This window comes from Coptis chinensis, chromosome 6 (assembly GCF_015680905.1).
Source record: "Coptis chinensis isolate HL-2020 chromosome 6, ASM1568090v1, whole genome shotgun sequence".
Lineage (NCBI taxonomy): Eukaryota > Viridiplantae > Streptophyta > Magnoliopsida > Ranunculales > Ranunculaceae > Coptis > Coptis chinensis.
In genome coordinates this window covers 76,425,204-76,497,292 of record NC_141461.1, presented here as the reverse complement: position 1 = coordinate 76,497,292, position 72,089 = coordinate 76,425,204, and the positions used below count along the sequence as shown (strand labels likewise).

At 36.2% G+C, this 72,089-nt stretch overlaps 4 protein-coding genes, 1 non-coding gene and 1 pseudogene across 19 annotated transcripts in view; 4 read left to right on the top strand and 2 right to left on the bottom strand.

Moving 5' to 3' along the window:
* Positions 1-16,212: 16,212 nt before the first annotated feature.
* LOC147494533 (squamosa promoter-binding-like protein 7) lies at positions 16,213-20,512 on the top strand. Its single transcript, XM_086565799.1, has 3 exons — positions 16,213-17,170; positions 17,258-17,379; positions 19,882-20,512. Exons 1-3 carry the CDS (start codon positions 16,545-16,547, stop codon positions 20,328-20,330), a joined length of 1,197 nt encoding a protein of 398 aa, XP_086421925.1. The 5' UTR covers positions 16,213-16,544; the 3' UTR covers positions 20,331-20,512.
* Positions 20,513-21,483: 971 nt separating this feature from the next.
* LOC147494532 (signal recognition particle RNA) lies at positions 21,484-21,790 on the top strand. Its single transcript, XR_015200564.1, has one exon.
* An 8,977-nt stretch (positions 21,791-30,767) lies between these two features.
* Positions 30,768-31,969, top strand: LOC147494531 (beta-ureidopropionase-like; annotated as a pseudogene).
* Positions 31,970-32,457: 488 nt separating this feature from the next.
* On the bottom strand, positions 32,458-36,419 carry LOC147494530 (malate dehydrogenase, cytoplasmic-like). 3 transcript variants are annotated; one of them, XM_086568975.1, is made up of 8 exons: positions 36,173-36,419; positions 35,730-35,802; positions 34,922-35,080; positions 34,653-34,828; positions 33,936-34,213; positions 33,390-33,525; positions 33,172-33,283; positions 32,458-32,704 (listed from the first exon to the last, which is right to left on the bottom strand). In XM_086568975.1, exons 2-8 carry the CDS (start codon positions 35,770-35,772, stop codon positions 32,607-32,609), a joined length of 1,002 nt encoding a protein of 333 aa, XP_086425101.1. In that variant the 5' UTR covers positions 35,773-35,802; positions 36,173-36,419; the 3' UTR covers positions 32,458-32,606. The 3 variants fall into 3 exon arrangements, with proteins under 3 accessions (XP_086425101.1, XP_086425100.1, XP_086425099.1); XM_086568974.1 differs by lacking the exon at positions 36,173-36,419 and having other exon boundaries at positions 34,985-35,080; positions 35,730-36,139; XM_086568973.1 differs by lacking the exon at positions 36,173-36,419 and having other exon boundaries at positions 35,730-36,124.
* Positions 36,420-37,557: 1,138 nt separating this feature from the next.
* LOC147494529 (uncharacterized) lies at positions 37,558-46,903 on the bottom strand. Of its 2 annotated transcripts, none has more exons than XM_086568971.1 (11): positions 46,410-46,903; positions 45,753-45,865; positions 44,009-44,095; positions 42,217-43,070; positions 41,689-41,797; positions 40,982-41,162; positions 39,739-39,806; positions 39,497-39,612; positions 39,186-39,338; positions 38,459-38,552; positions 37,558-37,915 (listed from the first exon to the last, which is right to left on the bottom strand). In XM_086568971.1, the coding sequence occupies exons 3-11, from the start codon at positions 44,028-44,030 to the stop codon at positions 37,899-37,901; spliced, it is 1,614 nt and encodes a 537-aa protein (XP_086425097.1). In that variant the 5' UTR covers positions 44,031-44,095; positions 45,753-45,865; positions 46,410-46,903; the 3' UTR covers positions 37,558-37,898. The 2 variants fall into 2 exon arrangements, with proteins under 2 accessions (XP_086425097.1, XP_086425098.1); XM_086568972.1 differs by having other exon boundaries at positions 46,418-46,903.
* A 16,007-nt stretch (positions 46,904-62,910) lies between these two features.
* Positions 62,911-72,089, top strand: part of LOC147494528 (small ribosomal subunit protein mS47-like) — an 11,411-nt gene continuing 2,232 nt past the window's right edge. For 8 of the 12 annotated variants that reach the window (XR_015199949.1, XR_015199950.1, XR_015199951.1 and 5 more), the window contains exons 1-11: positions 62,927-63,316; positions 63,396-63,476; positions 63,551-63,619; positions 63,697-63,760; positions 64,261-64,349; positions 66,181-66,264; positions 67,630-67,714; positions 70,846-70,931; positions 71,010-71,131; positions 71,475-71,535; positions 72,079-72,089. The exon at positions 72,079-72,089 is cut by the window's right edge and continues 88 nt beyond it. Coding sequence is in view for 6 of the 12 variants with exons in the window: in XM_086568966.1 (XP_086425092.1) it covers positions 63,224-63,316; positions 63,396-63,476; positions 63,551-63,619; positions 63,697-63,760; positions 64,261-64,349; positions 66,181-66,264; positions 67,630-67,714; positions 70,846-70,931; positions 71,010-71,131; positions 71,475-71,535; positions 72,079-72,089 (845 nt within the window). In the remaining 6 variants the exon portion in view is untranslated. Of the gene's footprint in view, positions 63,317-63,395; positions 63,477-63,550; positions 63,620-63,696; positions 63,761-64,260; positions 64,350-66,180; positions 66,265-67,629; positions 67,715-70,845; positions 70,932-71,009; positions 71,132-71,474; positions 71,536-72,078 lie in introns of all 12 variants that reach the window. The other 4 variants (XR_015199953.1, XR_015199954.1, XM_086568968.1 and 1 more) reach the window with 2 other exon arrangements.

Genomic DNA, 72,089 nt, shown 5'->3' with positions numbered 1-72,089 from the left:
TACTTAGGAGCTAATTCCAATCATCTATTCACATGATTAATATAAACTCCATCGGTCATATCTTCAGTGAGAAAAAACTATTACATTATATTTAGGGTCCTATTACTGCCGGACCCCAATTTTGTTAGGCGGAACCGAATTGGGCCGAGTTATTTGAGTCGCCCATTGTGTTGCACAACTTGGACTTGGTACACCCCCCAAACTAGATACCCAAAACCCGCAAACCCGGCAACCCCACAAACACAAACATTCCATTTCGATTTAGCAATTTCTCTTCAAACCCTTCGACCAAAACCCACAAACTTTCGATTTTGATTTCCGATTTTCGCTTCAAACCCTTCAAGCTCGACCAAAACCCACAAAGACAAACTTTCGATTTTCATTTAGCGATTTGTTTTCAAACCCTCGATCTCAATTCAATTAACAAAGTACGGAATTATCAAACACAAACTCTCGATCTCAATTCAATTAACAAAGTACGGAATTATCTCTTCTCTTCAAACACTCTTTGTAACTGTTCATCACTACACAGAGAAACTCAGTTGGTGTCTTGGAAACTATACTACTTCTGTTAAAGGTAACTGTTCTATCTTTCAATTTTTTTATTTATTTTTTTTTATAATGTTATGTTTGAGCGGGTTATATAATGTTATGTTTGTTATATAATAGAACAGTTACTATAAGACACCCATTTTTCAATTTTATAGACACCCATTTTTCAATTTTATAATGTTATTTTTGTTATATAATAGAACAGTTACTAGACACCCATTTTGTTATATGTTTGTTATATAATTTCAATGTTATAATGTTATGTTTTGAGTTACTTGTTGCTTTCCTTAGTACGCTTTTTGATAAAATGGTTGAGAAAACTGTGGTTTCTTGGGCAACTATGATTGGTGCAAAAGAACCCCCGAAATGATTTTAACAAGCCCGAGAGATGGTGTCTTTTTGTTGTTATCCTTATTGTATGTTTTCGATTACCTTATTAATCTACTTTGTTTTCTGAGTTATGGGTAGTTATGCTATTGGAAGAATGGTAATTATTTGACTATTTAGAAGTTAATATGGTTTTAAGTAATCCCTTTTGCCTTGTACTAGAAATAGACACGCATGCCACATTGATAGGTTTCAAATAGACACGAATTTGGACCGGGAAGCACAAGGAACATTTGCATGCGTGGATAGGAATGACCGTAAATGTAAGTGTTGTCATTCTAAATCACATATAAAAAGCAAATATAGGGACTGCCCGGTGGTGGTGTGAGATTTGTAGCGGCGGACCATTTCTATGAAAGCATGATTGTCTCACATTGTCTTGTAAAAATGTTGAAAATCAAGCTTCATATGTTGGATTAGCACCCAAAAGGCCATGTCAAAACAGCTTTCCTATCAAATAAATTTTTAGCGTGACTTGCACTTAAAAAGGAAATCATGAAGGAAAAACGCCACACACATATTAGGAAGCTAGATATAGGTATCCGAACTATTATCTTATATCTAACGGTACACATTCGGACATTAAAGGACACACATGTCTTAGGTGCACATGGAGAAGATTTTAGGGCATTGGTTTGAAAGGATTGATGCACATTTGATTCTTCAATTCAAAGGATTGTTTTTCCTATGGTGTTAGCTGTAGTCGTAGAGGGAGTTCAAGGAGATTACTTTTAGGTTTATGCAATTTCTTTTTGGACTAAAAGGCCGGAGAAAATTTGAATTTGTCACTATATGTTTTGTTAGTTCTTGTGTCTGTTTTTGTTGTTTTGGTTTTAGCTTTTTGTTTGTAGTGGGATATCTCGTCTTATATCTTTGTAAATATCTGCTTTATATTGCTAGTGTATGTGCTTTTTGCCTGGTAGGTAATTATTTGACTATCCACGCATGCAAATGTTTCTAGTAGTGAATAGCAGCCTATTTAAAGTAGGGGATGTAGACTTTGCCAAGAATCTCCTAAAAGTAGGTTCCCTTTGAATTTTTCTTTTGTTTAAGAATTCCTCTTAATCATGAAGCCATCATCATGCATGCATGCATGAGAGGGATATTGTAGTCACAATTGTGCTTCCATGCTTGGTGCCGGCTTACCGGCTATATGAAATTATGGAACAAATAAGTATAGTGAATGCCTCCTATTTTTAACTCCTATTTATTTTGTAGCAATGCCTCGAACAAAGAATGTGAATGTGAAGAATGTAGCAAAAAGTGTTTTCACGGGTGCTAAGAAGTTGTTAGTGGGGGGAGTAGTAGTTCGGTCATGAGGAGCCCGAAAAAAGAGAGAAAGGGCAACAACTACCTCGCATCGTCCGTAGAGGGGATCGGAAAGCGGATGATCCGATAATATAATATAGTAAGTGGTGTAGAGTTAGGAAATCAAAAGAGAAGAAAGCAAACAGTTATGAGTGATGTAGATTTAGATGTAGATGTAGATTTAGATTTAGATTTAGATGAAGATGTAGATGTAGATGTAGATGATGTAAATATGGATCGTGGGAAGAGTGTAGTTGTAGGTGATGATGAAGAGGATGATAGTGAAGAAGATGACGAAGAGGGTGTTGATGACGCGGAGGATGAGGAGGACGCGGAGGATGAGGAGGACGCGGAGGATGAGGAGGAGGAGGATGATGATGACGATGAAGTCCCTGAAGTCCCTGTACCTGTACCTCCAGTGAATATTGTGAGAAAGTCCAACAATGACTTGGAGTTCAGAGAGGTGTTTATGGAGGTGGCCCTCGTGTGTGTCACATCTGTTATATGACTATACGGTGCACGCGGCTCATGATATTTGGGAGGAGGCAGGTAATATTATTATATATTGTCTATTAGTATTTAAATTTTGTATTACTTAAAACCTTGTGCATACATTAATACTAAGTTTTTGTTGTTTTAGGCGGAGAGAGGGGTGTTGAAGTGTCATGGGCACTGAACAAGTTGGTACAATGGGATATCGTCGGAGAGTGTTCGACCGTTTCTAATTTTCATGTGGAGCTTCAAAGGACCGGCTTATGTGCTCGGTCTTAGGTGTATATAAGCATCGGGATCCCGTGTTGGTCTGCGTTTGTGGAGAGGTGGCATCCGAGACCAACACGTTTCATATGCCGTGGGGTGAGATGATGACAATCACGTTGGACGATGTTTCCTAACTCTTAGGAGTTCGATCGAGGCAAAGCGTTGGATCGGGGACACCGATTTGACTCTGGAATGCATAAAAAGACTCCTCCACCAAGGTCTTGGCATACCCATGGACAAGATAGATACGGAGATGAAATCCAATAAGTTCACTTCCAAAGTTAGGATGGATTTCTTGATGAAGCGTTTTCTTTGGGAAGGTGACGGATGAAGATTTACTGGGATGAAAATGGGGTTGTTGTGAAGAAGGCGCCAACCCAAAAAGAGTTGCGATTCTTCGTGAGAGCTTATTTGTTGTTTTTCTTTGGATGTACCGCCTTCACCGACATCGCCTGAACCGCAGTAGTTCCGTTTGTTATCCGAGACCGCTTATGAAATTTGCCGAGATCGAGACTACGGCGTGGGGTGCAGCCTTTACCGCTTACTTGTATGGGGTCTTGGGACCGCCACAAGTGCCAAGGTGAAGGGTGTTTCGGGCTATTTCACTCTCCTACGTATTAGTTTTTGTTTTTTCTTTTCAATGTCAATTTTATATATCTATTACAATATTAAGCGGGTGTCTATATTAATCTAGGCATGGATTTATGAGTACTTCCGGTGTTCGTGCCATTCCCAAACGATGACTATCGGTTGAGCATGTCGCGTACTCATAAATATTGCCATTTCGGTCTTTTTATGCTAGCACAACAAATTGCATTGAAGCATAGCCGAAGCGATGATTGATAATATGACTTGTACCGATGTAAGCATTTTTGTATATAAATAGTTTTATTTATTAATTGATATTATTAGTATGTGGTTAATGATTAATTTCCTCGATCATATGCTATTTGATAGGTTGAATGGTATCCCTATATCTTTGAAGTCCGAGCTATCTGACGGCCGGTGGATGAAATAGCATTTTTCGAGGGATTTATATGCTTTCTTGATAATGTCGAAAGCAAGATAATGTTTCGAGGGTTGTGCGTCAGTTGGGTCATATGCAGTTTGTACCTTCAGATCCCCCAAGACCAAAGACCTCGACGCGAACTACTTCCGGACGCGGGTACGATGTGAAATTTAATGTTGTGTCTTCCTATTGGAGTAAATGGCAGAATCACTTGATACAACTTGAACATCGAGGACCCATTCCGTCTTATCCATGGGAGTGTGTTAGTAGATACATGAGTTGGTATGAAAACAATAGCCATATTCGAATGATAAACCCTGATCATCTTAATCTCTACTCCCTACAGAGTCTTCCATATCATAATCTGGTGAGTTAATACTTTACAACGTTAGTTTTTTTGTTTTTTATTTTGTTTTGTTTTGTTTTGGTATTTTATAAATGTAAATGTATATACTAATGTAGTTTTTCGTTTTAATTTTGACAGCACCCCGTCGTTGATGAAATTTCTCGTTTGCTCAATCAAGGCCACGCAATTGGGGGATGCGATTCCAGACGATGCACGGAACGAGTTCATGGAGGCATACAATTTGACCCGGTGCAAGTTCATTGGCGGACGATATCGTTAAGGAGCATTGGATTTAGCAATGTTGAGTTTGGTTAGTTTAGGGTTTAGTGTGTTGAGCATTGGCACTCTTGTTGGAAGTCTTGTTGGAGTCTGGGGTGGAAATGTGTTATAGAGCTTGAGAGATTGAGTGTCTTTCTTGAGTCTGGAAATGTGTTATAGAGTCTAGGGTTTATTGTGTTGTTGTTATGTTTACTTATGCTTTTGTAACAAAGATGCTTATAGAGAAAAATCAAGTGATAACATTTTATTGTTGCTGAAACTCAGAGATTTTTGTGGGATATGTGGAATACTTGTTGAATCTAAGTTTGTAATCTAAGTTTCATATTCGACTTCGCAGGTTTGAATCTAAGTTTGTAAACTCAGAGATTTTTGTGGGATATGTGGAATACTTAAGTTTGTAATCTAAGTTTGAATCTAAGTTTGTAATCTAAGTTTCATATTGGAATTCAACTGCAAAAAGAGAATCAGGAAATCACTGCTTTTGCTGATGCAGATTGGGCTGGTTGTGTCTTTGATAGAAGATCTAATCGGAGGTTTTTTTATTCTTTGGTACATCACCAATTGGATGGGGTTCAAGGAAACAAAACACGTTGTCTAGATAAGAATCTGAGAACACTTGCTGAGATCAACTCGGCAAACTTGGATTGGACAACAACCTTGAACAAGAATTACCTTAGCATCTTCCGTACAAAGCACGTGTTCAGATACAATATGTCAACCGGAATATAAAAAGTATATACCATCGATTGCAAAACTCAAGCATTCTTAGAACTGTTTCATTTCTAGAATTAAATAAATTTTCCAAACAAATACAATACGAAGACCATATAAAGATTACACCAATGATCATTTTGCCGTTTTTGAGTGTTTGATAAGCCAATCAATGACATTTGCTCTATGTTGATCGAATCCTTGCATGAGATCATGTAGCAGCGAACTTCTCTATCTTTGATGGATTCGGACCCCTTGTATCTCTGTTTTTTGGCATTTGGGCCGGTGTGGCCACCGTTTGAGACTAAGTCCAAAACGGTGTGGCCACACCGGCCCAAATGCCAAAAAACAAAGAAGTCATATTTTTCCAAGTACTAGTTTCAAACGACATTGCCACACCGCTTGAGACTAAGTCCAAACGGTGTGGCAACATCATTCAAATGCCAAAACAGAGAATTTTTTTGCCAAGTTCAAAATCTCAAACTACATTTACACCGTTTGGTTTCAGTCTCAACGGTGTGGCCATGTCGTTTTAGACTAAATACAAACGACATGACCACACCGTTTGAGACTAAGTCCAAACGGTGTGGCCACACCGTCCAAATGCCAAAAAAACAGCAAGTCATAATTTTGCCAAGTTTTAGTTTCAAACGACATGGCCACACCGTTTAAGACTAAGTCCAAACGGTGTGGCTACACCGTCCAAATGCCAAAAAAACAGAGAATTTTTTTTGCCAAAAGTCATTTTTTCCAAAATCAAACAAACATACATACATCCATACAATTAATTCGACAAAAAAGTACCATCAAATTTAAGAAAATTGTATCAAAACAAAATTACAATTCCAACCACATGAACATTAATTACATAGACTTATTCCTAGTCAACATCTATTATTGGTATTTCGCCCCATCATTAGTGTGCTTTCGTCTTCCAATACTAAATTGGGAATGTTCAATGCCGTAAATTGCGCTTTTGTCTTGCTTGTAATGCAGTATCCCAACTATCTGCAATTAAGTGTCGAGCTCTACGCCATCTTCGCGATCGGTTTTGGAACGGACAATCATCAACAAGTTCAACATGGACAAAATGACATCCCCTCAGACGTAAGCGGTACCCAACACTTTCTTTACTCTCTCAGATTTGCTTGGGTTCGGTGGCAAAATAAGATGGCAAGACATACTTCCTAAATGTACGAGGATCGACATTAAATCTCGAAGCAAATAGATATCCAAAGAAAGGGCATGCTCATCCACTTACGAGGGGTGCCCAACCCGATTCATGGGAAATTGTAGGTTTCACGCACCTAATCTCACCGTGGAGTGTACAATGTAGGGGGGAGGTTGTCATTAAGTTCTTGTAACAACTCATTTTCATCCACTCCACCACTCTTCCCGACTTCTTCCTAATGCAATGCACATTGCTCTATACCCGCAATTGCCATCACCCACAGGGTCATCCACTTTAACAATATATTTGTGCAGTTCTTTTGGAATGTCCAAACCGTAATGTCTCGGCTCCCTCAAGATGCCAATGTCCAACTTTTGAGGTGAATTTTTAGAAGAGTTATTCCGTGGTGTGGTTGTTTTAGGTGGTAAAGGTGATTTTTGAGAAGAGTTATTCCGTGGTGTGGTTGTTTTAGGTGGTAAAGGTGATTTTTGAGAAGAGTTATTCCGTGGTGTGGGTTTTTTTGTGTGGCAAAGGTGGTTTCGGAGAAGACTTCTCTGCAAGTGGGTTTGGAGTAGCTTGGAATTTATGAGAAGGCTTGGAATTTGGCGTACATTCCGATTGTTGCGACGAGACCCACTCTTCATGCTCACGTTGGGAATGTTCAAAACCAGATGAATCTCGTTTTGAAGAGTTCTCATCCTCAGTTGGAAGCTTTCTCTTGCAGCTACCCTTAGGCCGACCTTTGGTTTTCGCCTCCTCATGAGGTGGTTCTAGCCATGTAGTTTCTGGCACAGCAATCTCCATCAGTTTTCTAACCATAACCCTCTGCTCTTCTTCAGAAGCCATTTCATACCTTTTCATAAACATATCCATCGAAGGTCTACAATCGGGACCAACACCCACCGGATAATTTGGAAAAAACGATAGAGTTTTCCAAAAGGGATCGATAGCACTCAAAGATATGGAACGTTCTTGCTTTTGAAGTTCAATGATTTCGCGGAGCACATGACAATCCATGACCGATGCGCCAAATAACACCCACAAATGAACTCGAGTCTTTAGCAAGACACGGCTTACACGGGTATCTAGTTCTTCATAAAGCAAGTCCAAACATTTTCTTGAGACCGGGTTTTTCGGAGTTCACGAAATAAAGGAATCGGTGGTGGTGCCGGGTTACAATCGGACTCTTCTAACGCATTACCTCTAATCTCGGGCAATACCGATCTCTAAAATCGGGTGGATCAAGTAAAACATACTTAGAAAATCATGTCCGTTTGTGTTTCCTAGAACACGTTTCACCCGAGCATGAGACCCTTCGACTCTATTCGTTGTACTCCCAAAGTGAATGTGTTGATCTGTCCAACAACATACCTAATCGATCCTTGTAAGGCAACCAAGTCTCGCAGATAACTAACAAAATTGGAGTACTCAACCCTATAGTGTTTTTCCAAAGCAGCAATTCTACGGTTGAAGATATCCTCACCCCTCGATTTCACTAATCGTTCCACAGAACCGGCCTTTATCTACTAGTTCTGGTGGGAAAAATCATTGCATTTCTGAAGGCCACATAGAGATATGCCATCTACGAGATGCTTTCAGAAACACAATATCAGCAGCACCCATCAAGGCCAAGTCCCCGCCGGACACGATCACGATGGCCTTTCTTCACCCAAAGAAACCGTTAAACCGACGCAAAGCCCACTCATAGTCTATCGCTGTTTCGATGGAGCAACACTTGACAGACCGCGGAAAGACTTCCGTGTTGAAGTCACCCCACAAACCGCATAAAAGGCCACCGATACTTATTGGTTTTGTAGGTCGCGTCTATGATGAAAAACTTTTGGAAAAGTCCGAGCCATTTTAACACCATCCGGATGGGCCCATAACAATCCCGTTATCTCATCCAGATTCATATCCCTCTCACCTCCTCGAAATAATGGTTTTCTGCTAACAACTCACGCAATCTCGTGATTTGCGGCGACATCGCTCATATCCAATGTCCTCACCTTGTGCCGGCATTGTAGACTTGAAATATGCTAGATAGGTTATCGAAACCTATGTCCGATGGACTTCAAAACTTCTTTAGGTTTAACTCCATTTTGAGTCATCTCTCGACAAGAACTTCGAATTGTGGAACAAATACCGAGTAGCAAATGCATGTCCTTCAAGGGTGTTCGCTAATGGATGGTTGTGAACACCATTAAGAACGACAATTTTCCAACTATCGAAGGCCGCGTTGGAAAATACATCTTAACTTAAATGGACATCCACGCTTCATGGTTCCGTGATTTCTCTTATTAACTTTTCTCGCTTTTTGTGTGAACGATACACCTGAACTCTCGATTCTAAATCCAAATTTTGGTACTTTCGGTTCCGTTAGCATTCTGCGACTTCCCAATTACCACAACCACATTACATTGTTTTCCCCGAAAGCAGGTTGCCCAACCAATTACGCCACTACGTATGAAATACCTAAAGATATGAAAGAAAACAACAATCAATAAACTAATATAATTTCATTTAGAAAATAAAAACAAGAAAAAAACAATGCCTACTATGTACCTCTTCCGTAGTAAATATTTCGTTGTATCCATTGAAAGCGGTTGAACATCATCCACGTCATTCGAGTTTCCAGAGTTCTCGAAACGCACCGAAGGATCCTAAATAAAGAACAGTTGTTAATTGATGTTTGGCTTAAGTACCAAATGCCACAAACGACATAGCCAAAAGATTTGAACTTGGAAAAAATATGACTTGCTGTTTTTTTGGCATTTGAACGATGTGGCCACACCGTTTGGACTTAGTCTTGAACGGTGTGGTTACACCGCTTGACTTAGTCTTAAACGACATGGCCACACCGTTTGGACTTAGTCTTAAACGGTGTGCCATGTCGCTTAAGACTAAGTCCAAACGGTGTGGCCACACCGCTCAAGATTAAGTCAAACGGTGGCCACACCGCTCAAATGCCAAAACAGCAAGTCATATTTTTCCAAGTTCAAAACTTCAAACGATATGGCCACACCGTTTGGGACCTAGTCCAAACGGTGTGGCCATGTCGCTTGTGACTAACTTCAAACGCTAGGCCACACCGTTTCAAGTCGCAAAAACAGATAAATCGCTTTTTTCCAATTCAAATCCCAAACGACATGGCCACATCGTTTTGGACCAAATCCGAGATGGTGTGACAAGACCGTTTGGTGTGAAATACAAACCACCTAGCCGCGTTTAATTACTACATGCATAATTATTACATGTATAATTATTACATGTATAATCACTGTACACATCAATAATTCCTACATGCATAATTATTACATGTATAATCACTGTACACATCAATAATTCCTACATGCATAATTATTACATGTATAATCACTTTACACATTAATAATTCCTACATGCAAAATTATTACATGCATAATTACTACATGCTTACATGTATAATCACTGTACACATCAATAATTTCTACATGCATAATTATTACATGTATAATTACTACATTCATAATTACGTTTAATTTAGATTTACCTTATTCTTATTAAATGCATCATCATCCATTCCTCTATTTTCTTCACTTTGAACTTGTTCTACATTCTCTTTTTGAATGGGGTCACTTGGAACTTGTTCTATATTTTCTTCTTGAATGGGGTCATGATGCATTACATTTTCTTCGTCATCTTCATGTTCTAAAATGGGGTTGGGCTCTTCCATTAGTGTTTAGTGCTAGGGTTTAAGAGTTTAAGGGTTTAAGGGTTTATGGTTTTTTATGGTGGAAGATAAGAGAATAAAAGAGAAGGGTTGAAAAGGTTGCAACAAGTCAAATTCACTTTGGTTTGGGGTCTGCCCAACACAAAACAACTTTTGGGACCAATGGCACATTTGTAATAAGTGTTTTAATTTTTTGCTTGAACACACAATATGGGGTCCTAGTAACAAGTACCTATATTTATGAGTCCCAAGCACGCTGGACTCGATTTGTGTCATTGAAACCCTAAGTTCAAGGGTTTTCCCATTGTGTTGGGCATAACCTGCAACAATACACCCCCAACCAAAACACACGAGAAACTGGCAATCACCCTTCGTCTCCAATAAACCCCTCGATTTCGATTTTTCTGCTCGATCAAAAACTCAAAACTCAAAACCCGAGAACCGCTCGATTTCGATTACTGCTCAAAACCTCGATTTCGATTACCGCTTTATTGAACTCTAGATTTATTTGTTTCGATTGAAAGAGGCCACCTTGATACTGTTTCTCCATCTCGATACCCTTCGTCTCCAAATTCTAACAATTTCAAATTTTGACACACTTACTTTGATTTTTGGGAATGATATGGGAATGAATTATTTGAATCAGTTGTATTTTGATTTTTGGTATTTTGCGTGTTTGAAGATATGGAAGTTAAGAAAAAACAATCCAAACTTCACCAAATTTCAATTCAAACAATATGGCCACACCATTTGGACTAAGTTCCAAACGACATGGACACACAGGTAAAGATGTCAAAAAACATAACTTTATGTTTTTTTCAAATTTAAATCCCAAACGATATGGCAACACCGTTTGGGACTTAGTCCAAATGGTGTGGCCATATCGTTGGGGACTTATTCCAAACGGTGTGACCACAAACGTAATTTTTTTTCTAAGTTCAAATCTCAAACGACATGGACACATTGTTTTAGACTCAGTCCAGACAGTATGACAAGACCGTTTGATGTGCACAACGAACGACCTAGCCAAGTCGTTTAAGTCTAGGGTGTTCAAATTTTCTCATTCAATCATATATTCAGCCCTGTACACATACATATTCAATCCTAGTGTTTAGTGTTAGTGTTAGGATATAGTTTTCTTTATGGTTTAAAGTTTGGCTAAATCTATGGTGCGCAGATCATATGGTATGCTATCAAATCTGGGCCACTCATACCAAGAGGTGCGTGTGTATTGCATGGCAAAAGTACTGATCCAAAGGCCCACATTACCTGCGCACCATACATCTCGCGCACTGAAGACATGCTCTTAAAGTTTAGGATGGTGGAAGATAAGAGAATAGAAGAAAATATAAGAAAATGGCTGAAAAGATTGCAACAAGTGAAATTCACGTTGGATTTGGGGGTGCCCAACACAAAACAACTTCTGGGACTAATGTCACATTTGTAATAATTGGTTTTGATTTTGGGGTCTGCCCAACACAATATGAAATCCGCAGTAATCAATACTTATATTTAATTAGATCGATCAGATCACTAAGAAGAAAACAGAAATATAAAACAATCCGCCGCTCTTAATTTGATTTTATATGAATTTTGTAAATCAGACTTGGAAAAATTGCTGACCGAAAAACGATGGACTTGGACAATTTTTTTGGCGTTCAAACTTCAAAGTTTAATTGGACCTTGGTTAGGATTTTCCCTGTGAATTACTTATAATTGTGCGTTGACACATTCAAACAAGAACTTTTTCGTGAAGGACAAGACGATGAACAACCTGAACGACAATCACCTAGAGTTGACGAAGTAGTTGCAAAAGTAATCTATTTTCAAAGCATTTGACTAGAATTACAATACAAATTTTTGTTCATTTATTTTTGTATAGAGAATAAGTCGCCGGAATCAAACTAATAGAGTAATAGTATGCCCATCCAGTAATCCCCTTTCAATTCCCTATTACGAGTCTACGCTCTACGGCCATTTGGTGTCATCAATCTAATATGAAATTGGAATTTAAGAAGATAACTCCCTGATTAACGACACCCAGTCGCCCATATCTGAATATCTAATTGTTTCACAAGGGTCATGGCCTCGTGGGTGTGGGTGGTTGGGCCTGCTTGGGTTTACTCATTAAGTAGAAGTACTATGGACCTGCAAAGTGGTAAAACAGGATCCATAGTCGAGAACCCAAATGGAAAAGGGTCTAGGCCTAACCCAGCCCGATCCACAGCATTAACAGCCATCAGTGATGTTTGTACACTTGGATAGTTTTAAATCTTTTAATTAGTTGGTAAAATTCACAATCTTCCTAGGTATATATGCGCTTAGCTCCCACTCATTAGCTTTTGGGATGTTCATGATTGAAGCCAAGCTGCTCTTATTGCGTATTTGCGTCCAAGGTTTGTTGCCTAGAAAATCCAACTGCTTTCTCTACGTTGCTACAAGCGCAATTGTACGTATTATTTGCCATTGTACATACCTCTTTTAGACCTGCTTCAAGTATAGACATTACGATCCGAATCATTGCATGCAGTATTGCAGTGAATGAATATCATCAAACAACCCAGCTTTCTGGATGAAAAGATAGGAAGTGATCGAGAATATAGTTGCTTTGAGAATAGTTATAAGCTATTCGATCGTACAAAACTAGCTAACAAAATCAGCAACTACCTTGCAAAATTATGCAACAACTGAATTTTTGTTGATCCAGACCACTCATCCGTATTCTTTTGGAAAACAAAAAAACTCGATGCTTTGCTTTAAAGCTTAGAAGTACGGTATTCTAGTAAATAACTAAATTTTTTGAGGTAATTTAACCAAACTCATGATTCCAATCAATTGGCATTTATAAGGTTTCCATCAAACATAGCAAACGACAATCAAAATCAAAATAAAGGCTTGTGAAAGAGAAAGGACAATAACAAACAAATAGATTGACAGGGCTGCAAATAGCAAGGCAGACCAGTACCAAGTGCTCTGCATCTAACTTTTGCTTGTGGTAAATTGGTAAAACAAACATAAGAAACAAACGTATATACTTACGTGCATAACTGCATACAGTAACAATTCAGTGATAAGTAACTAAAATCATGGTTCATTTAAATGTTGTGTACATAATAGTACAGGTAGTTATATATTGCTATTTTGTTGTTTTGTACCAATCATCCGATTTGATGCATGGTACAACATGTACCAAAATATCATAATATATTATATATATAATCTTCTCAATTCAGAAAAATCAGTTAGATCTTGTATTGGTATTTGTAGAATTGGTGGAATGCCGATATATTTGGCTTTCTAGTGTCGGCCATATCAGATTATATATCTAGATTTAAAGAGTTGGTATCTACCTCAGCCTTTAGATTTTGAACCATAGGTCCATGATGTATTGATCAATAATCTAATTTTGATTTTAATTATTTGTTGGTTAACGCCCAGAATTAGCAGTCTAAATATAATTTGTTGTCACCCACAAATGGTCATATGGATGATCAGTGCGTGGCAGGTCACTGTAGATGAAAGGGCAATAAAGAGGCTTTTAAGTTTTTTGAAGGAAGTGAATGGCAGTCCTGTAAAGTAGGAGAAGCTGTGAACTTTGTACTTGAGTAAGTGGTAGGGTGCCATTTGGGCGTGTCCAGAGCATCCTTTGACCAGAGAGTACTTGACAAAGTAAGATTGCTATGGAAACAGAATTCTAAGACCTTATCCTACTTTGTTTCCCTACTTCAGACATCAAAATTAGGAAGGGGTGGATAACTACATAAATTCTGATTATTTCTTTTCCTTTCTTGGGTTTTTATGTGGTTGGGGTTCAGCCACATTCCAAGGGTTTATCTAGACAGACAGGTATTATATTCACTGTTAGTCTGTTACCAGGTAAAGTTGTAATCGAATATGCCAATAGTAAGAGGAAATTTTGGAGTTTTACACCTGCGTCTGACTTTTCTTCTTTTTACATCTGAAAAATATCATTGTTCTGCAGATAATACTTATTAGTGAATCGGGTAACCGATATCCACATTTATGATTGTATAAACAATATTTTCGAAGTACATTATTGTAGGATTGGTTAGATGAACTTTCTAGCTGCCATGTGCCCATCTGCCCATGTTACGCAGTACTCCAGGCAAAATATTTTGATACTGTCATCCCTATAGGCCGATATGTGCTGAAAACCAACGTTTCGAATGAATAATATTTCAAATTTTCGACCCATGTACATTGAACAGTTTCTCAAAGCTTCAGCCAATTTGAGATTTTAACCTATAGCCTATACTTGCCCCCACTATTTTGTCCTCCAGTTCTCGACCAACCAAACCATAACCTGGTAAACTTAGTGGGACCCAAAGAGCTAAAGCTAATTTAATAAGGTAGATGCTGGGTGGTCCTAGCCGTTGGTTAAGCATAAATCTCGTTCATCCATGAAAAAATAATAATCACATAGGATTATAATGTGTGTCTTGTCGGATGGATTTCTTTCAAACGAGATCTTAGGTTTCAGGGGAGATGTTGATTGGAAATGAAAGCCAAAATCTTTTGAATGGATTTGATTTGGACGTGGGCTTCTTTCGTCTCCGATCTTGTACTCTAGGAGTTTAATAACTAATGAACTCTTTCAATCTCAGACATCCAATTCCAAAACTTTTCATGGAAGTTTTTCTTTTTTAAATGAATTTTTTTTTGTCCATTCTTATATTAACTTAGCACCATAAGTAATTTTTATCGTAATTCCCAACAGGTGTGTCTTGCTCGAGAAGAAAGAAAAATCTATTTTGCACCTCTTCACTTCTTCCACAATTATCACCATGTTTTGGAATCACTCAGTTGAAACAATTATTAGTGATATCTTCTCTAATTGGCCACCACTCTGTGCTAATATAGGACTTGGAAAATATATCGGGAAACCATTTAGTTGATATGGTGTACACAGAACATCACATTTTGTGATGAGACATTTTCCTTCAATACGATGACTAACCGGATTAAACGAAGTGTTAGTTTGGGACTGGTTAATGGTTATGCATTAACAAAACCGCCTACTTTGCGCATAGAGATCATCATTTCTCCGACATGGCATTCAATTGGGCAAGACTAGTTGACGACCAAAGGACCAAAGGTAATAAGGTGGAAATCTTGTTACCAAAGTTGTGCATACCACTAGAGTAGTGTTTGATATTTAATTGTACTTGGCTTCTTCTTTGCTGTAAGTGTGAGGATCTCCCTTGCTAGCCTGTAAGGCAGCATGAATATTATTGTTGGGCTCTTCATTTGATTTGTACTTCTTTCTCATTGTTTATAATATGATTTTGTTTGACCAAAAACCGTAATCAGAAACGTTTTGTATAGTATGTAGTTTTTTTTCGACACTCGCAAAAGGTTATTATATTCCTCTATCGTACAACCCATAGATCAAAATCTCAACGGTGGAAACCTTGAAATCTTGCTTTATGTGGACATGCCTACAGACTCCCACACTACAAAACAGAAATAGAACAGGTTATGCAGGCACCGTAATAAAGTATAAATTCCAGAATTTAACGCCATGAATTTGTGGCATTTTGTACTATGAATAAATTTTTTTGTCAGGTCATGTTCATTTAACATTTTAACCCCAGTTGCCTGGGCCCAAATGATATAGTTAGGGTGCAACTATTTAACGTACACACCTAGTCGACTTCTAACTAGTAGCTGTTGAATAGTTTACACTGTATACCAGTACTATTATCCAATGATTGAGTATTAGCTCAAATGGCACGTTACAGGCATACAGACGCTTGGAGGCAGTTACTTATACTTCCCTAGAGTGTATAACATCTTAAACACAGGTTGAAAAATTGGCAAAAGAAAAGTAAACGCTCACCCTATTCACTCTTCGGTCTTGTCATGCACCGCAGCACCACTCTTTTTTTTCTTCTCAGTAACTCCACTACTGTGTTCCCTGACTCAACACTCTTCACAGTTTACACTACACACTTCACACTTCACACACCTCTCTCTCTCTCAAATCATATCAATAAGCCTGTCCTGGACCCTACTTCTTTCTCCTTGGCACGTGCACAGTCAGACTTACTGGCCTTCACCCTTCTCACTGCAAGTGCTGCAGCTTTTTTCTCCTATTCACTTAACCCATTGGAGCCAAACACCTAACCAAACTTCTGCTCTGTGTTTCTCTCCTGCCCATTGGTTAAATGTCCTGCTTTCATGAAGAAAACAGGATGTCCCTAGCTATATATATTTAAGTTAGTGCTGTAGACTCAAAATAGAAATACTACACAAAATAAGTGAAGTGAAAGAGAAAACATAGCTTTGCAAGATGGAATATAGTGGGAATGGACAAAGTGGTACTACTGGAAACTTTTCATGGGATTATAGGAACAATAATATAGGAAGTAGTAATAATAATAGGTATGATAATTGGAGCAGCATCAACAACAATTTGATGTTCACTGGAAACACTACTAGTTCACACCATCACCATCAACATCAACATCAACATGGCTACCAACAACATCATCATCCAAGTTTATATGCAGGAACTTCTCACGTGCATCCAGATCCTCATCTCACATGCTTGAAGTTAGGAAAGAGACATTATTTTGAAGATGGTAATGGTGGTGTTTCTAGTGTTGCTGCTGCTCCACTCTTCGCTGAACGACACGTTGTTGATGCGTTTCCTTTTGAGAAAAGAGGAAGGTCTTATGTTGTTGGTGGAAGAGATGGTGGTTTTAGTACTGGTTTTGGTGTTGGGGCGTCTTCGTCATCGATTATGGGGACGGCCACGGCGTTACCAGTGCCTAGGTGTCAAGTGGAAGGGTGCAATGTGCCGTTGGTGGCTGCAAAGGATTATCATCGAAGACATAAAGTTTGTGAGATGCATTCTAAAGCACCTAAGGTTGTGGTCCTTGGAATTGAGCAACGTTTTTGTCAGCAGTGTAGCAGGTATGTGCTATTTTTGTTTTTTACTATGCAATTTATTTTAATTATATGTTTAATATATGTAATAATTTCTGATGCTGTGGAGTATAGGTTTCATGTGGTGTCTGAGTTTGATGACTCGAAAAGGAGTTGCAGGAGGAGATTAGCTGGCCACAACGAGCGGCGAAGAAAGAGTTCTAGTGATGGTATCTCATCTAGAAATCTCTCTCACGGTACATTTCTTCATCTCCTATTACCGTGTGAATGAATTCCACAATTTGTTAGTATTGGTTAACTGCGAATTATAGTATGTTGAGTTTGTACTTTGTAGTCATCTTCCATCTATTTCGTTTTATTAGTTGTATTTGTGTAGTAACAAAGACCTTGATGGTAGCTTGGTAAACGGTTTGCATTTATGAGCTGATTAACTGTAGCTTTCTCTCTCATATTAGTTATGTTTATAAACGTTTATGGTATGAAAAATGAGTGTCACTTTTTTCTGAATGTTGTTCAATTAGAGATTTGGCTGTGATTAGTTTTACATGCTGCAGCTATGATGACTAATGAGTTCTGTGTTATTAGTCCTTTTGCATAGAGAAGTTGGTAACACTGTAGACAAATCTTTCAAGATTCATGGTTTCTGAGTTCAGACCACTGAGGTGGTTGAAATGTTGATTGTTGTTTGCTGTCCAGTCTTGCATTTGAAGAGTTCAAAGTGCGCGCTATAAAACAAAAGAAGCTTTAGTCAAGTTTCTTAGGAAACATTGCTAAACGGAATATTTTTCATGGTGCGTGGTCTATGTTGTGTGCGCCTGTGAGTTGGTTCGCCTCTATTGTCTTCGGTTTTGGATACTTTTTCTGTTCTACCTTGTAAGTCGTTTGCTTCTGGGAAGTAGGAATTGTCTTTCAAGCATAAATTTTGAACTTGTTAATCGAGGGTAGTCTTGTTACGGGTAAGGAAAAGAAGCTTTTCTAAAATCAAATCAATGAAACTATGACTCTTTGAAACTGTTACACAGATTAGATAGTTTTTTTTTGGGTTAACTAATAATACCCCCATTAGATGAGTCAATTAGGATTTTCCCCCACTAGATGGCCAATTAGGTTTTTAAACACACGGTCAACTTGGATTGACCGTTAAATTTCAAATCAAGCAACTGAAAATTACATAAATACTCTTATTATTTTCAAAAAACAAATGTTCAATTTTAATTAGGTTTCAAGTCAAGCAACTGAAAATTACACAAATGCTCTTATTATTTTCTAAAAACAAATGTTCAATTTTAATTAGGTGGTGGCAATTGTGTCATTTTCAGCTATTTGACTTAAAAGTAAACAGTCAAACTCAGTTGACCGTGTGTTTGGGGGGAGACCCTAATTTCCCATCTAATAAGAGGAAAATCCTAATTGGCTCATCTAGTAGGGAGTAATACTATTTAACCCTTTTTTTTTAAATATTCATCATTAGATGAGTAGATTTGCATGTCTGATGAAACATCCATTTCCACTCAAAACAGGAAATGGGTGATGACCAAATTTCATGCCTTGCTCCAAATTCTAACTTGGTTTCTCATGTCGTCAAACTTTTTAACTGTTTTAGTCTTAATAGACCAGCTGATGCTGCCTGGAACAACTTGTAGCAGAAGACTGTAATCAACTTAACTAGGCGTCTTGAATCTTGATAATGAGAAGATTTCTAGACTTGTTCTAAACCAAGCCACTATAAATTCGTCTTCTTTCTCGATACACTTTGTAATGGGGAGATTCATGAAGTAGATCTAAAACTTCCTTATGTCCTTGTACATTATTGCGAAAAAAATATAATATTGAGCAACCCTTGGGGTTAAACATGTTGCTCAGGCATTGTTTCGGTGTTTAAGCACATTTTTGATGTTCTAACTTGATGTAGTAATGCAGATTTCTGTAAACACACTTCAGTTACTCCTTTTCTTTCTGTTTGTCAGTGTTATCGTCCTAACCTCTACTCTTTACTTTATTATCAAGCTTCTAGGACATCATCATGAAGAATGATAATTCCTTTACATCACATTGAGGATATTATAAGCAATTTCTTGATCCACAATATTTCGGTATTTCCACAAGTTGGTCAAATCTATCATCTACACATACTTGGACATGCTCAAATTCATTTCACTGCCTTTCAATCTACCGGCCCTACATGTTTGTCAGTTTTTTCTTAATCCGATCCCTTCCTGTATGTTGTACTGTAGGCCTGTGTGTAGGAGCTTCGCAAGACAGATTTCCAAGAACCACACTGGATCTCTCCTATACCATTGTCTGCCAATTCATGCATGCATCCTCTAAGATTTTTGATAAATTTGGTGGATTCTGGAATGTCAAGGGCATACTATCTATGAGTATCCAATTTCTCTCTTCCATCTCTTTGTGTTTCTCTGGCTTCAGATGCTCACCAAGCCTATTGTTCCAACCCTATAAGTGAACTTAACTGCCTTTGCATCTCCGCCGTCCTTATTCCTGTCGAGTCACAGGCTGCAGTGTACTACCATGAATACACACTAACTCTGTCTAAATTTCTCATGGTTCTTTGTTCTATAATAATATCACATTTTCTTGACATTACTTCAGCTAGTATACAGTATACATCTATATGCAGGACCATGAATCCGTCTCTCTTTTTTCTTGTTTATACTGAACAGATGGATTTTTCTCACAAGTTAGTATTAAGTAATAACAATGCTTTTGTTTCTGCGCAGAGCACAGATCAATGAGTGGAAGACTTCCTTACATGTCGCCCTCTACTGGCCGTGCTCTCTCTCTTCTGTCATCCAAGACCACTTCTTGGGAATCTCCAACTGATCTCTCTTCTCGATCCAGTGCCGCTCTACGTGAGCTGATTGCTGAGAATCGTGCGGCAGTACTTGCCAGGCAGCTCTTCCTTGACCAAGGCTGGCACCACCAGTCAATGGATTATTTAGGTGGAAACCAATCTATGTCACTGCCTCATATATCCCATCAACACCAAGCATTCACAGATCCATCAGATTGGCAACGGTTCCATGATGCAGGTGCACAAGTAACACTGGACCTTATGCAGGAATCAAGTTCACCATTTGGGTTTCTTCAAGGAAGGACGAAAAACAAAGATGAAGATGAAGAGTGCTGTGAGATATGGAAATCACTAGAGGGAACTCATGTAGTATGAAGTTTACAAATATCTCCCTTTTAGCTTCTTTTTCTTTTGATTTTCATCGGCAGTTTATTAATGTTTAGAGATCTCTAATGTTTATTAGGCACAATATGATGCAATTGTGCAGAATAACTGCAGTTTGTTGGTGAACAATCTGCGTTTTTTGGCATTTGATGAAAATGCAATTTTCATGAATCTTGATGTGATTAATTTTGATGTTCTATTGTAGTCTTGTGCTATTCACTGATCTCCAAGCTGTCACCACTGTGTCCTGTGTGTTGGGGGAGGGGGAGTCTCAAGGGCTAGTATAGCGCAGCAGAGGGTTTTCCATCTATATTGAACCTGGCAACCACTTCTAATATTCAACCCCTCAAAGAGGGCCCTGTACGTGACAATACTAAATAGTAAAAAGGGGGAAATCCACAGTTAACAGCTTGACGGCAGGAGGAGATGCAGGTATTCTATATCGTTGTCAAAGTAATGGCGGATATGCGTTCTTTAATGAATATAGAAAGAAACTGAATGAACCCAATCAAGCAGTAGATAGAGCGCTGGCGCATTCTGTTGATCAAGTAGAGGGTCATTTCTTTATTATGAATGACAACATTGGACTTGCAGATCAAATTACAGGCATGGGCTGTAGGGTGTAAAGCGGTTGTGGGAAGGTCTTCAATATAGTGTTACAACAGAAAACAATCCCCCAACAACTAGAACTGAAGGAACATAATTATAACTAGTAAGTGAAGTTAAGTCAATATCAGCATTGTTTTCCATTTGTTTGTAAACGTAAACACGAACAAATGGCCAATAACTAGACACTAACGTGGAATATTATGAATTTGTGTGTACCGTGAACTTTGCTGCAATCACTTCACATCAGTTCTTCGTAATTAATTTAGTGAAACCCTTTTACACAGAACTCAGAATCATTGCAATATGAAAACTAAACATTGAATCCCAGTGTGTGATAGGAAACATTATGGCCTTTTTTTTATCATTCCAGCAAGTGATCTCCGAAATCCATTGCCCCAACTAGTTATTCACAATGGTTTGTGTAAAGTGATGGTGTTGGTCAGGTTCCAAACTCAGGAACGTCTATATTAGTCCCATACTGGCCAGCTACATATTGATTATTTCCTTTATATAGCGCATAAACGGTGTTACATGTGTCGAGCTTGGTAGCGCGAGTTTGTGACCCGAGTGGGGGCATTGAGATGGTTGGATTTGGGCTTGTCTTGAACGGCTGGGCTTTATGTGGCTAATATGCTGGCTTGCCCGTTCCAAGCTGGGAGTTGATTATCATGGTTTGGGCGTAGGTCCGGGCCTTGTTAGTCTTAGAGTGAAGGGCACTGCGTCAGGCTGGCTTCACAGAGCAGCGTTCACCTTCCGCTCTCAGCCGTGGGAGGGATTACAGGCTAGTGCCTCATTAGTCCAATCAGAGCTTGGATAGCTGGTCCATTCAGACAACCATCCCTTTTGTTTGATGTCGATTAAGCTTCGGTGCTCCAGTTGACCATATCTTGCTCCTCAAGGTACTATGGGGTATGATGAATAGTATTTTCACGTACGTCACAAGGGTAGTTTGATAATTTCTCTATCTATTTTGGGGGATATTTTGGTCTTTTCACTATATGAAGGTATTATCTCTACGGTTCTCGAATATTCTCTTTCTAAAATCTCCAATAATAAGATGATTGATTCATCTACGTATTAATTATTTTTGTTGAATATTTTAAATAGATATAGTAACAAAGGCAACATTTCTTAAGACTGTGGATATGGTCTTGGTGTGGGTAGAAAGTACAGAACACACTTCAAAGTCAAATCCTCTCACTTCCTAGGTTGAAAGTGAGACACTTCTTAGGTTCGGAAGTGAGACAAGAAGAGGAGGTTCGTGGGCTTTGGAACTAGTTAGAGTAGTAGGTTCAGTATAACCAACTCACGAACTCCAAATTGAACTTGGAGTAGTAAGTTCAGATAACCAACTCCTAACCTAACTCCAAATTGAAACTCAACTACTAGGTTCGGAGAGCATTCAGAGGCTTTGGAACTAGTTGGAGTAGTAGGCTCGTATAACCAACTCCTAGCTATGAACTCCAAACCGAGCTCAACTATTAGGCTCGAGCTCTAATTACTACTCCGAACCTAAACATGTTTTTACATTGTTTAAGTCAATAAATGAGACCTATTTGACTTGGGAAACATGGGCTTCAAGAAGAGTCAAGATGAGACTTAACAAGAGGCAGTCTCCTAGTTAAACACTAATTGGGAAACCTCATCTATTCATCAAGATGATACTTTACAAAAGGCGGTCTCCCTAGTTAAACACTAATTGGAAACCTCATCTATTCTTATAAATAGAATAGTTGAACTACGCTTTGAGTTTGATTCCTATACACGGGATCGTGAAGTGACCATTAAAGAACGTGGTTCAACTCATCATCTTCTAAATCTCTTATTCTTATTGATTCAATACTTCTAGTTGTTCTTTGATCATCAACAAAATATTTGTGTTTCTTGATTAGGAAAAATCATCACACAATTGGCGCCGTCTGTGGGAAAACCATACAGAATTGATTTGATTTCTTGGTCGAAATATTTTTGGTTCTAGGTTCTCCTACCCACCAATTTTTCTTGGGTTTGTTGTTCTTTAAAAAAAAATAATTCTTATCTTCACTTTGATTCAAAATCATAGTTACTACAAGAGCCAATGTGAATCAAAGTAACGAGGGGAATAACGAGATCAATAACCCACATGTTACTTCTCAAAGACAATCTGAACGTAGAGGAGATCATCGTTTTGAACAGGGGCGTGAAAAAGATGAGCCTAACAATGATACTCCTCAATCTGCCATAACCAACCAAGCCATCATGGATGATGTGATGGCTGAACGTGGTCGACAAGAGGCTCGTTTGCATTTTTTACAAGACTACTACCACATGCAGGAGGGTCGTTCACCCCCAAGAGTAGTCTTTGCCCTCGATGGAAACTTCGAGGGGGATTCCGGCCACCAAGTCTTGACCATAGTGAGGGTTACGTCCCTACGCCTTATATCCTACTTCGTTGGGTATCATAGCGACCAACCAAATTTGGATTATAATCTGAAATTGGATCCAACTCGACACTCGAGTTCACACAAAACTGACTTCTCTTGGTATTCAAGTTCTAGAGGTACAAGGGATGGACGTCCGAATGTGTTTTCCAGGAATCCACAACTATCAAGGTCACCCCTCAAGCGAAGAAGACTTTTCGGTTCAAAGGAACCTTCATTGCCTTAGAATCCCTCAGTTCCCCGATCCAGTTTTGCAAACTCCTCCACTCGATCTTGGGATCCGGAACCACGTTATCATCGAGATGAGAACTACGAGAGTCCAGGTCCGAGGTATAACAACGAGAGAACTCAAATTCATTAACCGACTACTCTTACATGCATTTCGAGGCGCCAAATCTTTGGAGGAATTGCGAGGTTCGAAACCAACTAAGATAGATAAGTCAGTTGTTCAGTCAGCAATCGAGGGAGACATTGGAACTCCTTTTTCACGACATGTTATGAGTGGATACATCCCCCATTATTATAAACCACCGAAGTTCTCTAAATTTAATGGCAAAGGAGATCCGGTCTCTCATGTGCTCGTTTATCGTCAAGCAATGGTGGGTCTTTCTAAGAAAGATCATTATTTGTGCCGATATTTTGCTTCAAGTTTGTCAGACTCGGCACTCATCTAGTACACGAAGGTGCCCAAGGGCAGCATTCACGAGTTTAAGGTGTTATCCATCAATTTCATTGTGAAATTCAGTTGCAACCGACCCTACATTAAAACCGCTGATGCACTATTTGACATGAAGATCTGAAAGGACGAGCGTATTAGGGATTTCACCAAAAGATTTAACAAGGTGCAATTGCATATTGACAACGTCGATGAGACCCTCGCCATTGTGGCCTTTAGAAGGGGTTAGATACCACTACGGTCTATACATGTCCTTGAAGAAAGGAGCCTACAAACATGACAGAGTTGTAGGCTCGGATCGATAAGTATGCGGAACTAGAAGAAGACCAATTGGATAGGGAATCTTCTCATAAAAGAGTGATAACCAGTGTCACCTCCGTTCATGTTGGTAGGAGCTCTGCTAGTCATTATAATGGTAGAAAGTCCGAGGAACCACAGTCGGAGCACAAGTTAGTCGACAGGAATTCCTATCAAGATAAGTCCAAGAGACAGAAGACTAGTGACACGTTCGGAAGTAATAAATTACCCCCACAGGATAGGGACTTTACCACTTTAACTTATCCTTATGAGGACATCTTTGAAGTTAACCCGGGGAACAAGATGTTCATGAAAGATCCTCTCGGTGAATCTCGATACTAACATGTCTTGTTTCCAAGTAATGTTATACTACTCTTAGCTTCTAAGAGACAAAATTTTCACAAATTTGGATCTGCTTCCACTATCTTTGGGGGCATGATCTATGCCAATTAATTCTCAATAAAAGTTATATTTTCTTTTTTTGAGCATTGTTTCTTTTTATAATTTTCGTTGGGATACTTTTTGGATGTTGGGTGAGAAATCCCATATGTTGGCCAAAGTTGTATCGGAACCTTTAGAAAGCTTTCGGGATAATGAGTGAAAGATCTCATGTGTTGTTCCTCGTGTGATGGAGAAAGTTTAACTTAGCTTGGATTTTATCCTCCTAAGAGCAGATTCTAATGTCTTATGCTTATAAGTGTTGGTTTATGCATTAGATATCGGATCATTTAAAGACTCTACAGAAATAATACTGAGGGCACACACCCTACGTTCCTACAAAGTCTTATTTCTTAACAAAACTAAAGGTATTTACAGGAATTGACACGGGGCAAACCCTATTTTTCTACAAAACCTTGTTTTTCTAAGATTCGGAATATGAATTTGTATAAAATATAATTCAACACTTTTGCCATTTTCCCTCAACGATTGAATGTGCAACCATCGTCTGAGAGAAAAGTGGGGCATCTGTGTATACATATTTATGCAATTAAGGAGAAAAGAACACCACTTCCTAGCTAGTCGGAACTTCACATTTGGAACTTGTCAAAGTTCAAAACTCCACTTCCTAGCTAGTTAGGAACTCCACATTGAAACTCTACTTCCTAGCTAGTCCGAAACTCCACGTTCGAACTTGTCCAAGTTCGAATTTCACTTCCTAGCTAGTCAAGAACTCCACGCTTGAAACTTGCCAAGTTCGAACTCCACTTCCTAGCTAGTCGGGAACTCCCGTTCGAACTTGTCCAAGTTCGAACTCCACTTCCTAGCTAGTCGGGAACTCCACGTTCGAACTTGTCCAAGTTCAAACTCCACTTCCTAGCTAGTTAGGAACTCCACGTTCGAACTTGTCGAAGTTGAACTTGTCCAAATTTGGAATTCCACTTCCTAGCTAGTTAGGAACTCCACTTCCTCTATGGAAAGTTCAAGTTTAGAACTCCACTTGAGCTAGTAAAAACTCAATTTCCTATTGAAAGTCCAAACGGAGTTGGCTAAAAGAATTAGGAAGCCTCGATATTCTAGTTGAACTCTCCTTATCCGAACTATAATACTTGATGTTTACATCAATGTCGAGTCCTTGCATATAAGGAGGCATATTATTGGCGTGAAACATGTCTCAATAAGAAGAGTGAAATATCTCCAAAGAGAATGGTGTTCCAAATCCGTAATGATCTTAGTCTTAGACGATACGAAGTGGCAGTTCAGCTCTTGGAGCTTCGGACTTAAAGAATATGGAAGTGCTCAGTTGAGTGGTTGACCCGAAAGTAATATCTCGGTCAACAAAAGTGGGTGTGCTTCTATTGATAAGGCATCAGGAAGTTGATGCACCCGGAGCTGTCTTCTTAACGGATGCTTCCGGAATTACATTGTCATTTGAAGAACCCAGTACTGCTCTCTCTGAGTAGCGACTCCAATATTGCTTTGTTGATTATTGAACCCGGAACCACATTGACAAATGAAGAACCCACAATTGATTAGTCAGACATCGAAATTGGGAGTGTGCGGTCAAGTGGTAAAGTCGAAACTGGTTGCTTACTTGATCGACTTGGAAGTGATTATTCAACTAGTGAAACCGAAGCCCGACCGTTTAGTTCTTGCAGTTGAAGGATGGCCATCGTCAACCCAAAATTTAATTTTCTTTCTCTGAACTTCATGGGAGATGACTGTTTCAAACTGAATAAAGGCTATTTCTACACAAGAAAGAGATTCACACTTACTCTTTATTCTCAATGGTGAAAGAGATACAATTTATTGATGCTGTTCTTTATTGCCAAATGCTATCATAGAAAAGTTTGAGTTTATAATCTACACCGGAATGAGAAAGAAGAAGCTCCACTTTCGAAGACCAAAACCAAAGTTCACTACGACGTTTGCCCTTTTCCGAAAGCCTTGAAACTTTCACCGTAAACCCGGCACCCAAAATGTAACGGAACATCGGACTAAGCATCATTTCTCTTGGCTTTGGTACAATATCACGCTCCATATTATGAACTTTGAGACAAGAAATTCCATAGTACAGACATTGATTGCTCAAGGACAATATGGTTTCAACACCTTTAGTTGTCGTGGAATTGGACTCTTCGCAAAAGCTCTTGGATTTGGCCCTTACTTTTTGATTGCCTAATTTTGAGCATAAAAGCAGTTCCCTCCCCTGCATACCTTTCCGAAACTCCTTTACCACTTGGCGGACACATGTGAAGGTAATCCGAAAACTGAATAGTCTTACTCATCTTTTTCCAAGTAACCTTATAGAGCACTCGCGCTTTAAACTTGAGATATGAAAGAGTGATTCATTGAGTGAGTGGAAAGTGAGAACTGTTAAATATTAATCATGTTTTTTCTTCTTCGCCTTCCAATATGATGGTCAAACACTTCAACAAACCAAAGGTGGTCTTGAGAAAAGAGAAAAGTAAACGAGTTACGATTCGGTTATGGGCTTATGGGATGTGACTATGTGAGCCCAAGTTCGGGTTCATGTCGAGCCTAAAGACAAACACAAAAAGAGTTACAGACTCCGGTCACATGTCGGACCTAAAGAAAGACTAAGAAAAAGAGTTGCAGTTCGGGTTATATAATAAACGGGCCCGAACAAAAGCGTTCATGTTCAACAGTTCAAGTTTCGCAAGGCTCAGTTCCGGATTGCACTTGCAAGAGTTCAAGTCCTAGTCAAGGTGAATTAGTGAAATCTACCCAAGTCCGGGCCATGTGACCATGTTCGGTCCTTTACATGAGCTAGTATTCCAGGTCCGGGTAAACACGAGGCATGACAGGTTCGGCTTTCATGAAGTTTAGTTACGGAATGTAATCCCAAGTATGGATCTTTGTGAAACATGGGTTGTTGACTTGTCCAAGTCCGGCTCAGAGTGGAGTTGGTAAGGCTCGATTGATCTGACCAAGTCCGGGTTATCACAAGACATTGCATGTCCGGATTTCACCAAGTTCCTAATGTCGAAGTCTGGATCAACACAAGGCATGACAAAACCAATTTCACCAAGTTCGACCCTAATATACAAGGTTCGGGGCATGGTTATGGCAGGTCCGGATTTACAATTCTTTGCACTAAAGTAATGCGAAATTTCGCTGATACATTCCATGGAGAAAATCGAGGCATAAGACGTCGCGTACATTTTTACCCAGCCTTTTTCCTTAAGGGTTTGATTCGCAACCCATGAATAAAAAAGGGGGGCATCTGTGTGTGCATATTTTAGCAAATAGATATGTAACATGTGGCAACATCTTCTTAAGGCTCGGATATGGTCTTGGTGTGGGTAGAAAGTACCAGAACACACTTCAAGTCCAAATCCTCTCACTTCCTAGGTTCGAAAGTGAGACACTTCTTAGGTTCGGAAGTGAGACAAGAAGAGGAGGTTCGTGGGCTTTGGAACTAGTTGGAGTAGTAGGTTCAGATAACCAACTCTGAACTCCAAATTGAACTTGGAGTAGTAAGTTTCAGTATAACCAACTCCTAACTGAACTCCAAATTCGGAACTCAACTACTAGGTTCGGAGCAGATTCGTAGGCTTTGGAACTAGTTGGAGTAGTAGGCTCGTATAACCAACTCCTAGCTATGAACTCCAAATCCGGAGCTCAACTATTAGGCTCGGAGCTCTAATTACTACTCTGAACCTAAACATATTTTTCTGTTGTTTAAGTCAATAAATGAGACCTATTTGACTTGGGAAACATGGGCTTCAAGAAGAGTCAAGATGAGACTTAACAAGAGACAGTCTCCTAGTTAAACACTAATTGGGAAACCTCATCTATTCATCAAGATGATACTTTACAAAAGACGGTCTCCTAGTTAAACACTAATTGGGAAACCTCATCTATTCTTATAAATAGAATAGTTGAACTACGCTTTGAGTTTGATTCCTATACACAGGATACGTAGGCAGCCATTAAAGAACGTGGTTCAACTCATCATCTTCTAAATCTCTTATTCTTATTGATTCAATACTTCTAGTTGTTCTTTGATCATCAACAAAATATTTGTGTTTCTTGATTAGGAAAAATCATCACACATATTTGTTGAATATTTTAAATATATATAGCTCCAAAGGCCTGATTTCTTCAAGATGTGAATATTAAAAATTATGTCATAAGCTAAGTATAACTTACATCAATAAATCTCGGGAGCAGACATGATTTGCCAAACACCAGAATATCCAATGAGCAAAAGCTTGAATAGATAATCACTACAAAACATCGCCACAAAATTTGTTTCAGCTATATGTATTTTAGATTCAAGATTGAAGAAATCATATAGTATTCCTTTACGTGTGAATAGTACCGATCGGAGACCGAAGACAGGGCGAATAATGAGAAATTGCAAACACGAAGCGAGAAATATTTGAGAAATCTACAGAGAACCTTTAGATAGTGAAAAGATAAGCATTTAAGTTTGATAGATTCTCAGTCTTTGAGTAATTTCATACTTCTCCATATTCAAAGAACACTGCCATTGTTGAAATATGTCAAACAATTATTTACCACAAACAAAAAATGTATGCTATAAATCAAAATTTTCCAATATCGTACATGCACTGTAGTTGCCAAATCTAAATGAAAAAAAGAACATTGAGATACCCTCGTAATCCTCGTTAGTGCTTTCACTCTTCTCTACACTTGTATCCACTCACAAATTAAAGAGTTGCTCACAACAAACTCGGATTATTTTATCGACTATAGTTTTATAAAATTACATAAAGTCATTTTAACTTTTATTTCCTCAAAAATTAACTAAAATTGAAATAATTTATTGTAAACAATTTATTCAACGAATGATAAAATAACAAAGACAACAATGAGAAATTTTCTAAAGATAGAAGAAAAAAAAAATCCTTTTAATTGTGAATTTAACATGAAAGAGATAAAGCAAACAAAACATACTAGCTCAAACTTTAATTACATATTCAAAACACAGAGATATCGAATAAAAATTAATGAAAAGAGAAAAAATCACTTTCGATCGTCTAGTTTTCTCAAGCTCGATATATCAGAAATCTCTTGCTCAAGAACTTCCAATGGAGAATTCAATTGCTTCCCAGCTACCTGAATCGTTTGCAAAGATGAATGCATAGGAAATAAATTTGATCAATTCAACAAATAATTAATACGTAGATGAATCAATCATCCTATTATTGGAGATTTTAGAGAGAGAATATTCGAGAACAGTAGAGATAATACCTTCATATAGTGAAAAGACCAAAATACCCCCCAAAATAGATAGAGAAATTACCAAACTGCCCATGTGACGTACGTGAAAATACTATTCATCATACCCCATATTTTTCTATATAGTAAGACTCCAAGGTCTTGGGGTATGATTTCCAAACTAAGTGGGGGTTATTGTCAGTGCATTATTATGTGTTGTGAGATTTTGTATGTCATTGAGGAGTTGCTACTTCTCTAGACACTGATATGAAATTTACCTATAGATTTCTATGTGGAGTTGCTCTCATTTTTCCTGTCTCATTTTTCCTGACCTTATTCATATTCATAGTGTACATGATGACTCATATCTGGTAGTGTGAGAAGGCAAACACTGTTCTTAAAGATTTGAATTTCTTGCCACTTTCTCTCTCTATATATATTTATTTCTTCTATGTGATTGTTATCCAAACGACTGCTATTGTTCGCACATAGAGGAATACTCATGAGAATGTAAAAGAATAAATAGCAAATATTCTGTTTATGTTGAAAGTATATCTTACTATATTAGGAAAATATGGGATCTGGGTATGTATTTTTTGCATCTGTGTCTGAATATTGCTCATTGTGTTCATACAATTCGAGGATAGCAATTTTGTAATTTCAATTTTCTCTTTCCAAATTGAGTATACTATTACTAATTTGTTTGAGTGGGGACTGGGACTGGGGAATACACACTCTAATCTTTAGTTAATTATTTTGCAAGAATTAATTATTTTGATGGAATTGAAATGCATGCTCACAGGACTAAACGGTGGAAAACCACTTGAATCATCCGGTCTCCCTGATTCTGCAATTGATCTATCTTCAAAATATTACTTCGACATGCAGGTAAAATATGATCCCAGAATCCTTTCATGATTTGTATAAACTAGCTCTGCCAAAAAGCCAGCTAAGACACTGATAGATTTGTGTCGTCATATATGTCAAGGTAAATGGTAAGATATGCATGATCAGGTTATTGGAAACATTGTTGTAGTTCCTAAACTCACGCACATACACAGGTGTAACTTTCACCGTGGGTTTTGTCGTAATATAGTGACTCTTCTCTTGATTTTTGTCGGCCTCCTGTTTCTATGCTGAAAAAGAAGTTTTATGAGAGCCTTGAATGGTTCGAGTAGGTCTCATTCAAAACTCTATTGCTCTTCCCACCACTACACCCTTTTCAAACCAAAATAGAGTTATCTTCGAGAAAGTGAAACCTCTTATAGATGCTGCAAGCACTTCAAGAGTCAATGTAGTATGCTTACAAGTGAGTCACTAACGAAGACAAACTATGTACATGAATAATTTTACATAATTACGACATCCACAAATATTATACATAGATGTATTTTCATCTAATATTAATATTTCAAAATGTGTTTATATTTTGATCCCAAGAGGCATGGACAATGTTGTTTGCATTTTGTACCAAAGAGAACAGATGGTGTGAGTTTGTTGAGCCAGTCGATGGGGAATCGATCCAATTTTTTAAGACCTAGCATGAAAATATAATATGGTCATAGTGAGTACAACTCTCAAGAGGGATGTGAACCATGGAGAAACTCTCTGGAATACTGCTATTATAATATAATAATTAGAAATTATGGTAATATATTAGGCAAACACCACAAGGTAAATATGTGCTAACACTATTGTTTATTGGTTTTAATTGTTGGGATCAACTACTGATGTTGTTTGAACTATTTCTGAATAGTATGTGCAACATAACCACATACCATGTGTTTGATACTACATATGGGAAGATAGTTATTAACATATGATATGGAAGGCACCATCCTTTGAACTGGTTAGCCTTCGGTTTGAATGGTGTTGAGATTGTCATCAACCCTTTTGCTACTGTTGGCGAACTCAGTGAACCAATGTGGCCCATTGAGATTATCTTTTGCCCTTTTTACATTATGCTGCAGTTGCCATAATTGGATTAGTTCTTTTGCTGCCGGTAAATTAATCATGTATAATTTCATCTCTAACACATTCAATTGTTTATAAAAACTAAAAAAGGAGTTACGCAAGCTATCATCCATTGCGTCGTCAGAGATTTTAAAAGAGTCCAGTACTAGCATAAAGTAAACTTTTGTTGCAAGAGCCTCCTCAAGCACCTCCAACACTAAGAATGAGTACAAACTACAAAGTATACAATGTAGATAAGGCTCAAATGAGATGCGTCATTTAAGGGAAATTGAATTTTAAGAGGTGAAAGACAACAAGTTTGGCCCACAACTTTGTGGCAACCACTTCTGTATATATGGTACAATCTTTGTATGAGTTGTTGTCCTCTACCTCAATTAATTTCCCGACTTTTCCCTCTTGCATTTTTGAGAGTAAATAGTATTGAACAGTATTGTTAAGATTTCTATTGTTGTGGATGTATTGTTAATACGTGCATCGACGTGCATGATGCTAGTTTATGTAAAAAATATAACTTGTATTTGGAATAATATTTTGAATGTTTAACTTATATGTAAAATACACACGGATTTCCCCCTTCTTTCCTAATATTTATTTTGGTCTCCATTTCTTCCAGTTTTTCAAATGTGATTGTTTTTGTGTTCTTCATTCCTCGAGGCACGAATAGGCTAGAGACTTCTCCTCCATAAGCTCATTTGCTGTGGCATCCATCTTTGTCCTCGAAAATTCATCGATCTTGAGACCTGTTAGTTTGCAGAAATAAGTCGACCTTCATTTGCATTGAATGTTGTCTAAAATTGTTTAGGGTAGAGACCTCTCCATGAATAAGAATGTTTCAGTGGACATACTTAGATAACGTGAATATATATTGCATATCAAGTTATCAACCTATCGAACACAATGGAATGGCCTGAATATAGAAGGTGAAAGCAATCAATGATTATAGGTGTTGTCACTAATCTGTTAGCAACGTGGTCCTGTCTAGCTAGATGGCTCACAGTAATAAATAAAAAAAATGTTGTCAATATAGCAAAAATCCTACATTCCAATAAAACTGGATCAAAAGAACAACTTATCCTGGCTTCCACTCCAATATGGTACACCAAAGGCAAGTGATTTCACTTAAAACCTCTCAAATCTACGTTCCGTTTGTCATTTGCTTTTTCTTATAATTAGCTTTGATTGTGAACACATAGGTTAGTGAACTTACCCGGTACAATTGACCATTCCCCTTTCGCGCAAGTAACAGGAAAGGAGTAGATAAGCCCAGCTGGTATCCCATAAGATCCATCAGAGCACACTCCCATGGAAGTCCAAGTTCCCTGGACAGTATTACAATAATAATTTTGAAAAAAGAAATTAGCTGAAGTACCAGTAGTACAAAACAAAAATCTGCAATATCAAATGTAGGCTCATCTCGAGAGTCACCTGGGGGGTGCCAAGAACCCAATCACGTATGTGATCACAAGCGGCACTTGCAGCGGACAGTGCACTTGATAGTTTCCGGACTTTAATTATAGCCGCACCACGCTGTTGCACTGTTGTAATGAACTGGGTTTTCAGCCTAGCTTGATACAAAAGTTTGACAATTATCAGTAAATAGATAAGCATATAATCAAGCAAAGGACTGCTATACAGAAGTCCTCAGTACCTCACACAATCACATATCTTTCGAAAGGTAGATTAGGTTAGATTATCACCTTAGTGACTGTAAGTACATAATTCTTATCTATGGATCAAATAACCTTCTCAAAAGTCAAAACTAGGAATTACAAAACCATTAGCTGCAGAAGTATCAAATACGCAAGACTTGACCAAATACTCTCTTTCAAAAAACTCTTCTCGTTTTTCTTACTCTTCTTCTTGGATAGCTTAATAACATTTTCCATTGGAAAATGTGAAACAAATATATCTTAATCAACAATATAGTCAGTAAAACTTAGTTGGCAACTGTAATGAGTCAAGAGCTATTACCATTGGTCATTTGAGATGAGTTTGCTCACAGACATCTCCCCACTATTGGTAGTAACTGTTGCATGACTGACGTCGGGATATTGAGTCGAAGAATGGTTGCCCCATATGATGACATTTTTTACGTCATTAACTTGTACTCCTAACTTCTCTGAGATCTGCCCGAGAGCTCTGTTGTGATCGAGTCTTGTAAGGCAAGTAATGTTTTTTTCAGGAATTGAAGGGGCGAATTCTTTCAGAACGAGTGCATTTGTGTTAGCAGGATTGGCAACAACCAAGACCTAGATGAGAGAAAACCAAAAAATGTGCATTAGTCATGAAGTATATTAAAAGGAGATCACTCTGCTCCATGCATTATTCACTCGTATAACCATGAACATCATCTCAAAGGCAATAGCCGTGTATCAGAAATGCTAATGAACATTACAGAAAGCAAGTTATCCGGTTATAGTGTGACGTTAAACACTTTCTGCCAATCTTATCATCATTATATGTTCCAATGATAATGAGAAAACCAAAAAATGGGACAAACTTTAAAGGGACATGTGGGTATAATAGCCTATGATAGTCAAGTGACTACAAGGAAAATACCTATCAAATATCATATACATTTCCTACCTACAACAATATATTGATTGAGAAATATGCAGATTATTGAAAAAAAAAAATAATGGGAAATATACACAGCATTCCTGAGACATTCTAAAACACTTGATTTACCTTGCAGTTGGCAGCTGCATGCTCTTCCAAAGCTGATGCCTGGGCTTTGTAGATGGAGACATTTTTTGACATAACATTTTTCCTTTCCATTCCTTCCTTTCTTCGAAACCCACCAACCATAACTGCTATATCAGCACCAGTACAAGCTTCAACAACATCTGTGGTGGCAACAACACCTGTATAACGATATATTTACTCACACGTTAGAAATTTGCAATGTTGCATGCGACTTTGTAAATGAGTTTCTTAAATAAAAGACACAAGTAAACCTTTGAGAAGAGGGAAAGCAGCATCGATCAGTTCCATTTTCACCCCTTCCAAAGCCTCCTTACTTGGTTCAATATCAAGCATATGGAGAATTACAGGCTGATCTGGACCCAACATCACTCCTCTAGCAATCATTGGAGCAAGGGCATAGCCTATTTGCCCTGTATGAGTAGCAGATTACATATTATGTACATAACTCCTGAAATTTATGAATGAAAACCCCTCAAAATTATAAAAGGCTAATGCATCATATGACGGCCACCCTTCTCTTTCAGATATTATTTCTTGAAAATTTGCATTTCTGAGTGTTCTCTTAGATATCGAATAACAATTTATTGTCTTAATAGTATGCTGTATATATCCTTCTACACTATTGTCGTTTATCATTAATCTGTTTCTCCATTAAACTATACTTATTGGTTAGAATCTCCACATCTCCATTATAATTGCAGACGTTAGATCTCCCAACATAGCAGCCTTTTCACACTGTCAATAGATCAAGTTTCTATAACGCTATTCGATGAAATGTAGATTCCAAATTAAATGGTGAATGGGCATCACAGAAATAGTAGGGAACTAAATTAACTGAATAAACTTGAGGGTACAAGTGTTTACTATTTGATTCTCAATATCAATCAGATGAAATTCCTCATGTTTATAAGTTTATTCAGTGGGCTTTGAACAATGCTACCCCCTATAGTAAGACAGGCAATACTTAAATGTTGTTTTGGAAGATGGCAATACTTAAAAAAAGGACTCTTTCACCAAAACTGGCTATTAATTAGTTGAAGAAGGATAGAATCAACATACCTGCGGCGCCAGTCACGAGAACTATAACAGGGTCCTTCTCCATATTCAGTAAATTCAGCAAATATCTGATGATCTTCCATAAAAGAGCAAAACAAACAAAAACAACCAGAAACTTCTGAAGCAATACATAGTAATCTATTTCCAAATACATCTTTTAAGAACCTATAAATAATCTTATTAGCAATTCAGTACTCATTTATATATGTATTAGACCAAATCGATTAACCAAAGAATCCTATAAAAACCCATCAACCAAGACAATGCCAAAACAAAACCCATAACCATGATTTAAGAACAAAAAGATTACTTGATTCTCAAGTAATGAATTTCATCAAGCAAATTAGTTAATAAAATGGAAAACCAATAGTTCAAGCAACAGAACAAGACTCTATGAAAAATATAATGTAGTAAAAGAAATGAGGTTGAGAGGAAAGATGGTTTACCAAGAACCCTCATTGAATCTTTTGCCACTGTTGTATGCAGAAAGCTTGTGCCTGAAGTTTGAAGACTTAAAAGTTAAAACAAAAAAAAAAAAACGGGGAAAATATGGGAAAACATACAGAACAGTGAGGGTTGGGAGAGATTGGTAATGTTATGATAATGGAGAATTTAAATAAGATGTTCAAATCTATGCAGCAGTTTTTACAGTAGTTCAAAAGTGTGCATGCCAAACGTATAGCTTTTTTCGATAATACAAACGTATAGTTGGTTAGGAGTTAGGAGTTAGGAGTTAGGAGTTAGGACTAGGGAGCAGCATGAACATGTTAAAAAATGAAACTAAAGTTGATAGGCCAGCTCCTCTTATATTATATAAGACAGATTCTTGACACATTGCTGACTTGATTTAATATAAATGTGTTTGTAAATCAGAAGATTGATTAGGCATTTTTCTTTTCTATACAAGTACATCTTATAATACATTGCATTGGTACGACAAATTCTCCGCTATATAACTAATGGTGTGTTTGTTAAATTTTAACTCATGGAAAGGAAAGGAAATAAAATGGGTGATCCACTATGGAATGGAATGGAAAGGAAATAATTTTAAATAGTATGTGTTTGGTAAACTGGGAAAAGGAAAGTAAAAACTGGGGAAAAGAATAATCACTGTGGAAAAGAATAATTGTATTGTTGGGTCATGGGTGTATTAGTAGTAAGTCCCTATCTATTTATTTCTTTTCCTTTCCTTTCCACAAAATTTTCAGGAGTTAGCTAAGGACACAAAACCTTTTCCATTTGTTTCCATATGGAAAAGCCCATTTTCTTTCAATAGGTAAACAAACGCCTTAAAAAATATAGAAAAAGTTGACCACTCTTATTTTCCTTTCCTTTCCATAGTGTTTCCATCATAACAAACACACCCTAAGTTTCAAAGTAGAGCTACATATTTGCTACTTGGACCGAGAGCCCAGATATTATGCTGTTATTCAGAGTGCTGGAGTATTATTTTGCATATAGTATGGTCCTAATATCAATCGTGACAGGACTAGACAAATACCTTGCAGATGTATTCTACAAGATACACGATAGATGAAACTACCTAGCATCCCCTGTTATAAACCTGCATCACCAACTTCAATACCTTCATCACTGGTATAAAGCTTTTGCGTCGCAACTCTTAACAGTAACTTGCCTTACAAAGATTTGAAGGAAGAAATGTTGGAATAGAAAAAAGTACACAGAAAAACGATTGGGAAAAACGATTCAACTGATGACTAAACAAGCTTATATATCGTCATAGCTATCAGCTATTCAGCACCACTGAAACTATGCAAAATCACAAACTTTCCAAAGTATGCATGACAGCACTATGAAAGCGGATCGGAGATAATATCAAGTCAACAACAATAACTTATCCACGGTCTGATGTAAAATCAATAACCTTCAAAGTTCAAACTGAAGAAAACAGTAAATGATTTGATTATTACATCAAATCTCTCCCTTAGGTACTGCTAAGCAAAGCTTACTGCAATGGAATACAAAGGTCAGAACAATGTACTGAATTTTAATATGAACTTCTCCTCTTCATTGTTTTTTCTGTATCTGGTTACTCTCTTCTGTAAATTTATTAAGTATGATATTTTTTTAAAAATAAAAATCCTCAAAGTTTCATCATCCAGTTGGCTGTCAGATACTCGAGATTGGATGTAAATGGCTCCACTGCTCCTTTCAGATCCGCTTATTTCCTGCAAAAATTACAATTTAAGATACAAAAGGAAACTAAAACTCTAGAAAAATAAAAAGAAAAGACTTGCAACTTCAATGCAATACATAAAGTGGGGACAGATTTCTCCAGTAAATGGTTTGCACTATTCCAGTAGAAAAGGTTTCCTTTTTGCCAATGAAATCACACAAACACCCTTACAGGTACCTGACCTTTTAATGTGAAATTACATACTACAGTCCCATCCCATCTATTGTATTGTCAACACACATACTGTAAACCCATACGTGCATAAAATTTTCATGTTAAGAGAAATCAGGGGAAAGCCCAATACTGTATTATACCATCTGTAACAAATAATTGCGTCAGTCCTTGTTTCGCAAGAGCAGAATATATTATTGTTGAAACAAATCTTTAAGAAAAATAAAACAAGTTTTTAATTTCAACGGAAGATTCATGATGCTAAACACTAACAATAAACAATGACTTTGTTTATAATGCAATAATGTAATGCAACGTAGTAAACTATAAGTATTCAAACTTGAGTTCTCCATTATATCCCTACCGCTCAAAGATTTGCTCCTGTACTGACGTTTTGTGCCTTTTCCATCTGAGACAGCAGGTGTCCTAGAGAAGGAAGTTTCCAAGCCTTCTAATAACTGCACGGACACCATTCACTAAGTTACTTAACTTTGAAAATATAGTTCAATGCCCACAAGTAACAAGAGTAACAGTAAACAGTAGTTTCTTTGCATACAAGACCTCATCAGAAGGAAAACAATCGTAAATAGTTTATATAATTATAGCCTTATAGGGCCAAAACTAACATGTGGACAGCAACAATAATTACTTTATCTAGAATTGCAAGTCCCATCTCATAATACTAAATAGCTATAAACCACAGGTTTTCTCATGCTCGTGGGGAAGTGCTAAACACACTAGATAACAGCTGTAAGCTACCGTGTTACAAAGCTTTTCTGGAGTCTCGCACAACAATTTTACCTACAGGCAAAAAGAAATCTTTGAATAGGTTACAGTAGCATATCAAGGGGTATGCAGGAACCATCCACTCACTCATATAGCCATACAAGCGCAAACTATGGTAGGTTGCAAAAGAACTCCGTACAAGGTAATCAAATTATCAGATGTCCAGTTAAAAGACATAGAACTAAAACAGTAATGAGTCACAACAACCATGCTTATGGGGGAAAACCCAATTTATTTTTGCACAATGAGATTGCTATAAACTGAAACTGAACAAAGAGCAAACACATGAGATTGAAAGGGTTTACCCTTGTAGTTGGCTGAATTTTGCGATGGGATCTCCTGGGCTCAGAGGCATCAGAAACTAACTTTCCAGGATTATTATTATGGCTAGATTCCATCACTTCTTTGCCAGCATCATAATTTCCCAACTTATATCGCTTATGATGTGAAGTATCACCCTGACATCGTCAAAGATATAACTTATAACATATAGGATAATAAGACCGGGTCAAAGGATGACTAAAATAAACTCAAGCATAAGTATATTACAACTTACATAATATTTTAAACCCAAAAAATACAAAACTAATATTTTCAACCCAAAAAATTATACAACCTCACTGGAGTAGCCGATGGTTCCCATAGAACTGGACCATTCAATCCAATGATCATCTTTCCATATGAGAGATGGGCGAAGATGAAAGGCTTGAATATTAAATCTCTCTCCTTGAGCTGCATAACAATTAAACGAAAAAAGCATCTGATATATCTATAGCAAACATGGGGACACCATATAAAGGGTAAATGTTGCTATAACATACCAAAATGCAAAAAATGCATACTCGTTAATATACATACCAGGAAACTGAATGGTATAATAAGTTTCAATCCCATTGGTCCTTTCTTTGATGATTCCTTCCAACCAACTGTAAAAAAAATGAAGATTATGTGGATCATTCAGTGAATGTATGAGACCTTGTCCTCTTTTGGAAAAAAAAAACATTGTTTCAACAATAAGGTTTTCACAAATAACCACACACACATCTAAATCACATTAACACGGATAGGCGTGTCCAAATCAGACACGGATATGAAGCGTCTGACATGGCGAAATATCAAATATTGAGGTACATCACATACAATATGTGTCCAATACGTGGATAGGTGTCCGACATGGATTTTTTCAAAATATGGTGTGCCCATGTTTATACCATGCCCCATGCCCCTTTACAAGTTGAATTAAGGGCTCTGATACTTTGTAGGTATGATTTTACCACAATAAAGATCATATCCACAAATTTGAGATCATTTCGAGAATACTATTCATCACAAAAGTTGTTTTAAAACTGGGAATTCATTTTAACGATCAGAAATTAATATTCCCCATTTCCCCCTCTTTTGGCATTGTTACAAAATTTCAAAAGAGTCCATCTTTTGCAAGGATGTTCTTTGTGGTGGGCAGATGACATCCACAAAAAATCAACTCGCAACTAAATTTGTAGAGTGAGATCGAGGCTGTTGTATAATAGGCTCCATATCACTCTTACAAATTTTGTTAAGAAGCCGAATGCAAAAGGTCAAGCCTTAAATAGATTTGTAGGGTCTGTTGCTTCATTTAAGTACCATTGGAGCATTGGCTATATACTAAGGAATGCACTAAGTGAAGCTAATCAGCAGGGGCAGAATGTGGAATTGCAGGTTACTCCAAAGAAGCCCAATTTAATAAAGAGCGTTAGAGCAAATAATCTCAGATACTGATACCAAAGTAGAGAGACTTTTTGAACTCTCGGAATTTAAAATCATCTTGGCTTTCAAAAAGCCTATTTTTATTTGCAGAACTTTTATTTTCTAGTTCTAGTACTGTACATAGGTCATAGTACTCGTAGATCATGCAAATGTAGCTGCGCATTCCATGGCTAGTCGAGCTTTAATTGTACTTTGCTGTTAATATGGATGCTCATATTGCTGCCAATTGGCTCTATGATCATCTGGAGCGTGACAGTTCATAATCTTCAGCAATAAATAGCTACTGATTACCAAAAAAAGCGAAACACACTGTACTAACAATACAAGATATAAATAGATAATAGTGCATGCTTACCCATTACACATAAATGCATCTACCCTATCTCCAATGCACCAAGTATGATCCCCTCTGGCATCTCTTCGTCTGTTCCTTGTTCCTTCATAATTGATGGCAGTCGTGAGCTGGGCTAGGCGTATCTTAGGAGGTTTACCGCTTTCTTCTGTAAGCGACACCCACTCCTTTTCACGACTGTTTCCTTCAAAAATAAAAATTCAAGCAACATTATGTGATATAAGTGGATTCCACTCTCTCAGGTTAGCAGATATAAGACTTTTCATATGAAAGGGCTCCTATGAAGCACGAACAATGACACAAACACGGACGCGGCGACATGAGCATATCCTAAAAAAGTATAGCGCGAACACGGCAAGGACACAGATATTAAATAATATTTTAAAGTTTACTTTTATTGATGTAACATTAGATTTTAAGTAATATTATAATAATCCATGATTCATAAACATAGGAACAATAGAAAGAGTCATAAAGACATCTCACATAACTATTTAAGTCATGTCCGTGTCCAAACTACACTAGCAGGTGGGACACGCATGTGCCATATCGGACATGTGTCCAAGCCATGTCCGTATCCTTGACCGACACTGACACTGGAATTTCAGAGGTGTCCGTGCTTTGGAGAAAGGCTCTAATCCACTGAAAGCACTAAAAAAATTGTAATCAACTGGATTAAAAGACAGATTCTTTACGCTTCATTTTCTTACCTTCAACTGTGAATGATACTCTATAATGGACATACGCTTTACCATTGTGCAAATCCAGCACTTTCGCTGGAAACCATATTCCGTTAAAACCCTCTGTATCCACTTGAACCTACAAGTTTTGAAAAACATTTGTATATAAAGTCAGGATAAGGTAACCAATATTCATATATAAAAGCGTCTTCACACCCTCTGTACATATCCACAATTATATCTTCACTAATCTAAATATCCTATATGCCGATCACAACATTAAGGCCGGTAAGACAAGGTTAAATCACCTCACCATGCTATTTGGGATAGAAATGTCAATCTCCCCGGATATCCAAAGTGATATGACCTAACCACCACAAGGACTGCTATATTTTTCTTTACACTAATGCCCCTTTATGAAAATGTAAGAAAATCACTAGGATGCAAAAGGACACTCTCCTTACCAGCCGACATCCTCATATGGATATCACTGTCAAGAGCAATGACTAGGATGCTGGTTTAGCTCACATAAATGCATATCAGATTCAGCTCACATACCTCTACCAGGGAACTCTTCTCGATTTCACTTTTTTGAGAATGCAATACTTCACCTCGTCCTTCAGTTTCTTTCTCAATTAATGGCTGCACATTCCTGTCAATTCCATCTCCAACTAAGCTAGCTCTCTCTCCCTCAGTACTCTTATTAATTTTCGAGAGTATTTCAGAAGTGACCTGTTGTCCTTTCCAATGACCATCTGCACAAGCTTCTAGTAACCCCGCCAATGTTAGAGGAAGAGGTTCACCCATGGACAAGATTGCTTTTGCATGTGATACAGCGTCTGCTACCAGCTTCACTGCTTCAACTAATGCATCTAGAGTCCCAGCTCGTTTTCCAGCAGCTGAGGCAGTTTCAGCACTTCCAGCCTCCTCTTCAGATAAAGTTAATGCATTCAAATTTTTAGCCCTGTTCTTCTCCTTGCAACCTGATTCAGGAGTTACACTGTCTCTCGCAGTATCGAGGAACAGAGTTTCAGATCTTTTCCTGGAACTTTTTGAGTTACATGAAACCAAAGCCTCGTCAACGTTCAACTTAGCATCTAAAGCCATGTCTGAAGCAACCTTAGCCAGATGATCAAATGCATGAAACTGTACTGTTTGACTTTGAGCAACTGAAACTTTCTTCCCAAGCACCTCAGATGCAACACTATTTTCCTTTATGAAACCTCCAGTTCCGTCTAGGTAGCCCACTCCACCATGAGAGGGATCACTGCAATTTAAAATAGTAGGATCATGACATGTGGGCCCATCAGTATTTACATTACTCCTTCCAGGTTTCAGGAGATGAGACTCTGCATTTCCTTCAGGTACATGGGTTGCTCTAGCAGGGTCCTCGTTAACATTTACAAACTTACCTGCAGAAATGAGACCATCATTAACAAAGTCCCTAATCTTAACATTTTCCGATTTCCCTTATCAAACCTTTACTTCTCAACTAGTAGGAACACGCCACAAGTATGAATATAGCTTATAAGTTACAACTGCTTCCTAGTTTAAAGTTTTAAAAAGTCGAAATTCAGAAAAGACAAATGAAGACAACACAAAAGCAAATTCTAGAGTATGGAGGGACCTCTAGGTTGAGTCAGATTCTAAAGCTGGTGACAGTGTTTTTCATTTTGTTTTGTTTTTTTGTTTTTTTTCTTTTGGATCAGGACGTGGATATAGCGACACATATTAAACCTTCGAAAAACCCAAGACGTGGATACAGCTGCAAAATATTAAATCTTTTCGTAGCTAGTATTTGTCAATATTGTGGTTATCTTATGAAAGGGTTTCGGATCCCTAATAAGTCCCTTATTCTTCCTCTATTTTTAAAAGGTTTCAGACAGCTCCATACTTAAACCGTGATTATGCCGTGCTGACACAAAAAACGTTTTTTACAAAAATGACATCGACATTTCATAGCTTTCTTTGAAGATAGCAAGGCTTATTTGGGACTGGTTATCCCTATGCATAAATCAAAGAATTAGAAAACTTTTAACACGAGATATTCATTACATCAAACCAAAGCATAACGGGAGATTGTTACTATGTGGGCCAGAAAGGGCGGACTACTTCGATGCTAAAAAGGAAATTTTTGAAAAATAATCAATAATAAAATATATAGATCGGTTTACACTCAATTGTAATATAAGCACACTATGCAAATGGGATCTCTTGTATCAGGACATAACGAAATGTGGGCCACATCATTACACAAAAGACATGGAAACAGGAAGGCCAAATTCTCAAAGGAGCCATAAGAATGGACCGTAACTTCAAGCTAAATGACTAAAACCGGATTTTAACTCACCAAAAAGACGAACAGGTGGCATTTTCAATCTTCACCCAGATGAACACTGCAGTGTGGCACTTTCTGATTTATATTCCCTCCCAAAACCTGCAAAAGGGAATATAGTCAATATACAAGACTGCATTACTCTTAAAAAACAAACTAAGGGAGGGTAAGCCAGCCTTAAACAGCCAGAAGGCAATTTTTCTTCTCCTCAAAACGTACCTTAGGGAGCTGCAATCCTTAAGTTTGGGTCTAGTACCCTCAAAATACCGTCAGGGACAGATAACAAGGTAAATAAAAGGAATTGAAAAGAAAGAAGAATACACGGATTCAGAGAGCTGTATGCTCTAATAGCTGTGAAGCAGAAAGAAGAGAGGACTCAAAACATAGATTGGTCCGGCCTCCGTTTCATACATTTATATACAAAAGTAACCTAATGTAGCCAATGACATGTAAACCTTAGGTGCCACGTGGGCCCACGCCTTACATGTAAAAGGAAATAGAAATAATACTCTCAAGGCAGCCTTAAAATCAAACAGCCATGCATCAAACAGCCAAAAACAGACTAGACAAGGGCTCAAACTCACCAAAAAGCAGCATTAAGGGATGTTGAAACCTTCAAACCATGAAGCAGCAGAAAGGGACAATGGAAACCACACAGTTCTTTACACTAAATTACATGAGTTCCATTGTCGAAAATTGCTGATTCATATTGGACAACATGTCAAAGTGCATTCCAATGTAGTGCTCTATACGCTAATTCATGCTTTGATAGGCAAATATTTCAATATCAAATTTACTCTTATAGATACCTTTTAATTATAATGTAATCAAAATTGGTGGTGCTAAAGTTGTCTAGGCATCTCATCTTTTTCCATATTAAGTCTCTTTCTAAAATGCCAAGAGAGGTAAAACGTGTGCATTTAAGGAGACGGTAATCAAATAAAATATACCAGACCTACCAGATTTATAACTTCAGTCAAGTTTGACCATATTATAGATGATAAATTGTGATTTCACAATCTGATCCTATTTATTTCCTCTTCTTTCTAATTTTTTTCTTTTTCCTATCTAAATTTCAAAAAACATAATTTCAGTCCACAAAATGGAATTTTCAAAAAAATATTACCACCGAAAAATTCGCATCATAGTCTTAAATGATGCCCATCTATAGAGAGAGATAGATACTTTAAATGCACATGGCCTGCATACACAGCTCTTGTACACTAGTTGATAGAACCTCCACGATAATGAATCTAAGGGTGACATTTTGTGAGCATGATCTATTACTTCTAGCTTTGTATAAAATAGATATTAAACTAAAAAAAATGGAGTGGCCATTAATTCTCAAAAAACTCTTCCAACTTTTGATAGAGTTGGAAACTTATAACAGAGGTTTTCTACAATGATGATCCCTATTGACAAGATAATTCTCAACATACATCAACCTTCAACTTAGCTCCAAAACAAATAAAACGATTAAAAAAACAAAATAATAAAGAAACAACAAACGTACAAAAGAACCTAATAAAGAAACAACCTAAGAAATGGAGAAACAAAACTCTTTACTGTTTTAACACCTAAATTATGCCATTAAAATGGTATACTGATAAAAAATTATGAGCACGGATGTGTGATCATTTTCAGTCTAAGTAGAGTCATGCCAGACTTGTAACGGTATGTGACACCAACAAGTTTCCACGTCCATCATACATAGTACCATATATAATAAGAAGCCTAGAGAATGCAAACAATTAAATACCTTTTGTACATGCAAGTTCATTTTCGTGCTTCATTGCTGAACTAAATTTGTTGTCTTTTTGGTATTTTTGCCAACATAATGAGATTCCAAGGCAGATGAGTCAGGTTTTATGCCTGTAACAAAAAATTTAGAGTTAATTCGTGCAAAAGAATATGCCCTGATTATATTACATATACACATAAAGACATTGCCTCTCCTTATCCAAAATATTGGCTCCATAACAAGAATTCTCTCAACACTCAACTCCTTCTAAATCTATTCCTCTGACAAAGAGTCGTCAATAACAAGATATATATGTTCACTAAGAATATTTAATAACAAGCCAGGGCGAAACTTCATTTAATTTTAGAGAAAAAAAGGCCACAGATACTAATTAGAATATAATTATTACCACAAAAAAACTGGTAGCTCTGTCACACCTTCAACTTTGAATCCAACCGACCAAACATCTTGCTTTAATAGTGAGTCCATGGCCAAACAAGTTTATTATTTCACAACAACATACTTCTCCTCTCTGAACTACTTCTTTACCAATTAGAAAATTCGCCATTGTTGTTTTTATCAAATGACTTTAAGTTCACTGGCTCATCCTAATTGACTGAGAAAAGCTTTCTAGGCAAAATGAAACAAACATGATCCAACAGTATTTGAACGAACCTTTATACCATTGTCTTCCTCGGGAGAATCTGCAATCCACAAGACCGAACTTGGAACTCTCTTCACCATCCACATAACAATAAGTCATCCCTGGAATAAACTCTATTCGATTGAGTTTACACAATTCTGTTGATAAATTTTTACAGTTTCCCCAAGCCCAAATATTTTAGCCACCATTAAATTCATATACTTTCAATCTTTCTCAATCCTAATTGTTATGATTTAGTTAATCCAATGTTTTTGGGTTTTAAGCTTTCGTATTTTTTTAGAGATAAAAATTGTTAGTTTTGAAATAGAGATTAGTAATTCTACTACTAAAGAGATTGATGGAAGTGTCATACTAATTGATCTTTGTTTATAGATAACTTAGATTGGTTAGGGGTTTAATAAAGATTGAAATTTTGTTTTCAAATATTACAAAGTAGACAACTTTAATACAATACTATTTGAAAACATGAATATGGACAAAAAAAACTAATAATAAATAGTAGTTTGGTCCAACATTGCAAAAATCATACAGTCAGTTTGGAGTGGAAAAAAAATTTGGTCCCCGTATTGTCAAAACGTGCAAAGTTTGATACTCTTTTTAGTCATTTTTCATTCTTATTCATTAAAACCATGTTTCCAATTTCTTTAGTTTATTGGTTGATTTTTAATTCTTAGTTTAAAAGTAGTTTAGTAAAGCAACAACAAAAAATCATATTACTCTCGTTGACTCTAGTTTTTAGTTTTAGTGTTCTTGGTGTGGGACCGATACTTTTACTAGATCTATATTGTACAATAGAGAATACTATTTCATGCTATTCCCCATCTTTGGGTGTTCATAGGAATGATATTGATAGGTGCAGCTTCTGATGGAACAATGGTTAAGGGCCGTAGATTGGGTTATGGGTTATTCCCTCGAACTCCCAGAGTTGTATTTCGTAATGTAATACTCAGGGGGTATTTGTTTTTTGGGGTTAAGTTGTAAAATGGTCTTATAAAGTGATTTGTTTTTCATTGTAAATTCCTTTTATAAATACTTGTAAAAATGGAAAAAACAAATATACAACATCCTATAGATGGTTATTTGACAAATATAACTTTCACATTTAACTTTAATAGATTAATTTGGAACAAATGAATAATTTGATTTTCGGTTTCAAATCAATTTTGATAATTAGAATATCGATATTAGAAAATTACCTTAATAGCAAGGTAGTGGTGGTGGTGGTAGTGGTGGCGGTGGTGATAGTGACTTTAATTGCACGGTGGTAATGGAGGTGATGGTATTGGTCTTAATAGCATGGCGGTGGTGGTGATGGTGGTGGTGGTAGTGGTAGTGGTAGTGGCGCCGGTGGTAGTGCTGGTAGTGGTAGTAGAGGTAATTATATTGGTCTTAATAGCACGATGGTGGTAATGGTGGTGGTCTTAATAGCATGGTAGTGGCGGTGGTGGTGGTAGTCTTAATAGTACGTTGGTGGAGATGGTGATGATGGTGGTAGTAGTGGCGGTGGCTGCGGTAATGGTGGTGGTGGTAGTGGCCGCGACAGTGGTGGTAATGGAGGCGGCTAGGGCAATGGAACTATTTAGAGAATAAGATAGTGAAAAAGATATAAATGGGGCTAGGGGTATATGGATGGAGGTGTTTAAGTCATTTTCTATGTTATAAGACTTATAGAATTGAAATAGATACAAATTTTGTACTTATAGAATTAGAACCTCTTATAGCATATCTATTCACCAAAGCCGCGCGGTTCATTCATTTTTCACTTTTCTCTCAATTCATAAACCCTCTCCTTAGTAAAAAAAACAAAAAACCTACCTAAACTCTTGAAATTTTATATGGATCATTTTCAACCTTTCGACGATGATGACGAAGAGTATTGGCACTTTGGCAGTATACAAACGACATTGGTGATGAAGTACAAGCCGGTAGGGGAGAAGAACCCGATGAAGTGCAAGACGGTGGGGGAGAAGAAGATGAAAATGTCGCGCCGACTGATAGACATCTATATGTACTTGAGTATCAATTAAACAACTTCGATTGGCAATTTAATCCTGATGAAACACTTGATATGCAAGTCGTGTCTACTACACGTGATACAAAACACGTGTGCAGTGGCTAATTCTCAGGTAATTAATTAGTTTTGATTAAATATTTTGAATATTATGCATTAATTAGTTGAGTTGGACCAATTAATTATTTATCTTAAACGCATTTTTTTTTCTTCATAATATCAGCAAGTTATTGACTACCGAGTTAGATCGGTTTTATTTTGTGTTAGAGAGTAGTGAAAGGTTATTAAGAGTTTGGATTAGTTTGTACATATTAGAGATAATATTTTGTGTACACCTTTGGGTCTTTTGGTTGATGTTGATCATGAGAAAGTAAAAAAACACGTAACACGTAATTATTTGTGTCGTTGTTTGTGTTACGTATCTTTTGCAATTCTTACTTAGCCTATTAAATATCTATTAGTATAGTGGCTAGCAATGTATCAATCCTACTCTAAATAATTAGTTTATAGTAATAGAAATTCCTAATCTAAATTACTCTAATGGATGTAAGTAAAAGACGTGGCTAAGTAATGATGAATATATAGTTGATTTGATTTGAAATGTAAACTATGCATAAACTAAATTAAATTAAATATATGAATATGAATCAAGAGAAATAATATCTTGGAAGAGATGAATCCACAAAAATAATATAATTAGTCTAATAGATCTACCTATCATGCTTAATATAAATCACCAATAGAAACTCACCATACCTACAAACCTTATGCTCATAACCATGATGATAATATGTGGCTTTCAACGTGCTTTCTATCTTTCTATCAAATACTTCTTCAATCTCCAATGATATCTTCTATCTAACCAAATTGTGTTTTGCGTGACATTCAATATACAACTCTAGGTGTCATGGAAAATCCACATGTGGCATTAACCATACAACTAATTGATGTGTCATAAAGAATCCAATCATCATACTATAACACTAAAAACTATAAGAAAAGAATATAGGGTTTGTGGTATTTGACTATACACAATTATTACCCTAAGACCTCTTAACATCCACAGAAGTATTAGATCAATGGATGAATAAGAAGAAACTCAATTAGGGATTTAAACTAAAACATGATAGAATAAGAACTAAACTAAAACATAAGAAAATGACTTCATCTCCCATCCCAAGAGAAGGGAGATTAACTCCTCATACTATGTTATGAACACAATATGGAAATGAATAATATTTATAGATATTAATGGTGAAAAGGTCTGAACTTTATTCTCTCTTAATTCTAGATCTAAGATGCAAACACTAAATTTCCTAGATCATATAAATTGAGGTTTTTATGCCTTATATATTGGCTTACATGGTCGTCTGGATATAGATTAGAATCCTATGCTTATTTGGTGTCAAACTCTTTGTAATCTTTCTAGAAGAAATCCTGGAAAAGTTAGATTCATTTGCACAAAAGTGAGACGTGGCCCACTTTGCCCTGCAGACTATTTTGCAAGCTGCAGCTTCTAATAGCTTTCAGTTTCCTAATTCTTGTGAAACTTTGACTTCTTTTCCATGTTGATCTTCTCTTCCTATGAATTCGAAATTAAGGCTTTGAGATCATATTTAAGACTTTTCTAACTCAATTATTATCCTCATTTAGAGTCTCATTAGGCTTGGTACTTATGGAGACAAATATGACATTTTTGCCTTAGGCCTTTAACTGTAATTCTCAGTGACTCCTTTTTGACTTCTTTTCTCTCCATATTTCACATTTAGGTTATTTGACATGCAAAAACTCAAATTGCATCATATTAGAATATTTAGATATAAAATTGAGACTAACATACACATAATTTGGGTTATAAATCATTACCTTTGAGCACTTATCAGAAGGCTGATTGGGCAGTGGTCATAGCTTTAGTAGAAAGATGGTGGAATACAACTCATACATTTCATTTTTCTTGTGCGGAGTTAGGGTTCACACCACTAGACTTCACCATGATTTTTGGATTGAGTATCAGTATAGGTCAATCGGTACCTTTTAACACAAATTATGAGGACATTGGCCAGGTGCTTATGATTTTTCCTCGCTTGGAGGAAGATGCTTATAATTATTCTGGTATTAAGATATCTCATATTAAGACTGCATATATGGAACCTCTCTTAGATCCTAATACACGAGCGGAGTTAGCTTTGATTGTTCTACCTGGTAGTAAGGGTGTTGATGTGTATGTTAGGGCTTTTTTGATGTTTTTTATTGGACATGTTTTGTTTCCAAATGGTCATTCTACGGTACGATTGGGATATTATGATTATGTTTCTGATTTGCATAATATGAGAGATTATGACCTTGGTAGCTCAGTATATATATGCCACATTGATAGCGGCGTTAGACAAATCTTCACAGACATTTGGAAGTAGAAGTCTTCGGATTGCAGGATTCACAAGACTTTTGGAGATTTGGTGGTATGAGTACTTCCGTTGTCTTTGTCCTAACATAGACATGATTGCTGATACTTGCCCTAGATTTGCTAGTTGGTCAGGGCCTCACTTGACACGTAATAGAGGGTATATTAGAAATAATGTATGTATGGCTCGTGCTCAGATTGATATTAGATCATTGTCATCTATTTAGTAGAGACCTTGGCGTTTGTCTACTGCCTTAGACGATCCAGTTGTGCAATATGCTTGTGTTTTGTCATGTCATAGAGTTGTTTTTGCCGCACGTAACTGTTATGTTTGGTACTGTGGCGATAGATGTTGGAGACAGTTGACTGGACGTTATGGAGTTCCATGTGCTTCCATACCAAATGTTAGTGATGCGAAGTCGTGGAGTAGAACTCAAGTTCATGAAGTTCATGCCAGTGGTGGTCCTTAGCCAGATGCGTCTTCTTTTGTTGTGAAGCGGCTAGCGTCAAGATTCTGATGGTGGTGGAATCGTGTCTTCATGGGTTCGTTGTTGCCCCCTGTTGGTCGGGCTAGCAACTTCGAGTTTGTTGGCCTAGCAGGGATGAGACGTGAGCTACATATTCCTCATCCACCACAGCATGTTTACAACCCACAACCTCTGAATGCATATCATCCAGCTCCTGTGTTTGCCAATAATTCGATGATGTTTGCTGTGTGTGGATATGATGGGGAGGATACTTACCTTTCCATTTTTGAGGTGCCTGATGCTCGTTTCCATGAGTTAGACCAGCAAATTGATCAGTATACCCTGATGAGTTTAGTTGTTTTATTTATTTTCTTCATTATATATATAATATGTATTCACATTGTATTTTCTTGGATTTTCAGGATGTTTATCGGGAAAGATGTGAGAACAATGTTCGTATGTTTGATGGGATGAGGACTGTCTTGTATCATTACAGCCAAGAAAAAGAGGAGGCATATTCTCAAACATATCAGCAATCCCAACGTGCGTATGAGGAGACTCGAAAAGCGTATGAGAATATTCAGCAGGTGTACACGCAACAACATCAGGGATATGAGGAACTTCAGGCCGAGGTAGTTAACCTTCGTGCAGACAGAGAAGATCTTGGTTCTCAGGTTAGGAACTTAGAGAAGTAGCTTCGGAACATCCAAATAGAAAAAGAAGAGTCATTGAGTGGTAAGGGGCGTAAGAAGATAGCTAAATAAATTTTATGTAATATAATAGTTTTTGGATCATTTTGGATATTAGATCATAATCATAGATTTTGGATCATTTTTATCATTTTGGATACATAATCATAATCATAATCATAATCATTTTGGATACAATTGCACACTTCTTAATTTATTCAATTGCACACTTCCTAATTTCTTCAATTGCATCCAAATACCTAATTCCTATTTTTTAGATAAAACGCACGCAGTGTTGGCAAAACCGCGCCATAGAAGCCCAAGCCCAGGCGGTGTTGACAAAACCGCGTCATAGAAGCCCAAGCCCACGCGGTGTTAGCAAACCAGCGCGATTTTTCTAAAACTGCGTGAGTGATTTGATACAACACCAAACCTATAACCAACTTTTGGCCGATTTGGTGTTTGGGTTAGTGTTTTTTTTATGTTTTCATCAACATGTGAGTCACCTGAAGATGAAAAAACACCAAATTGTTGGAAATTTGGTATTTGATGCCAGGAAAGTATCTCACCTAGGAGCATCTTTAGAAGAGAAGCCAAGAAAACACCAAATTTTTTAACCAAACCAAACACCAAACCAAAAAAACACCAACCAATTTCAGGAAAAATATCAAATATTCGACATCAAATGACGCGGTTTTGGATAAATCGTGCTGTATAGCCCACACAACTTTTTCAAAACCGCGCCACTGAAGCCCATCTTAAAAGCCCAAGCCCATGCGATTTTGGAAAAACCGTGCGATGTGTCGCACATCAACTTTTTTCTTTATTTTATTTCCAAATCTCTCACGCGGTTTTGGCAAAACCACGCCATAAAAGCCCACACTCTATCCCAAGCCCATGCGATGTTAGAAAAACCGCGCAATTTTGGAAAAACCGCTAGAGAGATTTGATACAGCACCAAAGCTGGAACCAAATTTTGGCTGATTTGGTGTTTAGTTTGGTGTTTTTTTGTGTTTTCATCAACATGTGTCGTCTCTCTTGAAAATGAAAAAACACCAAATTATTGGATAATTTGGTGTTTTATGCTAGGATAGTATCTCACTTAAAGATGCTCTAATACATTTCTAGTATATAGAATGCCTCTTATAAGAGGCAAAAAAAAAAAGCAACTCAAAAAAATGTCCAAAATCACTGGTCCACATCTTATAAGAAGTTATAAGACCTTGATGTCTTATAATAGGCAAAAACAAATGACCCCTCACTCTATGTTTGTTCATCCACCAATTGCATTTTCCTCTTGCTAGAACCAGGTCACTTATGTAAAAAAAAAAAATACCTCCATTTTATCTTTTATTTTCTTTTATTCTTCTTCTTGCTTACCTTTGATGTTAGAATAGAAGAAAAAAATCTTTGATGGGGATATTTTCCGCTAACTGTGATTTCCAATATTACACTGTTGCTATCCATTTTTGTATGATCGAAGCGCTCTGCTAGTACAAATTTAAATGCCCTTTGCATTTCTTCTTGCTATATGTATAAATAAAACAAAAAGTTTGTGGGGGCTTCGGTACCAAAAACGGCAAAAAGAATATTGCTCCACAAAATCAGGGGAGGGGACCAATTGATGTGTGGGGTCATAGTACATGACCCTATATTAACTAGTATGGTGCACGTGCTACGCACATGTGGATAACACACATCTAATTTATTAAAAAAAAAATTAAGTCACACTTATGGACTTACTCTCCTCTCCCTATACAACAATTTATATATATATATATATATATAGTTATAATTATGCCCCAACTACCTCCAAAATACTTTAATTGTTTTTGCATCACAAATATTGAAAATTTAAAATAGAAACAAATAGCAAAACCGTCCAAAAAAAAAATGACCAAGAGTCACACATTTTTAATTAATATTTCACTATTGTAAGACTGTAGCTCAACCCAGGATTTTTAAGATAATAGAGATTAAGAGAGAGAGAGAGAGAGGTGTTGATTTAAATACAAACTAGTTTTCGAACCCGTCTAACGAACGGGTGCCGTTATATTAAATTATTCTAAAAAATATTATTAATTATACATCGCTATGAGATATATATGATAATTATATTAATCACTCATTCAAATTTCTTGAACTACTCTCAATAAAAAGAAAACACCAAACCTTAATAAAACCTATTGACTTCTTTTAGCTGTTAGGTTTAACAATTGAAGTTTGATGGAAGTTTTATGAGAATGCTCAATGTGGCGAAGATGATATTGAAACTACTTGAATAGTAAGACACTCTCAATCATAATAAAAGAATTATGATAAACACTATTTAAAATGCAAAACTATACTTGTTGAGACATTATATTCCCCCTACAAATAATACAATTATGTTTCGAGGTTAGTTCAATGCATTTGCATAAAGTTTCCGATTTTTTGTTAATTATTCATTGAGGTTAGTTCAATGTAATTATTGCATCTAATTTCCGATTTCTCATTAATTATTCTTTGAGGTTAGTTCAATGCAGTTGCATCAAGTTTTCGATTTCCCGTTAATTATTCTTTGAGGTTAATTCAGTGTAGTTGCATCAAGTTTATGATTTCTCGTTAGTTATTCATTAAGGTTAATTTAGTGCAGTTGCATCCAGTTTTTTATGTTTATTTAATTAGTTTTTTAGATTAGTTCATTGCATTTCCATCTAGGTTCCAATTTCTCATTAATTACTTTTTCATATTAGTTCAATACATCTGCATCCAGTTTATGATTTCCAGTTAATTATTTTTAGAGGTTAGTTCGATGTTCAATGCATTTGCATCTAGTTTCAAATTTCTAGTTATTTATGCTTTGAAGTTAGTTCGATCAGTTACATCCGCTTTCTGATTTCTAGTTAACTATTCTTTGAGGTTATTTCAATGCATTTGTATCAAATTTTTGATTTCCTGTTAAATATTCCTCAAGATATTGCATCCAATTTCTGATTTACCATTAGTTAATCTCTTATTTTAGTTTTATGCAATTGCATCCAGTTTATGATTTTATGTTAATTATGATATTTGAGGTTAGCTCAATGTAGTTGCATCAAATTTTCGATTTCTAGTTAATTGTTCTTTGAGGTTAGTTCAATATCAAATTTTCGATTTCCCGTTAATTATTTTTTGAGGTTAGTTCAATATAATTGCATCAATTTTATGTTGTCCTGTTAATTATTCATTAAGATTAGTTCAGTGCAGTTGCATTCATTTTTCAATGTTTCGTTAATTAGTATTTGAGATTAGTTCATTGCATTTGTATACAGTTTCTGACTTCCCATTAATAACTCTTTGAAGTTAGTTCAATATATATGCATCAACCATAAAAAAAAAAAAAAATATATATATATATATATATATATATATATATATATATATATTTTTTGTTTTTTTTTTTTTTTTTTTTTATGGTTGATGCATAGTTTTTTATTATTTATGCTTGGAGGTTAGTTCGATGCAATTATATATATTCGGTTTCTGATTTTTTGTTAACTATTCTTTGAGGTTATTTCAATACATTTGTATCTAGTTTCTGATTTCCCGCCAATTATTCTATGAGGTTAGTTCAACGCAGTTGCATTCAATTTTATATTTTATATTAATTTTTTTTTTAGATTAGTTCAATACATTTGCATCCAGTTTTCGATTTCCCGTTAATTATTATTTGAAGTTTTTTTGATGTATTTGCATGCCGTTTTCAATTTCCAATTAGATATTTTTCAAGGATTTGCATCCAATTTCTAATTTATCGTTAGTTATTTTCTGACGTCAGTTTAATGCAGTTATATCCAGTTTCTGATTTTTAGTTAATTACTTTTTTAGTCTGCTTTATTGTATTTACATAAAGTTTCCGATTTCCTTTTAATTACTCTTTGAGCTCAGTCCAATGTATTTGAATCCACTTTTTGATTTCATTTTAATTATCCAATGTGGTGTGTAATATCAACTTCAAACGGGACATAAAAATAAATTATGTTTGATTTACTATGTGGGATCATAAAAAATTATCTAGTTTACGATTTCTAGTTAATTATTATTTAAATTATACATTACTCACTATGTGGGATCTTCAAAGATTATCTACGAATGTGTGATGTTATATTAATTATTCTGAAAAAATATTTGCAACTATATATGCAAAACTATTATATATGAATATTATATTGATCACTCATTCAAATTTCTTATAACGTGAAAACCCCACTATCTATTAAAAAAAAAAACTCGCCCTTGATAAAACCCTTCAACTTCATTTTGTTGTTTAATAATAGAAGTTTGATTAAAGTTTTGTGAGATTGCCTAATAAGGCGAAGTTCATATTGAAACTACTTGAATAACAAGGCGTTCCCAATCATACGAAAAGAGATAAAATAAACACTATTTTAAATGCAAAACTATACTTATCGAGACATTCCTATAACATATAACACAAATATGTTTTGATGTTAGTTTAATGATTCCTTCAATTGGTGATCAAATTAAGGTCAACATAGATGGGGATTCTAGAGGGAACCCAGGTCTAGCTAGGTTGGGTGGATCCTTTAGAAATGTTCATGGTGATTTTGTCTTACTCTTGAGCAAGGGGTATCGGAATTGCAAACAACTATACAGCCGAGTGCATGGTTCTATTGGAGAGTGTGAAGCTTGCCATTTCAAAATGATGAAGCAATCTCTGGGTGGAATCAGATTTGGCAGCAGCTATCAAAGCTTTTAACTCATGGGGCATCCCTTGGCAACTCCTATGTAGATGAAAATTTTGCACGACGAAGGTGCAAAGCTTGAATGTGTAGCACAATTGGAGAGAGGCTAACCTAGTCGTAGACCAGGCGGCAAAATTTGGATCTTTCTTAGTTGAGAATGAGGCTTTTGTATCAAATGGGAGACCCCCATGGCTATATGAATAGGAGGTTCCATATGGTTGCTATTTTAGAATATCTTGAACTTACATCGTATAGCATGTAGGTTATATCACTCCTGTACAGTTCTTTTATTTCGTTTCTTTCCTTAATTCAATTTACACTTACCGAGCAAAAAAAAAAAAAGTTAGTTTAATGCATTTGCATCCAGTTTCTGATTTTCAATTCCATTATTTATTTTTTTATGTTAGTTCAATGCAGTTGCATTTAGTTTTCTATTTCCTGTTATTTATTTTTTGAGGTTAGTTCAATGCAGTTAGTTCAATGCATTTGCATCAAATTTCCTATTAATTGTTCTTTGAGGCCAGTTCAATGAATTTGCATCCAATTTCTGATTTTTCGTTAATTATTCTTTGAGATTATTTTAATGCATTTGCATCCAGTTTTTAATTTCTCGTTTATTATTCGGTAAGGTTGCATTTGTATTTAGTTTCTGATTTCCCGTTAATTATTGTTTGAGGTTAATTCAATGAATTTGCATCCAGTTTTCGATTTTCCGTTAATAATTTCTTGAGGTTAGTTTAATGCATTTGCATCCAATTTATTTTTTTAGATTAGTTCAATGCAGTTGCATTCGTTTTCCGATTTCCTATTAATTATTATTTAAAATTAGTTCTACGCATTTTCATCTTGTTCCCAATTTATAGTTAACTTTTCTTTGATGTTAGTTCAGTGCAGTTGCATCCAGTTTCTGATTTTCCATTAATTTAATCATTAAGGGTTAGTTCAATGCATTTCCAACCAATTTTCGATTTCCCAATAATTATTTTTTTTATGTTAATTCGATGTATTTGCATCAAAGTTTTGCTTTTCCGTTAATTATTCTTTGAGATTAGTTTAATGCAGTTGTATCCATAGTCCGATTTCCCATTAATTACTTTTTAAGATTAGTTTAATGTTTTCATTTCCATCAAGTTTCCAATTTTCCGTTAAATATTATTTGAGGTTAGTTCGATGCATTTGCATCCAGTTTTCGGTTTCCCATTAATTGTTCTTTGAGTTTAGTTTCATGTAGTATTATATATTTTTTAAAATATTTGTCATTATTGGTTTGCCGTTATTTTTATTTTTTATTTTTTTTAAAACATGTGAGCTTGCATTAGAATGAATGCAAAATTTTATATTAAATGTTTTGTGATGTTATTTTTTATATAATTTATTTTTCCACTGTAATTTGTTTCGGTTTGGTATATATATATATATTATAAAATTAGAAATTACATTATAGTGTTGAAAAAAAATTATAAATTCAAAAATTTAATTGGAATATGTCATAATTACTGTGGTTTTTGAAATCTTTAACGATGACTACTGTCTAAATCCCAAAGTGGATGATGCATTAAATCTATCCAACTTTATTTGTTTAGGCCCATATAGACATATAGTGCATACAATACAATTTTATTTGTTATCCGCTTAGTTTTGAGTGTACACTGTTATTTATTTTATGATTAGTTGACTTTTATTTTTCCTTTTTGTCCCAGTCACATGTGTGGTTAACAAATGTAGAAAGTAAATGTTCAGGCAACTCAATTTATTTTTTCCTTCGTTATTTCATTGTCTTTTTCTAAAAAAAAAATTTTGTTATGTTAAACTTCACCTAAGATTAGTGTATAAACATTCTTCGTGGTGTAAGGATTTTAGGAAAATCGTTTTCGGTGAAAATTATTGTTTTTAGCAATTTAGTTTTTTGTCTCATATTTTTTCATAATTAGCTATAGTATTTAGAAAAAGTTGGAGAATATATGAAAATCTAGATGAGATTGTTTACTTATTTATATCATATTTTTTTACTAATTAGTAATAAAGTTTAGAAAAAACTGCAGTCCAGTACTCCAATTGTTTGATTTTTCATATTAGTCTCCTATTTTTTAGTAATTAGTCAAAGAGTTTTACAAATATTGGAGAGTCTGTAAATGCTCAAAAAATAGAGCCAATAAGGTACAACTATAATATATATCTAAAGATTTGTTTGAGCTTTTGTTAGTGTTTTACATTAATAATATATCCTCATAAATTTGTGTTTATCAATAAACTCATCTCATAAGCTTGTTCTCCCGTCTTTACTCCATCAGTCCCAAGATATGTTCCTCATTGCAATAGAACAATGCTTGCAACATAAGTAACTCTGTAGTCCTCATACTGAAATATCACAAAGCGAGTAAACATTAACTTCTTAATCAAAATCATTAGAAACATCTTTGTCATTACAAATTCAACTATTGCATATTCATTTGTACTAAGGTCGTATCCGAGTCCATATACATTATCATCATATGACAAACAATTCATTTCCTCAGTCAAATTTCACTGTCCTATATTATTTAGTAAATGAATTCAACAAATACACTAATCCATTATTATGGAAACATAGTTTTGTGACAACATGAATTCAACAAAACATACTAATCCATTATTATGGAAACATAGTGTCACAGCCCGAATTTCTAAACAATTAAAATAAATGAATATTTGAAATATAAATATCTCAAACATCACTATATTCAATTGTCTAAAAACCCAGTCTATGACAGGGTGGATACTACACATGCCAAAACCGAAAACCCACATTATTTAAAATCTTAACCACAAATTCAATCTCCAAAATTCTCTTTATTACTTTATGCAAGTCTATATTCAATAAAAAAAATCATCAATATAACATTCTAAGAATAACAGGTCCTCAACATCGTATTCTCATGTCATATGAAAAGAAAACTACGTTATTACATCATTCCAATAATAACAGACCTAATAAAAGAACTAACGGACTGCTTCATGCAAGAACCCAAATCACACGCCATGGTTCCACTGCCTTCCACCTATGTTCCCAAGAACACACCCACGTTGCCAAAACAAAGCAAACATGGGTCAGCAAAATGGAATTTGCTGGTATGAGTAGACTAACCACATATAAACATTATCATACTTTAATTATCCAAACAATCACTTTATATTTCCCATAACTTAATCTTTTTCAGCTTGGAAGACAGGTAGTTCTGTCATTTCAATCGGCATTGTGTCTTCGGTCTTCCCAAGCAAAACTTCCATTATATTAACTCATTCAAATCACTCGTTTTAATATCTAAATCATTGCATTAAAACTTACCGATATCCATTTGCCAGATAAGGGTAGGACCGCGTCCCAAGACAAAAATATTATTAAGTCCTACCCTCCTGCAAAAGAAAGTTAGCAATTTTATATAATATGTGTAGATATCCTATAGGTATTCCAATGCAAGCCCAAATACACTCGCATAATCAAATCAATTTCTCTTATCAAATAATCAATTTCTTTTATTATACACTCACCATTTAGTGCATATATACCTTAGGTCATTCCCGTCACATTCAAGGAATACCCAACCCTACATTCCCGTGCACTCAAGGAATACAACTAACCCGCAAGGCGAATACCTTAGTTCCTCTCTAGGGCAGTCCAAAGAATCTGGTCATTCATGGCACATTCAATGAATACCCGGGTCATTCATGGCACATTCAATGAATACCCCTATATAACGCTAACGGGCCATTTATGGCACATTCAATAAATGCCCACCTAACATGTGACATTAACAATCATAAAACTCAATTCCACAACTTGAGGCGTTGAGAGATCTAAAAAGGTTGCGGTAACTTTATTTACTCATTATATATTGAACCGTATCGCATGTATTATTTCAGAGAACGAAAGAGTATCTTGATTCATGTATTTTTTGTTTACGCGTTATTAGTTTCATGGATGTCAAAGTGTCATAACGTTGCATATCACAAAAACTGAAATATCACATAGCAGTTAATACACATACACACGTATATATAGAAAGGTCTTAGCCTAAGTCAAACATGCTAATAGTCCTAGACTTATCCTAATAGACCGAATCATATTTTTATGAAAAAGTCAAATTTGGGTCAACTGGTCAAAGTCAACAATCAACTCTGGTCAACAGTCAACTGTGGTTAAAGTCAACACATCATTGTCAAAGTCAAACTGTCGTTTCCAAGTTCAACAGGTTCAGGGTCATAGCCATGGTTCATGGCTAAGGTCAAAGGTACATGGCTCATGGGCTCATGGTTAAAGCCATGGTTTGGACCCAACTGGCCAAGCCCAAACCTTAGAACCCGAAAGTCTAAAACTAATCTATTTATTCTACCTTACCCAATTGGGGACATAAGGACCAGCCTACATAAATTAGAAACCGGCCCAAAAACTAATTAGAGAAGGCCCAAACAAAACTTAATTAGACTGGTCCAAAACGGAAAAATAAAAATGAATCTAGTCCAACCCAAAAACTGATATGGTCCGGCCTAACCAAACTAAACCAAAATGGCCCAAGCTTAATTGAACTGGTCCCAAACAAACAACTTAAAATCGGGCCCAACAAGAAATAGAACCGGCCCAACATAACAATAGAGTTTTGGCCCAACCAACCTAAAACAAAACCGGGCCCAAGCCTCAAGCCCAAACCCCAGGCCCAAGAGATGGAACAGTGCCATCTTCTCCAACAGCCTCTCCTCCACCACCACCAAAATCGACCGGCCACCAGCCACCACTAATCCCTTCTCCCTCATATCGGTTTGACTCCTTTTGAAAAACCAAACCACTTTAATAAACGCGAAATCTTTAATTCTTCAATTCCCCATCTCCACCAAAACTAGATCTACAAATTTCGGCCACCATTAATGGTGCTTCAAGCTCCACTCGACAGCCTCATACACCCTACACTAGCCACCAAACATAACCTAACTCATAACCACCACATCATAACATTTAAAGATTCAAAATCTTTAACAGTACTGATTTCTATGGCTGTCTCCTCCATTAACGCCGGTGCAAGCTTCCACAACACTCAAACAACCAAACCGACATCAACACTAACTAACAGTACAATCATAATTTCTAGCAAAACAATCAGTCAAACAAAACAATTAATAGGATGTCCGGGGGTTCTGAGGATTGACGCCAGAAAAAAAAAACAAGTTTCAAGGCTTCGACAACCTCCCAAACCCACACTCTCCATCCAACCAAAACAGAATACCTAAAACGTCCAGTTTGGGTTATAACCAGCAATCAATTTACTACCTTCATTTTTTCATATATACGTTTATTCAAAGGAATATATGTAGTTAACACTACACAGTATATCGTACTGGCTAAACCATCATCATGCGAACAATATCTCGTATCATGAAATCTACAGTAGACAAGAAATAAAACAAATATAAAATATCTACTCACAGTTTTTAAAACCGAACAGCTTCCCGAAAGCGATACCCCGAAAGATCGAAGTCGACTGTCAGCTAGCTATCCGAAGAACTCTTCATTTTCTTCTTTCAGCCAAACTCCCATTTTTTTTTTCTAAAACCCTCGCTGTATATTTTTTTTTTCCAACCCTATTATGTTTTCTTTCTGTTAAAAACAAAAACCCCCGAAATAGGGAAGAAGGTTTGTCCCATAAACCCACGTCTCCTATTTCCACTAACACTTATTCTATTTTATTTTATCTATTATCTATTATTATTATTATTATGGGGAAAAATAAACGAAATAAAATACGGGGTGTTATACATAGTTTTGTGACAACAAAACTTAATTATGAAAAAATGTTAGAGAAAAATCCAAGACTAGAAAAAAAAAAGGTTAAAATGGAATGGTGAGGACAAAAAATGTTTTGTTACCACGAGATAAATTTTTTGTTAAATAAAGATAAGAAAAAGAAAGGCCCACAGATATTTGGATTAAAAAGAGACAGAGAATGAGAAAATAAAAATAAAAATAATAATAATAAAAACTCTTTTTTTAACACTCTTTTTTTAACACTCTCTAATTTAACTAAAATGATGGATATTGAATTTTATTTTCAATAAAATTTTGTTTGCGATTAACTATCGTAAAACTTAAAATTTATATGATTGGTTCATTATAATGTCGAAAAATATTATAATGTTATATAATGTTGACAACTATTTGGTCTAGAATACTTTAAAAAACAATTAATGAAACTCATCAACGTTAGTTTGCACATCGCAATCTCAGTTGTTCTTAGCAACGAGTCCCATTAAACGGGTCATATGTTTTCAAAATCAACTTTGAAAATTCACAAACTTTATGCTTTACAAATTTTAATTGACTGCCAAACAATCAAAAGATTCATCCTATAAAGTTCATATTAGCCAGAATCAGAAGATAATTTAAAAACCAAAAAAAAAAAAAAAAAAAAAAAAAGTTGGGGCAGTCCTAGAAATGGGCCCAAAGGCCCACGAGCGACCTACAGATTTCCCATTCCGTAGAGTTTTTTTCATTCTCCAAAAAAATGCAGAGCTGCAAATATTTGGTGAGAAAAAAACATTCTTTTTCACTTCATCATCGTTTTCTTCGAAACCTCTCTCTTCTCCCTGAATCCCAAGTAAGTTTTTTTTTGCAATTACCAAATTCCCCTTCTCTTTATCTCTTTTCTCATTGTCTTTTTGTTTACTGTGTTTCAGGTACTTGTTCAAGGCAAAACAAGTTCAAGAAGTGCAATATTGAATAGACCCATTGCTCTAAATGCACTTAACACTCAAATGGTGTGTTTCAAAACTTTATATTATATAGTTTTAGTTAATGGGCATTGATTGTTTTATATTGTTTTCTTGTTTAGTGTGCTCGTTTGAAGAATTTGTATCAGTCTTGGGAAGAAAATTCTGATATTGGATTCATTGTACTTAAGGTGCCCATTTTTTTTTGCTCTCAAATATTCATTTAAACATTCATTTACTTATGTGTAGCATTTTGAATTGTGTGAAGGGCAGTGGCAAGGCGTTTTGTGCTGGTGGAGATGTTGTTTCTTTGTATCGATCAATAAATGACGGTGAGAAGAGAACTTATTTACTTTTGATTGTAGGAATGATTGAGAAATTTTATGTTTGAAAATTTGATAAAGGACAAGTAGTTTCGAATATTAGTTGAAGGGAGTAAAAGTGTAAACAATATTGGTGTTGAAAACGAAGTTGGCTGGATTTTTAATGGTTTATGCAGTTGTAAACATAAATGTTGTAGAGTTTGTTGGTACTTATGCAGTTTATCTGCATTTTAAATTGTCCACAATGAATTTTGTTTAGCTTGTAGGATAGTGTGTTTGTCAATTCTGGATGAGTCAAAGTCTCCCTGAATGCGCAAGGGGTTACTTGGTTCTATGACTTCTATCCATCTCTGCCTTGGGCTTCATCCAAATAACCTTACAGATAGTTGTTTCAAAGTTCTATAAGATAGATATTTTATCTTTTGTTTGATGGAAATAGATCTTTCATAAATCATCTATATCAATTTAACCATTGCTTATTGTTTGATTATCTCTTAAACTATAGCTAGTCAATGCAGGGATGGGGGAAGACTGCAAGGAGTTTTTCAAGACAATTTACAGTTTCATATACCTTGTCGGCACATATTTGAAGCCACATGTAAGTGTTTTAGGTATTCAAGTATGTAAATTATTTTTGTATTAAGTTGGCTTAGGCGTATGGTTTAAATATCTATTACAAAATAATGTTGTTGAGGTGGTCATATGTTAAATCACTTTCTTTACTCCCGCAACTTGCAATTTGGATCAATACAAATAATGGTAGCACTTTTTGTTGCAACTTTATTGCATGGCTTGCCCTTCTCTTAAAATGTGCAATTCTTCTGCATCCAGTTAATTACAGTACTTGTCATAGTCTTGGTTTTACCAAGTAATTTTAGCGATTTGTTGTGTTTGCAATAATAGATTGCCTTTAATTAATTGAAGAAATCAAAATGGATAGATTATATCTTAGTCAATGTATAGATGTTTTGGTCTTAGATCTAGTAAAAGGGTGAAGTTTTGGTACCAATCTTTGAAGTGCTTCCGTATCAGCAAGAGTTCACCTTCATCAACCATTAGATATCAATGGGTTGTCTCCTATAATCATGTCTTAGTAAGAGGTCTGGCACATCTATGCTGTTGTTATTCAAATGACCTCAAGTATTTAGTGCAAAAGTGTTTACAGTCTTGGGTGAAATATCAGAATCTTAATGTCCCTTTCACCACTTCAAGTTTCCCTGAAGCATGATCTAATCATTTCGCAAAAGCAAAATAATCATACCTTTTTCATCTTTCTTAAAGAAAACCGAAATCTACCTTACATGAAAAAAGATCGTTACATTATATAGTTTCAAGTATGCAGGAAATTCCTTACTTTCAAAAGTGTCTGACGAATGCAGCTGTGGTGTTGCATCAAATTTGATTGCCTGGTCCTGACATTAAGTAGGCTGTTATTTATTTCATACTTATTCCAATTCTATTATATATTCATCTAAATTCACCTTTACTGGAATGACATATTGTTATATGTAAATCAGTTCTGTGCAGCCAAGAAATAGTTTCATCCCATAACGCCTGTGATAATATACCCAGATTGGATGTCTTACGAGATATAATCTGATGTATTTACACCACATCTATATCTGCTGACTAGGAAAGAAAACCATTAGAAAAATTCGAAACATAGTTTGGTCAGCTCTTTCAAGTACATGAAGAAGTTCTGAAAGATTAAAGCTATACGTTTAGTGGTTTATCAATTTTTTCCCATAGTGTATGTAGAATTTGTTGATTTAGACAAATTAATGGGGTTTGAGTACTTTATTAAGGTTCACATTATATAACTTGTCAATGTTGAAATGTTGTCCACGGAATCTTCTTTCTAGGTTCACTATGTACAGTGCATGATATAGAGAATGGAAAGCAGATAGGTTTTTCTTGACGTTGATAGCGATTTCAGTGAAAAATGTATGTTTTTTTTTAACACAAATAATTTTAATCTCTAAAATGCGTCAGTTATCGATATTTTCTCCACTAAGGTGTACGCTGAACAGTATATATGGTTTTCTCTTCTTTACAAAAAGTGAACTTAAGTGGACACTAGTACAAATTTCCTCACAGACCCCATGGAAAGGGCCCATTAAGAGTCTGATCTTAGATGGGGGTCGTCGTAAGTTACATGAACAAATAGGTCATCAACTTAGCTTTATAATTTTTTATTCTCTTTTCCAATCTTCCCCATCAAAGTTGATTACTAATGTGAATTGTACATAGATGAGTACAAAGCATTCAGAGGACAACCTTTGTAGTTTCTCTTGATACAAAAATTCCAAATACTCTTCAACCATTTATGCAATTTTTTTACGTGGTGGTGACCATATATATTAGATTCTTTGTATCTCAATAATCAATGCGGCAACTTAACCTTTTACCTTCTTATGACTTCGGTGTAGGTGGCTCTTTTGAATGGTGTGACGATGGGTGGAGGAGCGGGTATATCAATTCCTGGGATGTTCCGTGTTGTGACTGAAAGAACCGTATGTATCACCAACTTTAGATTAGTAGTACATTGTTTTAGTTTGAGTAGTTAATTTTGACAGTTAGTTATATTTTTCCAATTCCCTTTCTCATATTTTACTTGTTAAAAAAGTTCGTTAACTATCACGTCAAATTTCCTGCAAGTTTCAAGCCGTTTGTTATCACATAGGGTCAAACTAATTTAAATCTTCTGATTGGTGTATCTTTCATAGGATGTTTATATAGTATTAGAAGTTCTCTCATGACATGTAGATTCTTATACAACACTTCTACTAGTTCAGACTCCACCGTTGGTATTTTCCCCACTCAACTGTCTCAATGTGAGATGTGTGGGGTTGTCCTGGAAAGTACTTGCGAAGCAGAGTCCACCATCACCTGTGAAACCAGGTCTCTCATGGTGAAAATCAATTCTCTACCAGTTTTTATTTTCATCAGAGGATCCGTAGCCTCTCCTTGTGGATGGATAATTGTATTTATCTATATAAGAAATTAACAAATTTTGACTGGATTACAAGTGGTTGCTGAGATAGATCTTTAAAAGACTATAAAAGTATAGGTACGATGAATTCTTGACCGATTATTGGTATGTTATGTAGCACAGCATTTAGGTGTTGCTACAAATGCTGAGCAGAAACTTTATTTTCTTGTCATGTTGCTCTTTGGTAGTGTCACTCGAATTTCCCCCCGAAACAATTGTGCGTCCTCTCTACTCAAAGCAGAAAGCTGCTGATCTTCCTTCATATATCTGCATGCCACTGACAATAAAGTCACTTTTCTTTTCTATTGATGGTGGCCCATATATACCGTTTTTCAAATCATTATATGCTAACCGTAAAAACTAAGAAAAAAAAATTAAAAATAAAAGAATCATTATATGCAGAACTCCAGTCTTCTTTTGCCCGGCATTATTGGTCTTCGTTCTTCTTAGTTTTCACATGCAGGGCAAGTAAAAAAATTTCTCTTACATCTTTCAATTTTTTTTGTTGGTTCAATTTGATCCTTGTACTACTGTAGGGACGTATTTCTTGTTTCAGAGAGAAGGACAATCTCTTTGTTTAAAAAGTATTAAGCAATATATTTCATATTTCATATTTCATATTTTTGTTTTTTCTTTTGCCAATGTTCATTCTTACTATAAATATGTACCTATTTCAGAGAGAGAGAGGGGGGGGGGGGGAGAGAAAAAAAAAAGAATAAAAAGGAAAAAAAGAGGAAAAAAAAAAACAAAAAAAACCATAATTAAAGTCGGAGTCTTTGTTTATATATGAACTGGCTCTTATTTTTTTTTTCGTTCTTTATTAATATAGACTATGTTCCTTTTGGTTGCTTGAGATTGTTTTCTCACAGGATCCAGACAATTGCAGGTTTTTGCTACTCCAGAAACCCAAATTGGCTTCCATCCAGATGCTGGGGCTTCCTTTTATCTCTCACATCTTCCTGGTTACCTCGGTAAGTCCAATTTGTTGGTACACAACCTTAGAGAGATCTTTTCTAACATCTTTTAAATTTTTTGGTCTACCATGTCGTATTGATACGTTTCTCTCAACTAAGAAAGTATGTTTTTTTAAAAGACAAGTTGGACTTCTATACAAGTCTGTTTTCGTAGGAAAATTAAGCTTCGATATACTCGAGGCTAAACTATTCCTTTTCCATCAAAAGGAAAACAACACATTCAATAGTCAATACAATGTCAAGAATAGCCTTGGATTATTGTTTTTCATTTTTTCCCCTTGAATAAGTGAAAATCGTATCAAATTCTGTACATATTAGTAGTTTCCATGTAAATAGAGCAATTTACATGGAAAATTGGAAACTAAGGCATCCCTACTAGGCTAGCCTTTTCTCATCTCATCATCTGCCATTCTGCCTATTCATTGATGTTCCTTTAGAGTAACAGAAGCACTAAGAGAGTAAGCAGAAGCACCCAAGAGAACAATTACAAACTGAATAAAGATGAAAGTCTCAAAAATTGAGGTTCCCAATGGCCCAAGAATTTTTTTAATGTAACCTCGGATATGGTAATTGCTTATTATTCCAAAAAGCCCAAAGAACACATGGTTATCATGAATAAAAAAAAAAAAACATTTCCTCTCAGAGGGAGGTTAAACTAAAGCATTGCATATTGGAGTTGCCCCCACCCCCAATTGCAAGTAGAAAATAATCCCATAAACCTGGTCCAAATCGCTATGACAAGAGAAGAAAAAGGTGGCCTATTTCTTTCGTCTATATAACAAACAACGATTTGGAATCAATATGTCTTGTAAATAAAATTTGACTATCGTGAGTATCTCATGAAGGGTAGGTGTCCAACATAAGAAAGCTACGGAGAAGATAGACATTGAATATTAGATATGTTGATAGCTGATGAGGCTATTGATGACAGAAAGAGAAAAATGGAACAGGGGTCATATGTAAAATCGGTTCAAAGCCTATGGCCATTACAATTGGAACTTTTTGGATTACATTGTGATGCATAGGGGATTTGGTATGAAATGGAGTGGTTCGGTTAGGAGATGGTCTGTGCCTTTTTCTGTTCTTACTAATGGTTCTCCGGCTGTTATTTTTTGGAATTCTATAGGAATTAGGGGGACCCCTTTGTCTCCTTTTCTTTTCCTTCCAGTTGTTGAAATTTTTGGGAAGATGATTGAGAGAGCTAATAGTGTAGGAGTGCTTGAGGATTTTAAGGCGGGGCAAGGTCAGATTCTCATCTCGCATCTCCAGTTCGTAGATGATACTGTGGTTTCCTTGGGTCACGATATTGAACAAGTTAGGTTCTCCTTTGTGGCTTTGAGTGAACATCACTACGACCACTATTTTTTGAGTGTGCAAGAATGTTGATGTCCATAATTTGGCCTCTTCTATTAGTTGTACTGGTGGTGTCCTGTCTAGATATCTAGGCCTTTCTTTGGGGGCAGAGTACAGGTCTAAAGTCATTTGGGATCCTGTCATGAAATAGAGAAATATATTTATTTTGATTGGTGATGTAATATCCCAAGTGATTATGCTCCCATCTTTCACCCTGAGATTGGGAGTTAGGGCTACTTTCTTTCTAGTGATGTCATATATTGTCTTGTGGAAAATGCGTACAAGGAGGTGTCACCAATCCAACTGTCACAGTTGGAGGAATTTTGAGTTGCTAAATGTCTGAAAAAAATTTGCAGATGGTACAGGCGAAACCCGCCTCCTTAATCCACATTTCGCTTTCCCACCCAACCAAGGCTCTTTACTTTCCGTGGGGTCATCTCCTGCTTTGTTCTTAGGGCCTGTGCCAACTCTATCAATTTCCACCCACCTACCATTAAGGATAAGGGAAGAGAGTTCGGAGCAAGAAGGCTTAGGCGAAGGGCTGGGCTGGTTGGAACAAGTGTCTAGCTCTATTTTCTAGCACTGCACTAGTGCTTCAAGAAGGTGGACTTACAACTAAGCCACCTTCTTCAAGAGGAAGACAAAGAGGAACAATATCTGCTTCATAGAAATGCAAATTTCCAAAGAATACTTGGTTTTCTTGGAAATCGAATGAATGATTTTGGAAGTTTCATTTGATTATCCTTATTCCTTCTAGAGGTGAAAAATCATACTTTATTTGAATATATTTTCCAGTAAGATTGGAATACTATTTACAACTCTAGTGGTATATCTTATCTTGTAACTTTGATAAATTGAAAGGAAAAAAAGGTCTTGCGTTTACAGTCACTCTCGAAAATAAGGTTATGGACAAGTTCATCATCAGTTTTGATAATCGTATGTTCACATTAATATGAACAGTGCCATGCCCCAATGGTTCAGGAGAGATCCACAGGTGGATACATATTTGTAAGATGCTTGTGTCTATGTAACATTTTTGTGTACTGTTTTACATAAACTACAATTGTGTGTAATATCACAAGGGTACAGCTCTTAGTTTTCTGTGTTGGACACATGTTTATATGGGGACTTATCTGGCACAAATGGTAACACACAAAATGGTGCCACAGTTTAATTAAGCATTTATTTATTCTTCCTATGATATACTCTATGAAAGAGGGTCTGTATGAAGTAGTAGAAACCTGTTGGTAATAAATTAGGGTATCTAGAAATATTTCTCATATTTTTGCTTTATTTTGTCCCGATTTCTATTTATAAACAGGTTGAGATAGATATTACCAAAATACTATGTTGCAATGCCGGAGCAAGTTTCTGATGTTTCATTTCCAGCCTTAAAAGCTCTCTATTAACTACATGTAGGACCAGATGTGGACATGTAAATAGGAGAAAGGCTCTAACAGGAATGATTTTTACATGTTTTGTAAAGGATACAAACATTAGTAGAAGATATGCAATATGTAGATTTCATATGTAGACATATAAACAGGACTCACAGGAGAAAGGCTCTAACAGGAATGATTTTCAGTTTTATACATGCTTTAGAGGATAGAAATATAAGAAAAAGACATGCATGTGTTTTTACCAGCGTTGATTTGGAATTTACTCGGAATAGAGGTATCTTTAGGTATCAAAGTCTTATTGTCATTGCCACTAGTATTGTTTGCGATAAATTCTGTATCTTGTTAGTTATCTGCCACGATGTTTCTTCTTAGCAGGGGAATACTTGGCTCTTACGGGAGAAAAACTCAATGGGGCAGAAATGATTGCTAGTGGCCTTGCCACACACTATTCCGACAGCGCAGTTTGTTCTTTTGGGCCTTTCTCTCTTATTATGTTTTACTCTTGGTCACCTGTATATTAAATACTTCTATTTCAACAGAAGCTTACTTGGATTGAAGATCATCTTGGTAAACTGGTTACAGATGATCCTTCTGTTATTGAAAGTTCTCTGGAGAAATATGGTGACCTTGTATATCCAGATAGTAGAAGTGTTATGCATAGGTAATATTGTAGTTTGTGTGGTTCACATTTTTCAGAATTCTATCTTAGTCTTTTTCCTCCAAAATATTACATTAGCAAACACATGGACTTCAAAGGGAAGGTACAAACAACTGTCTAGATTTCAATTATTATTATACACAAATCCTCACCGCAAAGCATAGTAATGTGCAATTCCGTTAGTGTTACTTCGTGTGCCTCGTATGATTATATATTTATACATCTCTCTTTTGCACACCTTCTAGCTTTTTCTTACTTATCCTTTTTGACTTAGACTGAAATATCACTGCTGTTTCTTACGAATGATTCAACTTGTGTAATTGAATTTTTTCTGTCACATATTCAGGATGGATATTGTTGACAAATGTTTCAGCCATGGCACAGTGGAGGAAATACTTGATGCTATTGTGAGTGACAACTTGCATTGTTAAAATTGCGGACAATATGGTCTTAAGTATTGTTCAATAGCGAGTTATTTTCTGTCCACTTGGCGTTTTGAAAAGGCTGGCCATGTCCTTCTCATTATCTTAGTTTTGTAGTCAAATTACTTGGGTCAGCAGTTTTTTTTACTGTCCAATGTTGCAATTCAAACGTGGTATCTCAGTTTCAATAATAGGCTTTGGGGACCTGGGAGGGAATAGTTTCTTCACAACTCAACTTGAATGTCAAGGGAGACGTTTCTTTTGCAACCATTTGCTTCGTTGCCAAATGCCCACCATAGCTGTCGTTGATAAATCGATTTACAGAAAAAAAAACTTTACAAATAATATCATTTTGTTTATAATAATAGTATTTTTAAAACTGATGTACACTTTTATCCCCAACTTCACCCGAGATGATAACTAGAAAATCAGAAAGAGTCAGACGCTTGTGATTTTGTGAAATTGTCACTTGCTGGAAATTAAGTATGTCCCATGCTCTCTTAACATAAAGCACCTGCATTTTCTCAGGAAAATGAAGC

What these genes read in the sequence shown, in the direction of transcription:
- LOC147494533 (XM_086565799.1), top strand. Translation starts at nt 16,545, where the DNA reads ATGGAATATAGTGGGAATGGACAAAGTGGTACTACTGGAAACTTTTCA. An exon ending in TTTTGTCAGCAGTGTAGCAG is followed by an intron (nt 17,171 to 17,257) that starts GTATGTGCTATT and finishes TGTGGAGTATAG; the next exon opens with GTTTCATGTGGTGTCTGAGT. An exon ending in ATCTAGAAATCTCTCTCACG is followed by an intron (nt 17,380 to 19,881) that starts GTACATTTCTTC and finishes GTTTCTGCGCAG; the next exon opens with AGCACAGATCAATGAGTGGA.
- LOC147494530 (XM_086568973.1), bottom strand. Translation starts at nt 35,880, where the DNA reads ATGTATTTGGAAATAGATTACTATGTATTGCTTCAGAAGTTTCTGGTT. An exon ending in TCTCGTGACTGGCGCCGCAG is followed by an intron (nt 35,081 to 35,729) that starts GTATGTTGATTC and finishes CTACTCATACAG; the next exon opens with GGCAAATAGGCTATGCCCTT. An exon ending in GGAATGGTCAATTGTACCGG is followed by an intron (nt 32,705 to 33,171) that starts GTAAGTTCACTA and finishes GCAAACTAACAG; the next exon opens with GTCTCAAGATCGATGAATTT.
- LOC147494529 (XM_086568971.1), bottom strand. Translation starts at nt 44,030, where the DNA reads ATGCCACCTGTTCGTCTTTTTG. An exon ending in GCCACCTGTTCGTCTTTTTG is followed by an intron (nt 43,071 to 44,008) that starts GTGAGTTAAAAT and finishes TCATTTCTGCAG; the next exon opens with GTAAGTTTGTAAATGTTAAC. An exon ending in GATGCATTTATGTGTAATGG is followed by an intron (nt 39,807 to 40,981) that starts GTAAGCATGCAC and finishes TTTTTTTTACAG; the next exon opens with TTGGTTGGAAGGAATCATCA.